Consider the following 68231-nt stretch of genomic DNA (forward strand, 5'->3'; position numbering starts at 1 on the left):
CTTAATGCGCTAAATAAGTCTCTGGAGAAGGGTCGTTTTAAAGTTTTAAACCTACAATCAAAAAATAAAAACAAACATTTTTAACATTAAGATTAAATAGTATATCTCCGAGAAAAATGATATGCGCTGCAAGCAACAGTGCAATAAATGATCATACCAGGGAGTCGAACCAAAGAGTTTTTATTCCATGAGTTGAAACTGTGACGTCATTTAGCATATATCCTCTTTTATTTTACTTCGGCCTAGAACGATTGATATATCAGGGTGAGAATGTATTTTTTTCTTGTCAGTTTTGTTGGAAATGACATTGTAAATTTAATTGTTCTTTAAAATATCAATTTTTTAACCTAATTTTGTATTGAAGTATTCATAAGCAATGAATTGCAAGCTTTGATCGCTTGTGAAATAAATATCTAGTTAATGAGTTAATCTGGCGCTGGTCTAGAATCCTACCACAATGCAAATTATTTGGGTTAGGGTGCGGCGTTAGCGTTTGAGTTAGGGTGGGTCAAGTATTATTATTAAATAATGAATGTATTAATACTTGACCCACCTTTACCCAAACACTAACCGGCACCCTAACTCAAATATTGTGTGTTGTTTTAATAATGTGGTAGGATTCTAGACCAGCGCCGTTAATCTATATCAGTGTTTCCCAACCTTTTTTACACTAGTGCCCCCTTGGGCTCAATATTATTTCATATCGCCCCCTAATCTTGCGTTACAGTAAAGTATTATATTAATCGTAGTCTAACATCATATGGTCTTCACTTTCGTATCGATAAGCTGTCAGTCATAGTTAAGGCTGTCTAACATACATTTACTATTGGAATTTATACATACATTATTTCACCAGGTTATGTTATTATTACCAGGAAAATTTCATATCTTTCTGCACCAAGACTTTAAATCCTTTTCTAGTCGCGGGCACCAACCAAACTCATAAAGGTCCCTGTGGGCTGCACAAAATGTTAACTTAGAAAAATGTTAGAACAACTGTGAATTAGGCGGGCCCCGGATTTTTTTCATCCAAACTACTAATGAAAAGTGTAATAGTGTTTGTTAATCTTTTGAAGTCCTGGCGCACCTGGCGAGCGAACGGCATTTCTTTTAAATTTCCTGCTATAGTTTTTATTACATTGGCAAAAAAATAAAAAATATTAAAAAATATATTTTTCTAATATTTTTGGAAACGTTTTCCGTTTTTCTGCGACACACTTGGCAGCCTTCCACGTCCCAACGGTAAAGAAGCGCTGATCTAGTCCAAAGACAGCATCAAAACGTAAACAAACTGAACATAGCCGCGCGAAAATTTTTCACCCGTACTAAGTTAAAATAATCAAAAAGTATTTAAAATGGACTTGTGTCTAGTTGTCAAAGAGGCGGCGGGTCGAGGGCCGTAGGTTGGCGACCCCTGCTTTAAATATACCAACATTTTGCCGCGTATAAAATGGTGAAACGCAACAGCAACCAACAGCTTTACATAAGAAAGCCAATTATTACGTAACAATGGTCGGGAAACTACTATAGTTTGCAGTACGGAAGTTGCCATTTAAGGTTAAAAGTTACCTACGTCCTACAGTGCTGTTTGTTACTGTTTTTATGTGAACTTTTTATAAAATTTGGATATAAGTACTTTTATGTAACGCCCCTTTATGTGCGTTCAGCGCCCCCCAAATTATGAAAAGACTCAAAACGCTCCCTTGTAACTCGCCAACGCCCACAAGGGGGCGGTACCGCCCACGTTGGGAACCTCTGATCTATATCTTATTTATAACCAACATTTATCAATGGGGTTGGTAACCTAATGCATGCCAATGTACATTTTTGCAGTCCACAGCCTCTTCTTTAAACTAGGTAGAAGCCATGCCCCATGTTTTTTCATTTTAACAACATGTTAAAGAAAAAAGTATATTGTTTTGAGTGAATATTGTCAGCCCAATAAAATATTGTCAGCCCAATCTATCCAATAAAAGTTTGTCAAAGTATTATCAATATCCTTTTTATAGATGTATTCCATCTTTCATGATAAACATAAACTCAAAAGCGATTTGTATAACATTTTCCTGTGCCCAACGAGTCATGCATTATTCTGAAATAAATGTTTTCCCAATAAAACGCTGCACAGTTTAACTTCAAATTGTTAGTCCCGCTGAGCATGTGCTGAGTTTGGTATCGGCCCTTGACTATCAAAAGGTTGCCAACCCCTTATTTACCATCTTTATCAGTAATTGAAATGATTTATTGTGATGCTGTTTCTGGCAAAGCAATCGTACGACATACTAATCAATAAAATCATTGTATATTTGTAAATCAACAATTTACTATAAATTAAACTGATTTTTTTAATTTTGAAAAGAATGGGAAGCAAATCAACAAACATTCAGGTATGATTATGTGTTTATGTTTTTAGTGATTGTGCACTTATCCCTGCTCAGTGCAATAAAATGTATATATATTTAGGTAAAGTGGCTTATTTAAAATAATAAAACGATTAATTTTATTTTATGATAAAACTTTTTTGTTTTTCAAAACAGGCATATTTTGTTAATGGAGTTACAGGATTGTTGACAAATCCATGCATTTACAAATGCAGCAACAAGCAATTTTGTTGCCCATGATTCCCCGAATAATGGTAATTGTCCAATAAAGAAATAATATCCGGTTTTGGTCCACAAAGCATTGCTCAAAAAAACCCCTTGGGTTTACTCAATATAGTAAATGGACTTATGTCATTGTAAAACAGCTGTATTGTAAATTTGATAGGTTTTAATTAATGTTTGCTTTTTAGGCGCTGAAAGATTCTTCAGGGTGGCATTGGTGGTGGACAAGATGAGACGATTTAAACATTGCCCCAACCAAGTTGTTATTAAAGAAGCTATGTGCACACAGTGCTTTTGAAATATATCTTGTCTCCTTTATGTGTTATTATTTCATTGTGCTTTACCATAACAGAAGGTGCACCAAGTGTTCAACATTTGAAAAATACCACAATCATGTTTTTAAAACTGTCTAATTGTATTTAAAGTACAGCGGTAACTTAAAAAAAGTTCATGTTTTTTCTGTACTTTTTAATGCTTTTTGTCACCTTATTTTTTTAACTTGTACATATAGAAATACTGTTGTGTAGATTCTTAAAATATGATGATTGATCCCTGTGATTAATTAACAAGTAGTACCCTCCCTTGGGCACCCCTAAGCAAATTTATCATCTTGTAATACGCTTTAGTCAGTTCTTATCATTCCTGCTTGCCTTTTGTTTGATTTAACTGTGCGAAGTAAGTGCAATAATTATGTGATGCTATGCTATAGACAGTTTAACGCAAGTAAAACTTAATCTTTACTATTGTGCACATTGTTGTCATCATATAAAACACATTACAAACTAGAATGATTTATTATTTATAGAGTCATATCAAGTGATATAAGCTGGCAAAACATCAGTTCAAACCAGGGATGCAAAATATTTTACATTTAGCAGCGGCATAAATATGAAATATGATATAGAGAGAAGTGACTGCATTAGGGATTATTTGTTCTAACGGATTTTCCAGACTGGTCCAGAAAAAAAAAATACGTGAAAAAGTTAACACTTCACTTACCCTCAAGAAAAGATGCCATAATCAAATCGGACATGCATTGCTGATACACCTTAAACCTGAGAATTGTGTTTTATACTCATAAAAAGCCCATTTTTGTTATATTTTTTCTATAAATTCAAAGGGATCAAAGTATATAAATATCAGAGACTCACTTTGGTTTAAGGTTAAAAACCTAAGGGTATAAGGTCGGCTGCCATAATTTGTCTGGTCAGAAATTAAAATTTCTCACTCAGGAAGTTCAAATAAAACAAAATTTTTAATTTGTGCTTGCGTTTCTTTAACAAGTGTTTTAGATTACTAACTAATTTCCCTGGAAATCGACAACTATGTAGCTAAATTACCAACTTTAGGCACAATGACTTTGAATAGTTTATTACGAACAATGCTAAAACAATTTAGTTTTTATACATAGCATAAGATAAAAGTCGAAAACTTAAATATGAAGAATCAAACAGTGGCCACAATGTAAAAAAAAGCGAATCAATAGCAGACAATACACAGTTTTATCAAGGGTAAAAATTACACTTCTGTAAACAACTGCACCAAAATTTTATATGAACAAAAGAAAGCAAGAAAAAAATAGAAGATATCCATCCATTGTTTTGGGTACCAAGCAACAGTGTTGTATCGACTTAAGTTACTGTTCTCAAATGACTTTACTTGACATGGACTTAAGTTGTAGAGTCGTATGACTTTCATGTGTTTTTGTTTAACATTTAATTATTAAATTGAGCCAAGATTTGCACACAAAGCCATAAAATTGCTACATGTTTTTCTTTTATCATTTTATAGTTAAATTGTTGCTCATAACCTGACTGGTTTATCAATTATAATGGTATATTGTTTTAATATTATACAAGTGGTTTGACTTAAAGATGCCTTACTCCAATGATGACTTCTGGTCTAGGTCGCTAGGACTTGAGTTAAGACTAAAGTCATTTCAAATTGACCTGTTTACAACAGTGCTAAACAATCAGTGAAGATGTTGTAGTAGCCAAGTCGGAGTCATTTGCAATCTTGTCAGCTTCTTTATGAGCAGATTTTTTACTAATGCAGTAAACTGTAATACCAATTGTAAAAATTAGTGCAGCACATACAATTGGTAAAATGATCGCTAAATATTTAGTAGTTGGGTTTCCGTCTTCATCAGCGTTCAAAGATGAGTCGTCGTCAGCTTTATTTGGTACAATTGGTTCAGTAACATTTTTACCTAACATTTTGTTATTGTTATCCATGTTTGAAGTTATGTTTTCTGAAAAAGGTGATGGAGCTTGAGTGATATTGATGATTGTGGTAATGTTATTTAAGTTTTTTTCTGAAGGTGGTTGGTTGTCAGTGTTGTTTGAAGAAGTACCGTTCACATCAACAGTGGTTTCATTTCTTTTCAAGGTTTCTTCTGTGGCATTGATATTAATAGGAAAGTTGCAGCGTTCACAGTAACAACCTTCCAAAGCGTGCCATAAACAGTTGGTCAAAGTATTTATACACTTCTCACAAGTTTTTGTATCTGCGTTGTAGAAATGATCTGGTTTGCAGAAGACATGCTGTTTTCCATTAAACTTTGATATGGAATTCACGTCGTAAAGTAAGCCATTCTCACCAACGTGTATCATTTCAGATGTTACATCACAAATTTGTCCATGGCCTAATCTTAAGATAGTCACAACAGACAAAATTCGAAAGAGCTGAAACATCATCGCAGAGGAGTTCATCGACGTTTTCAACCAATAACTTGAATAAATGTCCAATAAAGTACAACAACCAGCAACAGATATAAGTCACGAATTGATCTTTCTGCTCACATAAAACACAATCGTTCAGAACCTTGTAGTTTCAATCGAGTGACCTTACTTGCAACACAACGAGACGTACGTCGCGTGTCCGCTATATAATGAAACACAGCAACAAAGTTGTGCTCATAAAGCGTGTAAGGTCATTGGGATTGCATAATCGTCGTAATTTCGTTGCAGACCATAAAAGCGCCTTTCTTCTTTGATGACTCATAGTCACGCCTTCTGTAGGATGCCATCTTTATTATGGCTTCGCGTAGCGTCAGTGAAGCGTATTCAATGATGAGACATTTTTTTTTAATTATTTTACTTTAGGATTAAACAGCATAGACATCAAATTATAATTTTTTTTATCAATGTTATGAATCAGCAAGTTATTTAAAACTTTCTACAAAAATGAATTATTAGGAAAACCATCCTTATTTTTTAGGTTTGCTATTGGCAAATGATAGCTTTAGTCAAAGCAAAGAGACTTTATTTAAATCTCTTTGGTCAAAGTCTCTATTTCTATGAACTTTGGCTTTAGTCATTAGCCACACCAAACGTGTGCAATAAAATGTTGGTGACAAAAAGTTACATAATGTCGATCAAGATGTTTTACAGTATCGTTACTTATTGAAAGATTGTGTTGTTACCTTGTATTTGCCGTAAAAACGTCACCTTACTCATGCGTAACTGGCACGTCATTTATTCTACATATGGTCGTCATGATTGTTTTATTTTAAAAAGCTAACATTTTGTTTTAATAATTACTTTTCACATTTTTACACCTACTGGCTTTTATATGGCTATTTAGTATATCTCAACTAAATTGTGTGTTTCAACTTTTTTGTCACATGTTTGCAATTTAAAAAATGCCACCATAGTGTGAAAACAGGGATGCCGACAATAGAATTTAATTTTTAAATGTCTTGCAAAAACCGGTTTCGTTTTGTGAATGTGTTGGCGCTTGTCGAGAATCCAACCACAGTTATTAAATCAGCGCAGCATGTTTGAGTTAGGGTGCGGGATAGCGTTTAAGTTATGCTGGTGGATGGATTATGCAATAGTATTAAATAATGACTAAAAAAATACTTTAGCAACCCACATAGAATAAATTATCACTTCAGTTAAAAACTATCCAACTCTCGTTTTTGCTTTACTGTCTTTAAATCAACTGTTTTTTGCAGTTAATGTTAAAATTCCTGAAGTAGTTTTTTGGGCGCTGGTCTAGAATCCTACCACAACGAAACACCATTTGGGTTACGGTACAGGTTAGCGTTTGGGTTAAGGTGGGTCAAGTATTATTATTAAATTAGGAATATAATAATACTTGACCCACCCACACCCAAACGCTAACCCGCATCCTAACTCAAATTTTGTGCGTTGATTTTAGAACTGTGGTAGGATTCTAGACCAGCGCCGTTTTTTGTACTGTGTTTCCTTTTACAATAATCATGTCTGAAGAAGAAGACAAGCCGATAAAGGTCGACAAATGGGATCAAAATGCAGTAAGAATTGCAATGGACGATGCAGCAAAAAAGGTGGAATATAAAGTTTGTTGTTTCAAAAAATACAGCAAATAATAGATTCAACTTTGATAAAGTTTGAGTAACTGAAGCATGTATTTAAGGAATCTCCCGCAGACAAAATTTTGGTAATTAGCTAATTTGAACAACATTATTTGGTGAGAAGTTAAAAAATTCAGTGAAATAATGAGTTATAAGTTGTAACATGCCCACAAGTGATTCTTATTGCTCATTAAAGTCATATGTGTTCACAGCATCAGCATTTAAACCAGCTTAGTAAAATTATATTTGTTCAACAGATTTTCTAAACATATCCATCACAACAAACAACAATTAACGATTGTCTATGTATTTTGACTTAAGCTATCTTTTGTTAAAAGTCAGTTTTACAAAGTTGTGAGAAAGCCACTTTTTTCCTACAGCGATAAAATATCAATTTGTAAATTATGTACTTAAATTTATATAGATCTCACAGCGGTTAGATAAAATTGTGTTTTTAATTCTAAAATGTTGTGTTTTTTACACAGGCGTTGTTGAACCTTGGCTATGAGGAAAGTTTTCAGTTGATTGACACTCGACTTGCGATTTGCACGACCGCTGTACTCTTTGCTCTTCTTGCCTTATTGTGGGATTTCCTTCACCCCTTTCCAGAATCAAAACCCGTTTTAATTATTTGTGTGGTATGATTTGATGTTTCTTTAAAATGTGCTTAAGTGGAAATTGTTTTGCTATTGTTAAAATATTCATCACTAAAGTGGATTTATTTGTGAAATTAAAAATTTCCAAGTATACTCGCCTCTTGCGTGTCCAGCATCATTTTAAACCATATAGATTTTCTAATTACCAAAGTTGCCCCCTCATATTTGTTCCTAATTAATTTAACGAATATAGAGCACTGGTGTAAGTTGTAGATATTCTTAATTTGTTACGCCAGATCAATATTACCTTGATTTCTTTACAATACTGTTTGTTCAAACTTGTTAAAATAAAGTATTTCCATCATATCCTGATATGAACCTTTTTTGTTTCAGTGCTCATATTTTGTTCTAATGGGAATATTAACACTGCATGCAAATTTCCGGGAAAAGAGTATTTTCCTGGTTGCCCATCAGAAAGACCCGGTTGGAACAGAACCTGATATTATTTGGACCCTTTCTTCTAACATGATAAGGTACAAAAAATGTTTTAACCTAATAACATACTTGGTGTTTAAGTATGTTTTATGAAATGAGCAGGTTGTTGTTGATTGGACTGCCAGGGGCTGTTTTTTGGTTGCAATGTAATTAAAGTTTTAATATTATCAGTTTACAATATAAGCTCCTAGTTCGTAAAAGACAAAATGTGTTTGATTCCAATAAGTTGGCTCGGAGATTTGACAATGTTTAAAAGTTTTCTGGCATTTTTGGTTTTAGTATCCCCTTTAGAATAAAACCTGATAAATTGTATTACTTGTTTGTTGCGTAGATATGAAAAGAACTACACTCTAACTATCTCAGTCGACGAGAAATCTGTGAATCGCACTGCTTCGATGACAAAGTGTGTTGGAGAGGTGTTTGATGAAAGTGGCATGTTGCTTTTCAGCAAGTATGAAAAGATGGTCCTTTCCCTTCACGATAGCATTGCAGTTGGAAAGAAGAAGAAATAAATTACCTCCGACTAAATATGCCATCTTTTCCCAAAAAAGTCGGCCCTATAAACGGCTTTTCGACATTTTTTGTAGAAAATTTCAAAATGGGGCATTGGTCGTGTTATCATCATGTGTTCCATGTTGCAACATTACCTTGTTAAGACTTCATCAGAATTTGCTGTCGTTTGCCTGTTTTACCCTTTTGCATTTGTTTTAGAGGTAATGCCAAGTTCTATATGCTTTGCATTTAGTGGGATTTCTTGCTTGGGCTTCTATCCATTTAAAACACTTTTTCTTTACAATTCCAGTTTTTCGTGGCTTATTTGTGTGTGTACCAGATTTTTAAGGGTTGCTTAAAGCAGTGTAATAGTTGTTAGTAGAAACAGGGTTATCATTGCAATAATGTTTGAAATAAATGTGTGTACTGATATTTACCAAAAGTTTCATTAAAAAAATAAAGAATAACGGTGTGGTGAAGTAAAGCTTGTGGCAGAAATAAGTTGAGATTGATAAGTGTTTTGTTTGATCTTACAAGAACATCTGTCCGTATTGACAAATTTCGGGCGCAACAAAATCAATTGCGGGTAAAATTATTATTTGTTGATCATAGTATAAGTTATAAAAAATAACGTGGCATGTAAAGTAGTACAGGTTTTTAATGCATATCAGAAATTGATTATATTGGACAGCGGTTTAGAAGAAAAAAACGTCATAGAACGTAACAACGAAGGTTAAAAAACATGAGTTTAAATAGTTACTAATAAAATATTATCTGCTAGTGGCATTTTGAGCAATTTGTCTTATTTTATGACTAAGTAAGAACATTTGATATATTTTCCATGTTGCACTTAAAATTAAAGATTTGCTTGCTGGAACGAACATGTGTTTTTACAAGCTTTTTTGTTGGACGTCGGCCATTTGTGGTCTCAATCGGCTTTTGCCAAAAAAATTGTCGATAATTTTAAAATCGCTAGGTGGCGTAGTGTTACACAAATAAACACACATGTTTTGCTTCGCTGCAATAAGTTCGAAATTCGAATGCGGGCAAAATTTTATACGATTTAAATTGCCATAGTCCTGTGTATACCATCTACTATCAACTGCTTGTTGTCATTGTGTACGTAGTTTTGCATGGTTATGCAGTGCAATAATTCAACGCTTCCTAATTTGTGACCAAACAATTTGGCCGTACATGTTAGATTGTTATTTTGTAAAGCAGTTTTATTAGGACATTTTCAAGTTGTGATGGACAGCTGGGCACCTTATGCCAAAACCTACGACCCCTTAAAATGCGGGAGTATAGACGGAACAGACACCCAGGTGCACGATAAAGCCATAACCAGGTCTATTTCATCAACGTACAAACCGAATCCAAGCGTAAAAGGAAACGCGAAATGCACGATTTTCGTCGGAAGGTTAAACCCCAAGACGACCGAGCAGACTCTGCGGCAGATTTTCGAAACGTTCGGAAAGATTGAAAGCGCCAATGTGGTGAAAGATTTGGTCACGGGCGCTTCACGAAGATACGGTTTCGTTGAGTTTGTGAAACAAAGTTCGGCGAAAGACGCGTATCACGACGCTCATCAGCTTATCATCGACGGCAGTTCGATTTTGGTGGACTACGAGTTTGGACGGACGATGGAAGGGTGGAAACCACGGAGATTGGGAGGCGGATTCGGTGGAAAAAAAGAGTCTGGACAATTAAGGTTCGGCTGTCGTGATAGACCTTTCAAACGGCCAATTGTCCCATATAATAAAAATCATCAAAGAAGAAAGATGCGTTGACAATGTTTTTTAGAATAAAGTGCACTTGCAATGTGTATTGCATGTACACTGTGAACCAATTGTTTTTGCTTTCTTTTTTTTTTTTTTTGGTGTATATTGTACAATTTTGTAGTAGTGTGATCATTTCTAAGGAACGCATTTTTTTATTTCTATACATAAAAGGGGCTGGTCTAGAATCCTACCATAGGGTTTAAACAATTGTTAATTCAACGCTCAACATTTGGGTTAGGGTGCTGGTTTGGGTATGGGTGGGTCAAGTTGTATATATATTTTTTTATATTTATTATTTATAAATAATGCTTTATCCCCCCTAACCCAAATAATGTGTATTGTGGTCAGGGCTGCAAATTCCAGTTTAAATTCTGTTTTTTTAAGAATTCGTTAATTCTAATCTAATGCAAGACAACTAGAATGATCTTATTTGGAAAAAAACTAAATGATGCGCAAATTTAATTCTAAACTTATTTTAAAAAGCAAAAATAAATCCAGTTGACCAAGTCTGGTTGTAGATGACCATTGAGCTGCCAATTAACACTGTTTTTTTATATTTCTATCAGTGTATAACTACTTGTAGACTGTATCGGTGACTGTTTGCACACCAATCAACCACGATGGATTGGTTTAGCAAAAATTCTCGAAATAAAAAAGATCAGATGAAGTTGCTCATAGAAATGCATAAAGACGACCCGGCTGAGACTCTATCACTAGACCGTTTAATGTCTAGGAAGGTTGCGGAGCTACCAGAAGGGTAACAATCAATTCAGTGCTTTTTTGAAGAATACCGTTAAATAATAGCCAAACTAAAACTACAATCAATTATAAAGTTATGTTCTAAAAGTGTACATGAATAAAAATCAAGGGATTTCATGGTTGAGTGAGCACAGAATACCCCAAATTTTAAAATGAGATGGCTTTCTCAACACGTAACTAATTTGGACAAAATAAAGTTATTGTGATAAGGTTAAAAAACTTTACAAATGTGAATTTTGAGCAAATTTAATAACATGCGAGTAAAATGGGTTGGTTGCTTTGAGATTGAATTACCCCTTGGTATTATACCTATAATATTCCAAATCTCTGAAAGAATGTTTTATAAGTAAGCAGACCCTTGTTCAAAGTTTTTTTTAATCTCCAACAGGCAGATCCTAACTTACTGTTTTTTCAAGGCAAGTTGTGCACCTACTGTTTATTGTATGACACAAGTTGTCACAGATCAACAAATGAAGTCCAGCATGTCTGGTGCTATAAATCGTTTTTGATCAGGGCATTCTCTAGTCAGGCAAGTGGGTGTCAATCAGCACTCGCCATAGCGCATTGCACTTACATCTGGCCATTGCTTATTTCCAGCCTTTTATTAATGTCCGGAAAAGTTTTGCACCAAATTGTTTTAAACCTTTTTATTTTATTTTATCCATTTTGATTCTAATAATAATATGAAAGTCATAAAAAAATATACGATAGTCTTGATAAAACCAAAAGTATTTTCTCAGGAAATGGATCCGTTACTCTCAAACAGCAACTGCCTGTGTCGGTGGCCTGTCTGCCTGCTTTGTGTATGCTTTATTTAGAAGGAGTGTAAAGCTATACGAGGGTTTTGTTCTTGGAAATGTTGTTATTGGTCTTGCAAGCGGAGTGTTTTCAACGCAATTGCGATCGGTTTATTTCCAACCTAAAATTTTAACAGGTTTGTGTTTTTTATTTAACTGTATGAAAATATGTCCAGCATTAAAAAAAACATTGGCTATTGGAGAAGACCATTCATTGTTTATATTACCAATTGGTTTTAATGTAATTGTGAATAATAATTTCTAAAGGGAATCAAATTTGGATAGATTTACTTATATTTTTAATGATACAATAAAGGTGGCACAACTAAAAGAGTATTATATCGGTATTTCATTTTTTGCAGTTTTGCCTTGATTTCTCCAGTTTTCCGCTTTTGCATTCTTACAGCAACGTAAAAGGCGCACTATTGTGCAAAAGCTTAACCATACTGAAATATAATTTTCCATCAGTATAACTACAACATATGAATTTCAGTTTCATAAACACTTCCTTAAAAATATTAAATTAGGTTTAATATAAGAGATGACAGATACACTGGAAAGTTTTGTAAAAAGAAAAAAAAAGTTCAAAAATTAAAAAACATATAGTCAGCTTTTTGAAATTCTTCGTTCAGTTGTTTTGAAATTAATCGTTTAATTTTATCAAAAAAATTTAGTTTTGATTTGTGTTCAAAGTTATTTTAACTGTATTATATCTTTATTAGAGCAATATACGGTATAAAAAACGCGTGATTAATGTCGCCTAGCTCATTTAAATCAATGTATTTCTAACAGGTCAAATTTTGTCAAAATAAATTGTATTTAGGTTAAAATTTGTCAAAATTTTAATTTTTCAGGTCAAAATTTTCTATTTTTTAGGTCAAAAAATATTCGCCCTAGTAATAACCAATAGTACACCGAAAGCCATCGCAGACTCACCGAGTCTGTTGATCTATGATGCAAGCAGGGCAGACTAGAAAAACAACTAGCCTGCAGTGAGGTTCGAACTCACGGCTCAGAAGGGAACGAGTCGAGAAACAACCATACGCCAATGCTTGCTCAATTTGTTAGTACAAGCAATCTCATTGAAGGGGATCCACAGTACCATATCATTTATTCAATGAAACATTCACACATATGTGTGTTAATAGCTGAGATTTGAACACACATATGTGTGAATGTTTCATTGAATGGCAATAACCAATTAGGCATTAATTTTATTTTGGGATAAACTTGCGAAGCAAATTCTATTTTTAATTAATAACGAGTGTACGCCTAGCCCCAGTGATCTGTGCAAATTCCTAAGTGTCCGCTGTTGTTTCACAGGTCAGCTGAAATGTGAGGTGTGTGCGATTACCCAGGGTGGAATACTGCAGACTCTTACAGGATTTGTTCTTCCAAGTCTTTTATCATTCGCATTCGTTGGAGTGGTTGCCGACAAGTAAGTTGGACGTTAGCCAAGTTTCGAACTTAGGTGTTATTGCAACAGAATGCCCGGGTTTGTAGTAACTTCAATAAAAATACTAAAGTCATTTTCACTTGTTTCCGTGGTTTTGGTTGTTTCTCAAAAAAAAAGTTATCCTGATTTTTTAAAATTTTAATCTGAAACTGAAAACTGATATTTTAGACAAAAAGCATTGCAATCCAAAACCAATGACGTCATTATTACTGTGCTCAAACAGATTTACTTTTCGCTTTAGGAAGTTTAATTACTTGTTATACTACTATTTTTTGACAAATTTACCCTTGAAGGTAGAAATTATTGCATTGGATATGACATTAATTTGGTATCGGATAAGCATTGATACCAACCAAGTATCGGACAAGCACTGATCCTAAAACATTGCAGGCCGGCAGAATCTTATCAGCCTTCTGGTGACAAGCATTTTTGGCCCAAATTCTTCGTTGTTATTTATCTTATCCCTAAAGTTAAATGTTGTGTTTTCCTAACGAATATATAAACCTTGCCATGTTTAGGCGATAAACAAGCATTGACAAAAGTAATTATTTGGCTGACATAGTTGCGCCAGCAGTCTGCAAAACTGCTACATGGCGTAGGGTGTCGGCTAGCATCCGAAATTACCGAATATGCCTACATGTGACATAACATATTTTTCTGAAACGTGAACAGGGGCAAAAATGATAAAATTTATGGCGGGAAGATAAAGAACAATATAGCCGTACAAATTCTATTTGAATAAGAAACTGATTCATAAGGCGAGATATATATTTCTGTAATAATTTTAAGAAATTATTTTATTTAAAAAAGCGTTGCTTTCACTAGTAGAAACAAAACATTAAAAAACAATTTCAACTCCTATTAAACTAACCATCAATAATCTGCAATTTTTATCTGGTTGTATGATTTTCGTATTGACCTCATTTCCTTGCTAATACGCGTCGTTTTTTTTAGGTACAAGTATATGAACATTCCATCGTTCGGAATTACGCGGCGCCCTACCAAGGAATTCAGCGAATTCTGGATTCCAAAGTTCTGGCGCATGCGGAACCCGATGGTGGCCGCGGGCCTGATCCAGCTGGCCCTGGGCGCCTTTCTGGCCCGCCAGGAACTCCAGGCCGCCGACCACCTGCGCCAAAACGTCACCAAGGACGACATAAGAATTCTATGGCAAAACGCAAAGGCGTCGATCCAGCTTTAACCTTTTTTTTTTTTTTATTTGTTTGTTTAGTTTTTTGTCGTTTTCGAGTCAGTGTGCATAGGTTGGATAATAAATCCAATGACGTCATTACTATGGTCAAATAAGTAATGCAAGATTGATATAATTAAATGTTCCAAAGTATTTCTATCTCAGTTTATTGAAAAGTGCAGAAAGTTGACTAACCGTAAAAGCTCTTATTTTAATTGTTTAAGAAATTGGCCTTTTATGGTAAATCCGTTTGTGAAATTACATTATGAATTCGGTGTTCATTATTTTCACTACTGAGCATCGGGTATAGGCTCTCATCCCAAATTATCAAACATCTTGTGTGATATCTTAGTGTCCCTTTGTATTTATTAATTAGTTTTTTTCACTTACTGCGTCAAAAATGTTTTCTTTTTATCAATGATTTTTTATATTTAGGCATCTGTACCAAGGTTGCCAAAAAATTAATGTTAATATTATTTTCGAAACTTGTCTTATTCGCGTCCCTTTAAATTTGACTGTTAAACAAACCATTTCTCGTTGTTTGCTGTTACACACAGTTATTTAATTAAAGTGGAACTTACTTGAGATTGTGTTTTTAATTTTTACAGTTAGGCTGCCATTCGAAAGATTAAAAAAATACAATCTAAAGAGACCTTGTAAAAATTCGAGGTTTTTAGAAGGCTTATTGTAGGTAGAGAAAATATTACATTAATCATTTATTTTATCATGAAAAACAAAATAACTGCAAAATTGAAAGTGTTTTCTCTCGATTATTGATTAGCCGAAATGTAAGATAGGTAGGCCGGAATCGGGAAAAAGGCTGAGTGTTTATTCCGTGCTATATTTCGATAAACTGTCGATTTTGTTACATACATGGGCTGCAGTTTACACCAAAGTCACGAACCAGTAGCAATAATTTTCGGTGTGTAGTTTAATTAACAAACATACCCCCGCTCCAAAAAATAACTATGTGTTCGACGACTGTCGATAGGGCTTAATAATAACGTGCACCGTAAACGCATAATTTTAACTCGAACAAACTACACTTCTTGCAAAACTTTGTAGGTTCATGACTTTAATGTCACAGTCTATGCATTTACGTGGTCCTTATTGTTTGATAATACTGGATTTGGGCAATGATTGATGCGAGGTGTTTATGGCAAAATGTTTAATGCTGCCCCCTGTCCGTCAGTAACTTAGTACTCGCAAAACCGCAAGGTGGTGTATTAGTGAAACGTTTTTATCATAAACAGGACAATTTATACAATTATTAAATTTAATGTTGCAGTGCGGTTTAATAATCAAACATTTAGGGGAATTTTCAGGGGAAGATATTTTATTTTAACTTGTTTTTTTAGACAAGCGTTGAAGGCTGTCATAACAAAACGGAAAAGCCTGTATACCTCCCCTTGTGTCCCAGTGAATAAATTATTTTTTAATAAACATTTATAAAAGAATATTAAAATCTATATAAAAAAATAAGTTCAGAAAACAGCACGTATTAATGAAGTTTCAGCAAAGAAACAAGTCAAACACCCCGACATTTTTTAGCCCGATTCGTGGCTACACGTCACCAAGTTGCCTGAAGCGGTAACGTTGATTTTTATGAAGTACTTGTCAGTTCATCTTAAAAGTTCCGGTAACTTGTTGTTTTGAGAAGCTTATACTTTTTTATACCCGAAAGAAACTCCGTTCAACGTTAAAAATGGCACCGAAATCTGCGAATTTTAGCAAAGAGGAAGAAATGTTGCTTCAAGACTTCGGACGAAGCTTGTCGAAGAAATCGTCGGCGATATTTTATTTTCACGCGATTTTCGTTTCGGCAATTCCACTGTGTAAGTTGACCGTTTTACTAGAAATATGCCACAATTATTAAATCAACGCACAATATTTGGGTTAGTGTGCTAGTTAGCATTTGGGTGGATCAAGTATTATTATATTCATTATTTAATCATAATAATTGACCCACCCTAACCGAAACCAGGACCTAACCAAAATAATGTGCGTTGTGGTAATATTCTAGACCAGCGCCGAAATATCAAAGCTGATTAAAAGTAGGTAACATGTTTTTCCTTAACTCTTTGTTCATTTTATCTGATTTACCATATATATATTTCTTTATGGGCGCTGGTATTCAATCCTACCACTTTTTTACAGTTTAACAAAACGAGTAGGTAAAATTGAAATTGCAAATATGGAAAAATAAATACAATAATAATACTTTAACCAATAGCTAACCCTAACCCAAATAATATTAGCAATATAAACCCCTTAAACGTGGAAGGATTCTATACCAGCACCCGTAACTCTTTGTTTATTTCATCTTAAATCTATATGGTCTTGGTACAAATTTTACAACCATTTTTACAATTATTATTCTTTTTAGGGTTGTTCAACAAAATTCATCAGATGGAATTAGCGGACAATGCGATTCTTTTTGTTATTGGAACTTTGGCGAGCACATACCTTATTTCGATGGCTTACAAAAACAACAAGTTTGAGCTAAAACACAAGTGAGTTTTTAGTTTGCATTTATTTAAAGTTTTGGTTTAGAAATGCCATGGCGTATATTTCCTTTATAATTTAGTTGAGGTTTGGTTTACAATTGCTGGTAACATAACACTAAGTGAGATATTTGTATAATTTTCCCCATAATATTGTCTGTATGTTATTGTACAAAAGATGCTTATGATTTACTCAATGTTTTGTTTTAGAATTGCTCAGAAAAGGGGAGAGGGTGTAGCAGCCGAGATCTACAGCAAAACTGCAGAGTCTGAAACTACAAAGAAAATCTCCAAGAAAGAAAAGGATGAGAGGTTATTAACCTTTATTTGTGTGTTTATGATAATGTAGCCATTACCAACCTTGCTGACCCAATACATTCTGTAAACAGAAACTCACGAATTTAAAAATTTACTATATTTGCTTGTTTTGAAGTTCAAATTTGTGTTGAGGCAAAATTTATTCCATTAAGTAACTAACTGTAGGTTTATTTTAAAAGTAAAAAAAAAAAGTTTGAACCTGGTTGAAGATTTCTGGCACCTATAAGTGACATTATATAATTCCTCAAATAATTATTGGAACATTTGCCGACTGGTGTATTTACTTGATTACTTGAAATAGGAAAATGTCAAACAAATATTGAACCCATTTTGATATAAATGTTTGTAAAGGAAAATATTGAAAAGCAAACAGTTTTTTTAAAAGATTTTTAAATACGTTTTATGGTTTAGAAAGTGAAAGACTGTTTAAACGAATAATTTTTATTTGTTTTATTCAATCTACATGTTGTTTTTAGAATCCTATGGAGAAAAAATGAGATTGCAGAAGCGGAGTCAATGCAGCTTGCCGTTCTTTACAGCAACTCACTATTCCTCATCGTACTCATTCTGTCTTCCTTTTTCTTTTTCAAGAACTACACCCCAATGTTGTATCCTTTTGAAGTTTGTGATTTAAAAAAAGTGGAATAATCTGTATACCAGACTGATGAAATTATTTCAGTCATATGAAAGTTATTTTATAATACAACATCCAAAATAAGTAACCTTAAGGAAACCTAAGTTGTAGTTCAAACACATTCAAGAGTCCGGAGGATGGCTTGCTTAAAAAATACAGTTTTCGAACTTTTTTAGCTATACCTCCCAATATTGCTTTATGGGAATGAGGCTTGGGACATGTATAAATGAAATACTAGCATAATGGGAATTTATTCCTGCCCTAAGTTTTCAATATTGGTTACACAGATAGTTGATACAAGCTATATAATCCTTAACCACAGACAACCTTTAGCAACTACATGGTTTCTATGATTGGATCAAGTGCTGTCACTGCCCTACTGTCCACATCGTCCAAAAACTAAACGAAGCACAAAAACTTTTCTGGATGAAGCAATAAATCGTGTTGTTGGTCAACTTGGTATAGAAAAAAAGAAATAAAATGAAAAATACTGTTGTTAAGTGTTTTGTGTTCACGGATGTTTCATATACATTAAATGAGGATTGGCTTGCGTAGGATGTTTGCTGTGATGTGCAGGAGAACCACTAGAACCAGGAGAGTAAGAGACCTTTAAAAATGCGAGGATTTAATACACAGTTGTAGTATTAAATTTAAGCCACTTCACAACCTCTTCATCCAAATCAAAGTAATATTGTCTATCCGGAATAACAAATACCACATAGAAACTAGTCTACCTAAAACCACCAACTAATATGCTCCATCGTTGGTATTCTTATTAAATATTAGATGTCATTTTCTAATTGGTAGTATGTATCCTATAAAATTGTTCACCACTGGGCATGCTTGTCTAATTCTATATACTTGAACAGTTGCAGTATAATTTAAACTATTGAGGTTTCATAATCTACAGTAGTTTAGGTCACATAAATGAGAGTAACATAGACCTAATCATTCACGTTCAATGTTCATATAAGGTGCATAACTAGATTTAATCAATAAATCTTGACATTACGCCCTATACTTACCATATCTTTCTCAGATTTAATGTATCTCCCCGGTGAGTTAGGTCGCACATGGGGATTGCTACCGAAGGTTGACCCCGACTACAAACAAAAATATATTTAGAACTTTTTCCAACGTTTACAAAACCATAAATAGCAAACCTAACTTACCTGCTGGCCGAGACCGTGTGGCATCATTCTGATTCTACCCCTCTCATCTAAGTACTGCCCTGGTTCTTGTTTGTCTAAAAATTGTGAGTGCTTTTGTTAAAAAACACATACTTCCACTGTTGCAAAAAATATTTTCGGAATGGCTAAAGTCTCAGACAACTTTTTGAGTTCAAGTCAAGTTCCTAGTTTAAGTCATTGTCATGTCAGGATAGACAGATATATTTATAGCAAACATTGAAACAAAACAAACAGCAAGTATAGATTTATTACAGTTACCAGAGAATATATTTTTCATTACTATGCCTGGTAGCAACAGTTTATGTAGAGATTTTCACATTTATTCATTTCGCAAATACACAATTTTACTGCAAAATCTACTCAATTTAAAGCACTTAAATTTAAGTTTGCATAACTGACCCAAATCAAGACAAGTCATGGTAACACTGCATATCTATTTTCTAGATATAGGTGGAACACAAACATTGTACAAAATCACCGAATAGTTAGGCAATAAAAGAGTAAGGGCATTCTTAAATTTAACAATGTTATGCAGGCTACATATTGATGTCTCAGTGTGGAACAACTCGCTCTTTTTAACATGTTAAACAGGCTATGAGTTACTTTCTGTTCTACTTACTCAAACTGCTGTAGGTTGTATGATGACCACTTCCAGGTCTTTCAGGTGTTGAGGATTGGCTGTGTTGGTAGGCAGAGTATAGTGCTAAACAAATAGAAATGGAGTAATCACCAGAAATGTTTAACTTCAACGAACCAAAAACTAATGGTGGTACATATATATGACCAACACTTTTATTATTTTTTTTTGTACGCTAAAGAATCGCATTTCAATCAGCTATTAAGTTATGTCATTACGATATTTAAACAAGCAAAATTGATGAAATTGGTAGGTTAAAAGTTTTTTTGTAAGTTTTTTGACCCAAAATTACCTATGAATTTTGGATAAATTTACCTTTCAAGGGAAAAAATTTGCGTTGGTTCACAAATCATGGCCTAAAGTGCTAAATTAATTTGGTAGCAGTTCAACAGTGATACCAATTTAATATTACTATCATTGAAATGAAGTCTCAGCTCCGATTCAAAATTATATCGGACATCTCTAGTGGCAATTCAATACAATCTTAAAAATACTGTCTGTCTAATTTCAAAGTATTATTTATAACTTACTATAGCAGAACTACAACTACAGGAGTTTGTTAAAAGATAGTTTAATACAAGGACATATCAGTAAAAAAGCTTGCCAGTATCAATATTTACATGCTGGTGTTGAAGTGGAAACTGAATGGTGGGCACTTCCATGGGCTGGTGATAAATATGAACCATGGCCTGCAAATAAATCAGTCAGGGTTACTTAAAAAATAATAATATTTGTTATCATTCATCAGCCCGCCTGAAAAAGAAGGCAGATCATGACAAATCTCACCCTAAAAAATAAGTTTGGGCATCTTGAACAAAAAAAGATGATGATATCACATTTATAAGTAACTTTATACAATGCAATTTGGTGTAACTTTGTGATGCCCCTCTGAAAAATTTTCATGGCCCCCAAACAGAAATCGTAGACCTGCGCCTGCGCCCTAGAGGCCCCTACTATAATGTATGGCAAATGGGTGTGGGTTTAGTCTGTAGAAAACAAATCGAGGGTGCACTTGCCATGATTTTCCTAGTGGCTCATCAGTTATATTGACAATAATTCATGCATTTGTTTCAATTTAGTACAATGGAAAGAAGTCCTGTATAAACTGGAAATGACAGGAATCTGATGAGGCAGATAAATTGAAATTCGACAGTCACATTAGCCGCAACATGAGTTAGGACAAACAATTAAAAATATTGATCATGTTTATAACATCTCAAAAATTTAGTAAAGATAAAATCAGCATAAATACCCTTACTAGGCCTTATTCTGGCATAGATACAGTTTTAGTTATTATATATATCATAGGATTCCGACAATAAATTGCTTTCTTAAAGTTGTCGTCCTAGAGACTTTTAAAACATACCAGCAAAGGAGCTGTCTTGCTTATGCTGAGGCGAAGCGTGCATCGACAGATTCGGCCTGGCATACATTTGTATAACGCCACTAGGGGGCGGGTTTGGGCTATGAGGTCGCTTCACGCCTTGTTGCATGGATGGACTTCCTGGAAGTACAAAGAAAACTTTAATAGTAACATAAGACTTTAAAAACAATTCAAAGTTATGAAAAATCACTAAAATTATTTAAGACAAAAAAATATACCATCTATTTGAAAAAGAAGTCTAATAAGTACTAATTTTCATGATGAAATAATAAAATCTAAAAACATTTAAATTGACAACAGAATGTTGTACTTAAGAGTGTAGAAAAAACCTTTGATAAACTATTTAGGTCTGTACAAGAGACATCTTTTGTCTGTAAAATAATGTTTTTTAAGTAATAATAGACACAGTCAGAACCAAAACGTGGGATATTTTTTCACCTACCTTGAGTTAGGTAGCCGGTCTGGGGATGAATACCCAGTCTTGCTCCTGAAAATAACACAAAGAGTATGTAAGGGCTGTGTCACAGTAGGTATTTGTGAAGTCCAACCAGTTTCCTAACTCCTGGTCATAACACAGTTATGTATTTCTTTTTCTGCTACTCATCTAGGGTGTATAGTACGACAATCTTGTAATGTTGTTAAAACTAACAGTTTTAAGTTGGTGACATTGAAACAGTTGCTTTTTAATGATTTAAAAAAAAATTTATGACATCTCTCGCCAAAAAATTGTTTCTAAAGGTTCACCATTTTTTCACATTACATTGTACATATAAAAGATGTACAAACGTATACACACCTTGGCCCATCATGTGTGGATTAATATTCATCCCATGACTCGTAAAATGACTTGCAGGATTCCCAGCCTCACTAAAAAACAAGGAATAAAAATCAAAATTAAAAAGGGACAGAAAACAACAGTTGTGTGTCTACTTTATAACTGCTAAAACAACTTGATTGGTAATAATATTGATCATTTAAAAAGTTTTTGTAAGGAAAAATGATTAGGCCCCCCCAAAAAAGAAAGTGTCACAGTAGAAACTAGGCTAATCTGCCACAGTATGACAGAATGTTGACGATGATGTCGGCCGAAGCATGAGCCAATAAACCAAAAAAATTTGCGCAAAAAAAAAATTAACCAAAAAAAACGTTTCAAAAATTTTAATTTTCTCAAATTTTTTTGAAAGATCCATTTCTCCTTAAAAAAATTGTTGATTTTACAAATATTTAATCACCTATATTTTTGAAATGCAGAATATGTAGAAACATTACGCATTACAGCAGAAATTAATTTTGTGTCATTCCTAAAAAAAGTTATGAAAGTGCAAAGCATGTTTCAGTCGCCATGCTTGTTAAATAGACAGGTATATGACATTCACATGGGCCTTAAGAGGATGAAGCTAGGCCGTGCTGTTCCATCTCAGGCTTAAACTATTTTTTGACTATTTTAATTACGTAAACGCCAAAAAAAATTTGCATTTCGCGCAAACTTTCCCTTGTTTTGCTATGATTCTATCTCTGTTTAAAGCAAATCTATACAGCCCATAGCCACTAAACATACTACGGCATGTTGCACTTGGCTGTGTGACTCTAAACTCGGTAAACTATTCCTATTAAATTTGATTATAAATATCATTATTTCAAGTCCGCCTGAAAATAGCTTATCTATGTAACATTGTTGGAGTAAAAAAGAAGAAATGTGCTACCCCAGGCCTAAGTTTGTACTTTAGCACGCCCTTTATGTATATATTTTGCGCCTTCGGCGCAACGTCTTGTAAACTGATTTACTTTTAGGAGCCTTTTTATAACATGGCAAAGTTTATACATTCCTTGGGCAAACACATCACTTAACTTTAGGGGCGCAATCCAAAAAACGAAGAATTTAGGCCAAAAATGCTTGTCACCAGAAGGCTGACAAGATTCTGCCAGCCTAATCTACAATATCATGCCAATTATTTTAGGTCAGTTACCTCTGTTCCCTTAGCCTCTGCTTCCTTTTGCTCTCTTCATTTAAAACCCTCTTAAATTGCCAGAAAAGTTGGTGTTTCTCCTCACGTAATCCAACAAGCTTTTCGCCAAGTTTGGTCAACTGGAAGCACAAAATTAAATTATAGTTAAAAGAAATAAAGAACTCAAGCTAGTAATATTAAAGTTTTTAACTGACGATAAAACATTCAAAATAATTTCTATCCACAATGACAAGTTTATATAAGCACATATCATTATACTATGAAGGCAACCCTACCATAAAGTAGGGATAAATCTTCTTGTTAAATACTTATTATTTTTCTCAAAATCATTCGTTTGGGAATAATATATATTACTTAGCATATAAATTTATATTTTCAGTGGGCATCAACTGGTGTTATATTCAGCAAAAAAAATGAAGTCTTTGTCTATGTATACTATCAAATACAATTTAGTAATCAAACCACAGTAAAATAATAAAAACATAACACAACCTGTTCCTTAATATCCTCCAAAGTCGAGTTTTCCTCTTCAATCTTTTTTCGCTTCTCTTCTTCTTCTTTCGCTTTACGTTCTGAATCCTTTTCTGCTTTTGCCACCTCTGAGTAGAAAAAAAATACAAGAAGTTATTGATATGCCACACAGACTAATAGTCAAGTTTTTAATTAGGAATGTCTTATATTATCAGTTCAGAGAATTACTCCTTTTTAATATACTTAAGCCATGGTTTGTCATCCATTTGGTGTTTTCTACCTTGCAAAGATATTTTGTGACTATGCTAAAGGAAATTTTGGTTTGATACTGTGGAGAACATTAATTTTGCACATTTGATTTGATCAGCTTTGCTTATTTGGCAATTAGATTAGAACAGTTTTGATATCTGCAGGCCTGTATGCATTTCATCATTTTTGGCAGCCATAAATGTAAGCAAAGATTTAGAAGACTGTATAGTCTTATGTGAAAAAAATTCTGCAAAATATACACCATGTTTCATGATAATACTTATATTGAGGTTTCATTCCAAAGCAATGACATCACAAGAAACTAAGACCACATATTTAGTAGGCCAGCAAATAACAAACATATGTAGCATGTGTTGAGCACTGTTCTTACTTCTTACCTTGTTTTCTTTTCTCTCTTTCCCGAATTATGTGAGCCTGAAGAGCTTTTTGCATTCCTGGAGAAACATTTTTTCGCTCGATTATAGCAGGCATTTTTAAGGTGGTTTACGAACGGTTTAACAAAACTGTAGAAAATAAGAAGTTTGGATTGCAGATGTTAAGAAGTTTGGCATTTGCACAATATTACTCAAATATTTAATTTAATTTTTTTTTTCAATGCTACGGCTCTCCAAGCAGTTTAAATTAAAGTTTACATTCATAGGATCAGCTACAATCTACAAAGGAGGCTATAATACATTAGCGATTATGGTATTTTTTAGGACTACAAACGATTTCTTCAAACATTATACCTATTAGTGTTATTCATTCAGGTAAATTGTATAGTAAGTTTAGTAAATAACCAAGGTTTTTATCAAAAAACCCAAACCCGTTCAACCTTTTAGCTCATATACAATTACGTCAATAATAAAATTTTCTCACCCGTGCAAGTGCAGTCATTCGTGACGGCGGATATAAAATGTAAATTATTTTTTTTATATATGTAAAAATTGTCCTGGTTTAAATTACCTTAACAAGCTTGATTCTTCAAAAAAAATATATCAGACATTTTACTTTATGATGGATTTCTTTTTTGAAAACATCTTGGATTTGTACCAGTAATTACAACTAAACCGCCGTGGATCTGTAAAACTTTGGTTTATTTACAAATCATGTTTTATCCGAAGTCTATAGAAATCACTAACAGAGACTTTGGTGGTTGAGTGTTAAGTCATTGTGTAGTTAACGTTATACTTGATATTTATTTAACGAGCAAGGTGGTAAAGATTCATTACAAAAATAGTTTTCTATTTGTTTGTATTACTTGTATAATTTAATATAGAATCCTACATTTTCATCAGGGGCTTTATATTGCTAACATTATTTGGGTTAGAGTGTGGGTTAGCGTTTGGGTGGGTCAAGTATTATTATTTTATTTATTTTTACATATTCATGCATTCCTTGCAATTTCAACTTTGACAACTCGTTTTGATACTGTAAAAAAGTGGTAGGATTCTAGACCAGCACCAAAATTTGTTTTACTTAATAATATAAATATTGTCACGCCACAAACTGTATATTTTAGGTTTTGTCTACTTTAGAAAAATTGTCTTGGTGTTGGTTTTTGTCTAAGAGCGGAAATGAAGACAAAACGTCGCGACGTTGGTGTCGACCCACGTCACACAAAGTTGGTTTACCAATACAGAAAAATGCTGAAGAGTCAGCAACCAAAAAGTGTTGATAAGACGTCTCAGCCCAAAAAAGATTTTCAACCTAAACATAATAAAAATACTGTGAAAAGGACAAATAACATTTTAAATGCCCACAAAAAGGGATTAAAGTTGATTGAAGACAAGAAAGAAAAAGCAAACGAGAGAGAAAAACAAGAAGCAATTCGTGACGAGAAACGCAAACAACATCACAAAGTTCACAGAAAGCTTGAAGCCAGGACGCCGAAAGGACAACCAATAATGAAAAATAAAATCGACTTTCTTTTGCAAAAGATTGAAAGTAAAAAAGATGTGTATTGTCCATAAGAATTGCGCGTGCTCGTAATACATACTTTCTTTTTTATTTTTTTCTGATGTTCTGTTCTTAAACTATAAATGAAATGTGTTTTTTAAAAATGGAAGTTTAGGAAAACATTTTTTTAGTTACACAGAGTTTTAGACTGTGGGTATCCCTTAATTTATTTTCTGATGTTCTGTGCTCAAACTATAAATGAAATGTGTTTTTTTTAAATGGAAGTTTAGGAAAACATTTTTTTAGTTACAGAGTTTTGGACTGTATCCCTTAATTTAGTATCAATTGAGACAGGAATTCTAATGTTGAGGATTTTAATGAAACTGCTCCCAAGACTAATGTATTCTCTTACAAAACTGGTATAATTTTCACTATATTAGCAATTTTGTAATTTAGGCTTTTAAAGACTCACAATCTTTTCTTAAACTTTAATAAACTGGTTTTCAACCTGCGGTGCACATATCAATAGTGGTTCGATAAAGGTTTGTAGGTGGTATGCAGACAACTGTTGGGTTGTACAGCAAGATTACCGCCATTGTAATTTTATTGCGCCGTAAGTATATTTTCTTTAGATGGCACATAAAATTGAACTGCAACTTAAAATCTGCTGATAGTTGTTTTTCATTCATTTGTCAGCTTGAAAAATTCTATACACGCTGGTTTCTTTTGAAACCAGTGAATCGCAAGTAGGTTGAATGTGGCCAGAATAGGCAGAAATAGGCGGGCGCTCCAATATAATTAATGCATCACAAGAGGATCCAAACCTAAATTTTTCAGATAGCTCTAAAATAAGCTGGAAAAACAGACTCACAACATTTTGAAGAACTGATTACAGATTTATAAACGAAACATATACTTTGCAGTTTTCATACATCAAATAAAAAATATACCTAAAAGAAAGTAATACGATTTAGCACCAGCAGTTGGGAAAATAGATAAATGACAAACATCCGCTTCATGTGAATGGTATTGCGAAGTGCTACGAAAAAACTGTAGCAACGATGATTATAAGTTTGTTTTAAAAAATAAATAAAAACTTTGCTCGTGAATAAGAGCATACTCCGGCTAAACTATACAAAGTCGAAGATGATGCAAGTAATACCATGCCACTGCAAAATTAGACATTTATTGCACAGCCAGTATGCTACAGACATTTGGAACACTGGAGACTGACCTATTAAAATCATTTGGGGGTTTTGACACATAGTCTGTAAAAATTGTCAATTGGTTGTTGAATTTAAACTAGCATGTTTTTTACAAAACAGTTTTCATGACATAAAGTTTAAACAAACTACCGAATGATGTGACTGTCACTGAGAAATTGTCTAACAAAATTTGACACAAGAGTTTTCAGAGAAAACTTACAAGCGATTTTAAAATGTCCCCAAAAAGCTTTTGACAGGGAAATTTGACGCTGGGTTTTCAAAAAAACTTCCCATCAATTCTAAAATGTGGCTGTGAATTGTCGTCAGGGTTAAGAAACACGGAAATGCTTTTGCCGGGGTTGCTGTCAACAAGACGCTTCACTTTTTCGGCAAGATCAAGTTCCTGTCGCGAATCCACTCCAACTGCAGCAGGATTTGCAGCATTTCCGTTGGCCCTGGAAATTTATCGACAATTCTTAAGCACAAAATTTAACATGTGAGTCCTGTGTTTCTTGACCATGGTTCGCTAAAATATAAGCATTACACAAAAGATCTGTAACATTATTCAAAAACAAGTTCGGTTTAAATAAAGATAATATAATGAATTTTATGTACTGTAGGTTACTGATATCCTAGATGTGCAAAAACTCTGTTAATTCAAATAACCCAGTAAACTTCGATAAAAATCAATTACAAAGATATTAACACTAAAAATACGAAAAAAAATTCCCCAAAAAATATTATTGTTTGCAACCCTTTTCTCTGCCACTATGACCAACTTTTTAACAATGTTGGTTTTAAAGTCACATAAACAGTAAGTTTTGCTATTTAGGCAGAACTCATTGGAAAAAAATCCTGTCATAAAGTACACATTTGTCTTTGAGACAAACTTATAAATTGAGTCATAGACATTTGGTTTCAACCATTTTAGCCACAATACTTTTAAAGGTATTATTTGGTGCCAAGTAAACTACAAAATTATTAAGACACTTGAAATTTAATTCCATTATAGATACCTCATAAGATCTTTCCTCAAAGTTAGGTTTTTAATTTCTTCGTCGTGATAATCTTTTGTTAGAGACCTTGCTGCTTTGACTTGGTCAACAGCATTACGCACATGTTCAGCAGGATCGCTTCGTACCTGGTTTGAAAACAATGTATTTTGCTTGGTTGGTGAGAACAAACATGCCCTTATAGACTTTAAATTTTATTTTCACAAGGGTGGTACATTCTTTAGATATATTTAACTTTTGGTATTTGATACTTTCATCGCCTTAACAATGCAAAAAATTATTGTTGCATTTTAGAAAATGCAAAAGTTGGAATATTTTTTTTATGAAAACAGTAAATATTATGAAAACAGTAAATATTAAATTACTGTATCGTCTGTCATTAATAACCCAAACTACCTGAAATACTATGTTATTTGCTACTAGTCATGTTAAATAATGCTTAACAGTTGTTGACTAACTTTCAGAATTTATGTGGAAATAGGATCTCAAATAACATGCAAAAAACAAAATACACAGTAATTTGCAGGAATATAATTAATTTCTTATAGCGTTTGAAGACCTAAAATTGGATCACTTACCTTTTTTTTTATTATTCTTTGAAAACAAAACAACATAAATGGCATGGTCAATATTATAACAAATAGTTGGAAAATTGGTTTTAGAACAGCACTTTCTAAACACATTTACTTGAGCTAGACATAAAAAATAAATTCAAAGACTTTTTTTTAAAGACCTGTTAATATGCAAATCATTTCAAAGACATTCCAAGACTTAAAGATTTAAATCCCAGTAAATTAACCTACCATGAGGACAACTTGGCAGAGTTTAAGCATAGTTTGGTCATCGAGGTGTCCCAGCATGTTGTAGTTCGGAATAAAGTAGTTTGGGCAAGACCGGCTGAGCAGGCACTGGAGTGTGTCATCTATAAGTCCGAGAAGACACTCAGCGATTGTTTCGTCGTTCGCCAAATAATGCAACTTAACTCTGTCGCAAGCCCACAGAAGAAGGCCTCGTAGAATGTAGGGTTTGAAGATCTGTTCAAAGTAAGAAAGCAAATTGGCAACTGAGTTGTTTTTAAATAATTGAGTGTGTATTTTCATGTATTTCTTTCCTGAAATAGGTCAAGTTTTAATCCAATGTCAGGTAAGTGATATAAAAAAATCAATGTCAAATAATTAATTTAAAGATTTTTTTATTCTAAGTTGTATTTTGCTTAAACCTAACATAAAGCACCAAGCCATTACTGCACTTATTAGCCTTTATGATATGAGTTTTTTAATTGCATGAAAACCCAAACCTAAAGCACAGAATTATTTCTGTTTTCAAACAATTATCTTTAGAAATATTCAAACCACAATAGTCAAAATCAGAGCATATAGGTTCTTCCGAAATGGAATACTAATTTTAAATGGTTCATGTGAGTTATGTAGTTCGGTACACATTTGTCTTGTCCTGACTGATGTTCTTATGAGTGTAAATGCTAGTGGCGCTAGTTACAACTATATGCATTTGTATGTAAAGCTTAAGTTAAGGCACAGTATACACAGGTCTGTAAAATAAAAAGGTTTCTAATAAAATCTAATAAAATAAAGACTTAGAGCTAATTTTTATTTTCTTGACATATTTGGCTTTGTTATTTATAAAAAAAAGTTCTTGAAGATATCTTTACAAATGTCAACCAGGGGATTTGATAGTAAGGTTCGTTATAATCTTTGACAATTGAGAATATTCAATAGCTTAGGCATTTACAAACAGAATACCATATTGAAATAGGTATACATTTTTGTTGGTTTGGATTTGTAAAACAACGTTTCAAAAGGACTTTCCCAGTTAAATCATTTGTAAAATGACTTTATACCAAGTAGGCAAGTATTAGAGTCTTTGCAAAAATACTGTGTCAACAGTCAAGTCATCAGTTGCAAAAGTCAAGTCATTTTTAGAGCAAGTCAACTTAAAAAATTGGTAAACTCGCAAAATTATAAAAACTAACTCAACTAAAAAATAACAAAAAAATAATATATAGCAAGCTAATAGTTTCTGTGTAAAAAATAGGATAAATAACCCAATTAAAAAACATAATACATCTAAGTTATTTGTCCAAATATTCAATCAAATCTTTACAACACTGTAAAAATAACATTACAAATCCACTTCTGCATATACTGGTAATAATTATGCAAGTTATTTTTTAAGAGAATTAAATTTTATAGAACAAAATCCCCTAAGAGGACTTTCTTTAAAAAAATAAGTCTATGGAAGGTAAATACTATGCTCAACAAAGATCATCTGATAATCTTTGACATCACAAATAACCAATAGAAATAATTAACATAACCACTTTGAGGATAACCAAGCTAAATTGAAAGCCCCTTTATTGCCAATCATTACTTCAGTGCGTCAGATCCCCTTTGGGAATAATGCAAATCCACAAATGATCAATTGTTGTACAGAGACAAGCACTCATCAAAGTAAAATGTCACAAACCTTGCAATAGCGGCCGAGAGCGCGATTCATAATCGCTTTGAACGCATAGAAAGTTTTCATGAATGAAGAAGGAATGAATCGCTTTAGTTGAACTTCACTTCTTGCAAAGGAAAGTCTCCATTCGACCTCTTTGTTTCCGACAAGACTGCACGACGGCACCAGATGAAATCCAGTTATAACTGAAAAACAGTTGCAGTTGGATAACTTTGAGATTGGGTTAAATAGTTTGGGATTATAGTCATTTGCTAGAAAAATATATATATTTCAAAAATGGCAACGCATTTTGCGTCTGGTGTTAAGCGCTAGCGTCGCCCAATTCACATGAGTTTTTTCGCTTCAGTTACTGACATTTTTTTAAATACGTAAATCAATACAAACATATTCAAAGAATTTAAAAGATTCAAACACTTTATGGCAACTCTGTTACTAGGCATCTTTATTGCCTATTGGTAAGAAACACAATCTTAGATATCAAAGATACTTTTAAAACACAGCTCTTAGTATAACTGGAAAATAAATTTAAAAAAATGAGATTTGGTATAACATATGTGAATTCCACATCAAAGTCCTCCCCAGGTTAAAATATCAGAAACATCTAAATTGGATGCATTCTATTTACGCAAGCAGCATTAACAATGTTCAGATGAAAATCTACTTGATGGTACCAGATAAAAAAAAGTTATTACTGAAAACTAGTTGCAATTGTAAAAACAGGAAATGTGTGGAATTATAGTTTACTAAATAAAACATAGCTTTCAAATAATGGAAGAAAGTGTACAATTTTTCAGTTGTTTGTGAATTAATAAACTCTGACATAATTACAGACAGTCACACCATCACATGCAAACTTCCATTAACTAAATAGACGCTTTACATTTCTAAGGTTTGTATAAATGTGTACATGACACTTTTTCTTACAAAGCAGCTTTAAGCAATATTGATGTCTTGGAACATAGATTGATAATTTTAAAACTATTTGGGCATGATGGCGACTCAAGCTTAGATCAAATTCATAAAATAATAAAAAATACTAAATCAAAGAATTACTACATTTTCCTAATACCAATAAAAAAACATGCTAAGTAAAGCCAATACAAATAAAATGACAATGCACGATTTATCTGTCAGAAGAACTAATACACATGGGTATTGAAAATTATATTACAGCAGCCCATAAAAATCAATGGCAATAAGGACACCACTTAAATTTTAATCAAATGGCAATATGGGTACAACTAAAATTGCAATATGGGTGCCACTTAAATTCACTTACAATTTTTCTGGTAAATTGTTGAGTGTGACTGAAGGTTGCCACACATTTCTTTACAAAGAATCAAAGAAAGTTGAAAATTTTCAAACAAAATTTATAGGTTTTAAATACCTAACATGGATAACTAGGCATGCTGTTTATATAATTCAAAAACAAAACAATTAAAATTCAATGGTAAAGCATCAAAAATAGTTTGAACTTTGTCTTACTGTACAGTACTTTAAAATTGCATAACTTAAGCTGCACATAAAATAAATGAACAGACTGTTCAATGTACAAATCAATTTATAGACATTCAACGAAACATACAGATTGAAAGACCGGACTCTTACAGATTAGCAGTCGCCACACTTTTCATAAGGGGTCAGATCACTGTGGGGCTTATTAACCATTGACGACCGTATACAATAAGAATTCGTTCCGCCCTCCCGATCTAAACTCCTTGTCGAACTTTATTAAATTATAATTGTGAAACAAAGGAAATATAAATAACTATATATGTAATAACAACTGTATTATTGCTTTATAAATTGCCGTACAGTTTAAAATTTCATAAAAATTAGGCTTTGAATTGCATTCAACATCATTTCAATACTTCATCTGTATTAAGGAAATATGCTGCAGGCCGGATTAATTAATATTAGAGTAACCCACTGGTAGTACTTTGGTGACACCTGTCCTAGATGCCACAATTTGTTTAACATTGTTAGTAGAAAGATACAAAACTCACCTTCATCCTCTGGTATTATTCCGTCCCAAAAATGCGACTCCGACAACCAGCCCATGGCGACCGCCGGCCAACCACGAAATGACACGACGGGAACGAGGTCGTACATTATCCGACTTCCCCCACTGCTCAGGATTATTGTGGTTGCGACCCCGTTCCGTTGCACCTTGAGGATGTTCGGGTGACCACGCTTCTTGTGATCTTTGACTGCGTCGGTTACCTTTTGATTTTAATTAAATATATATATAAATAGGGTTTCATGTTTACAAAATTTAAATATAAGGCTTGACAATATGAAACTGCTTGTTTTTTGTCCAAGTTTTTCCCCCAGTGAATGGTAAATGCATTTTTACAAGAGATTTGGTTTTGAGTTTTGATAGTGTATCAGCTTAACATCAAATCAAACGTAAAAATTTACAATAATTAGCTACATGTTTTCGGTTTTATTGAGCAACTTAATTTATTAAAACACGAGATTCTCAACGCTACGGAAATGGAAGGCTGCCAGGTGCGCCGCAGAAAAATGGAAAAAAGTATTCTTAAACATAAACATATATTTTTTGGGAAATGCTTTTACTTTGTTTATCGCCTGAGCTTTTGAGCCCCAGAGTAAAATATGCAACTCTGAGACCTTTGTTACAAAACTTGTGAGCCAATAAAATTGTCCAGTGTGACACCACACTTTTAGAAGTTTACATGTGCGCTGTTAGGTAAAAAAAGATTAGGAAACGCTAGAATAAAAAGAAAAAGTTAAAAAAAGCATTTCAATATGTTTTTGAGAAGTTTAGAATAAACGATTCTGGCCACTGGCAAAAAAAACAAAATTAATAATCACCTTGACTAGAGCATCGTGAAACCATTCACAAACTTTAATCGGACTAAGATAGAAATTCTTTTCCTCCTGTTGTTCAACCATACAGCAGCACGACTCCCAGCGGGACACAGTTTCATCATCAAACAACCTTAAAGAATGTATTATTTTGTGGAATTATTTTTTGACCTGAAATATGATAAATTTTGACCTATAAAATAAAAAATTTTGACGGAATTTTGACATAATAATGTTTTTTTTTGACAAAGTTTTGACCCATCAGGAAAACATTGATTTAAACAATGCATTGTTGTTTGAAGTACTGCATTGGCGTTCTGGCTTAGCCAGTCATTTATTTTTGATGTTTTACTGACAGCCAGTGGAACACAATTTAGTTATTTGTTAAGGTGTGTGTAAAAGTCTTGAAAATCCATATATTTGGGATATCAAAAAAAAAAAAAAACTATAAAAATGCCTAAATAAACACGATGCTGGGCATTTTAGAGAATTGTTGAATAAAGAGTTCGGTTGAAATACAAGAGAAAACTAATTGCAAAAATTTAAAGACAACAAAATAAAAAAATAGTAAGAATTAACTTTTTCGATTTTATAGATGATTAGACTGTTATGCAAATATGCAATATATAATTATGCTGGATGTCTCAAAGGAGAAGTGATTGCCCAAGATCAGTGCTCATGAATCATTAAAAATCCTGTTTCGTTACTAAAGCTAAATGTCAGCCTAAGTAATGCTGTATTTATTCTGATAAATTTATGGATTGATGCTTAGCCTTTTATGTCAATACTATCATTTCCAGCATTCCACTTAAATAACAATTCTTACTGCTAAATGTGGTGTTTTCAACTACAAAATACTTGAACCGCTATTATAAAACAACATAATATATAATCTAGTAGGTTGCAATTAAAATAATCTGAAATTTACCCAGCACCAATTGCATAATTTTTAATAAAAAAATATTTCATGCCAGTTACATTTTATAAAAAAACGTACTTGAGACTGAGCCATGAATGGCAAGGAATGGAATGGCGCATGTCCAAAGCAACGGGCTGATTGCGATCGTGTAATTTCAAGATTGGTACAAAAAGTGTGTAATCCAGGTCAAAGTCATTTCCCCTGAAGAAACAAAGTAGAAATATTTTTGTGAGCAATGTAATAATATATTTAGGAAAAAAATGATTGTCATGAATTTTACTGGAGAGTGTTAGGTTCAGATCTTTCATAAATATTAAATAAATTAATTTTATGTGTATTTTATACATTAACAAGCATAGCTTCTAAAAAAAATGTTCTTTAATTTATAACCATAATGCAATATTATATGCCAATAAAGAACAAAAGTAGTGTAAAAAATTATTTAATACAGTGTAATTTAAGAGGATTTTTTTCTTATTTTCTCGATAAACTCATTTACAAAACAGATTAGAGCAATTAAGGTTTCTTAATTAACATAATATTTGATTAAGCTATATCACTATTTTGTATACACAATAGAAACATTTCTTGTCAATATTAAAAACCAATAGATAAATCTCTTAAAATTAGTAAAGCCTTTGGCAAATTTAACAACAAAAGATAAAGGAAATAAATTTTTTGAGCCAAAAGTACCTTGCCAAGTCACCAATGCCATCGACATCAATGTCTAGCGTGCCATCTCTGGCGCCACCCGACAGTAGCAAGTATTCATTGGCAATCGGTAGTTTACCGTCAAGCTTCTGAACATCGCCTGAACCAATAAAAAAAATTAAACTTGTGTAGGTTGTGATGCAAACATATTTTTTAAATAACATTGTTTTTTGGAGGGGTACACTATGCATGGATCTGTAATGTAGCTTGATAATAAATTGCAAAGCCAAAAAAGTCGAGTAAATCGACATCATCTTGATTAGGACGTTTCGATACGAGCTTGTATCGCACATTAACTGAAAATGATACAAGCTCGTATCGAAACATCTTAATCAAGATGATGTCATTCTACTCGACCTTTTTGGCATTGTTTTTTCCTGTTACGAAATTAGGACTAAACACATTTTATGAGAACTGTGTCTTTTTTACAAAGACTTACAGATCCTTGACCAGTCACTAAGCCTCATTAGCTCCGTTGAAGAGTAATATCCCCTGTTTAGCCAGAGGTCATAAGTTTTACTCTCACCACAAGCTTTGTTATTTTAGTCAGTTTTTGCCTGCATGATAAACCTGACTAAGCCGACTGATATTGGTAAGCCTTTTTCACAATATTCAGTACAATATTTTGATCATATAGTTTTCTAACAAGCTTTTTTAAAAGTTTCACATTGGGTTCAAAATTTTGTAGTGTTATTTATTAGGTTGAACAAGAAGCTCCGAACGAAATTATTTAACTTGTCCGCAAATATTGTCACTTGCCTAGAATGTTGAAGATATGTTCTTTCATGGTGTGCACTTCCATTGCCATCATATCGTCAAATTCATGACGGTCAAATTCATCAAAGACATTGATCAGACGTTCTAGTCCGTTCAGGCTGCATCCTGACCTGATCACAAACAATTATTTTTATATAAATTATTTTGAATGCAAATTTTGAATATTGGTAATGGGCAGAAAAAGGAAAAAAACAAGGAATTTAAAATCGGTTTATGGTTGAAAAATTAAAAAAACAAGGGGTCAATGTGCTACATTGTTGATTAAATAATGTTTTTAAAAATACTTTTCACTAAAATATATTTAAAATTTAAAACAATAGAAATTGCATGATATAATTTATTAGATCATGGGATATGAAATACAATGTAAATATGAAACTAGCCATATTTGTCTAATCCTGTTCCGATTCTCTATTCCAAATATAAAACTGGGTTCTTAACTGCAGATCAGAAATTTATCAGTTTTAAATGGTCATAATGTAGATCGTCATTTATAGGTCGGAAAGTTTAATCCAATCAAATGGACTAAACTTCAGACATGCTGACAATTTGTGGTAGTAATTTGTTTAAGGCTACTTAAAGTTTTATCTTTAGAAGTAAATTATGTAAGATAGCTTTGCAATTTTAGTCATTACAACTTTTGTACAGTAGTGCACATTCAACATTCGGCGCTCTTTCACTATTGTATGTGAAAAGTTATGCAAAAAAAAACATAATAATAATACTGCATACCACAACGCATATTGTTTGGGTTAGGGTTAGCGTTTGGGTGAGGGTGGGTCAAGTAATATTATGTTTATTATTAATAATAACTTGACCCAACCTCAACCAAACGCTAACCCGCACCCTAACCCAAACAATATGTGTTGTGGTATGCGGCATTTTAAGAAAAAAAATTTTTTATTAATTTTTACGTACAATAGTGAAAGAGCGCCTCTGCATAAATCAAAGTTTCTAATCAGGATTTATTTAACATTATCTTGATAAAAATAGCGGAAAAGCGTATTTGCAAGGTAGGTCAATAATTTAGTGTTTTGTAAACACTGTTCTCTAAAAACGTCATGCTGTTTTGCATTCCTATATAACAAATGTTGGCGCTTTTTCACTATTGTACGTAAAAACTAATAAAATTTTTTTTTTCTTTAAATGCCACATACCACAACACATATTGTTTGGGTTAGGGTGCAGGTTAGCGTTTGGTTGAGGTTGGGTCAAGTTATTATTAATAATAAACATAATATTACTTGACCCACCCTCACCCAAACGCAAACCCGCACCCTAACCTAAACAATATGCGTTGTGATATGCGGTATTATTATTATTTTTTTTGCATAACTTTTCACGTACAATAGTGAAAGAGCGCCAAATGTTGTTCTTAACACAGAGAGTGATCTAATTTCAACATACAATTGCTAAATTACTTAATTTAGAGCTTCAACAATATGTCACCAAGGTTTAAATTGTACAAGAATGAAAGGTCAAAAACTCAGCATTATAAACATTTTAATAAAAAGTGTTGCAGTTTTTCGATCTTACCTAAAGTCAATCCGTTGCAAAACCTGTTCCTCCATGTTTCTCAGGCTGTATAACGATCCAACGAGGTTAATTCGTCCGAAACCTTATCGATTTTCTGTTTTTACTTTAAGGAAAAATATTTCGGCGACGATTTAACCCATTTGCAAGAAAATTTAGGTTCCGCGAAACAAATCTATTCTAGGAAAATCTTTGCCGGTGACATGAAAAACGTCAGGTAGCCAAGGCCTGTTCGATATCGGCGCTCATGCGCGACGATCGTTTAATAGACTATTTAAATATTTGTGTAAACACTGATTTCTGGTGAATTTTCAACTTACAAGTTTTTAGCACAAATTTTCGCTTTCTCTAATAATATGACACCAATCAAAGCAATTTATTGTGCAGAGTCTTCTAATAAGTTTTTGTCATGAATAAATCCCTAAATTTTTTAGTTAATTGTGATTTTTTTTTGAAAATAATCTTAGCCTGTTTACGCTGGCACTTGGTGAATCGACCACTAATTTAAAATACATTGCAATAATTAAAAATAAGGACAGAATATGACAGTTTCAGCAATATCGCCTCACAACAGTTGACACTGTAACTTTTTTAGTCAATAAATTTACTTTCGTAAGCCAACAAAACACAACTAAATACAACTTCAGTGCGTGTGTGTCCAGTACGTAGAAAACAGGGGTAAATTATTTTACAACAAGAAATACGCGAGTTGAAAATCAGCCGGATCAAAGCAAAATAGATAAGGCACTCAACAGAATAAAACAACAACAGTGAGTAAAAATGACATTTTAAAACAGCAGAATAGTACGCAAAAACGTCCATTGAGTGCCGTGGTGTTTCGAGTCTTAGAAGACAAGTCCCTGAGGAGCGTTAATTCGCCTCTCAACTTCGGCGCAATATTTATCCGGGACTCCAGCCTTTTTCAGGTCATCTAACTTCTTCTGTTTAACCTGGAAGATAAATCATACACGACACACGTGTTTTAAGTTTGAACCAAACAGGTACATTAAAATACTAGAAGATACTATGAAGCTTCAGCGACAATTTTATACAAAACTCTTTGTTTATTTCGCACTGGCAATAAGTTTTGTAATAATAAGGATTTAAATCTTTCAATGGTTGTTTAGTTGACTTATTTCCATTTGGCTTTAGAGCTTAAAAGTATATTTCAAAAATTAAGTCGTTTGCCAGATTCGTAATAAATCACTTCATTAAATTCATTGAAAATAACTTGAATGTCATCGTACAATTGTTTTTGTTAAAAAAAGAAAACAGCATTGTAATTAAAAAACTGTTTTGGTTTATACAGCAACCGGTAGTTGAATGTAAAATTGATATAAATACAACACACAATAAACATATCATTTTCCTAGGGGGCCATGGTCCCCAGGTTGGGAACCCCTGCCTTAGATTATACCCCACATGACGTCACACGCGTTCACTCACGTCATCAAGCCTCGCCCTGCGTTGTCTGGCTTCTTCCTCCATCTTGATTCCCTCGTCGAAGAAAGCTCTTCGATCCTGGATCTTGATCTGCTCCTTCTCACGGATTTGCTTCCGGACGTCGTCTGCGTTCAATCTGCTCTCTTTCATCGCATCTTGCTCCTTGCGTTTGTCGATCTCCACAAGACGCTGCTGCTCCCTGGAAAAGGAAAAGAGGATGTAATTGCTATGAGGAGAGAGTTACAGTTCGAAGCTTAGAATAGAAGAAAAATATACACGAAAGAAATATAAGGATAAAGATACGCGAGTATTGTAACTCGGGACGAAGATTTATCTAGTCCAGTAAAGCGGTGCTTCCCGGAAGACGAAATGAGGATGTTGTTGCTATGAGGAGGAATTTACTGTTCGATGATTAAAATGTAAGGATAAAGATACACGATGATTGGAACTCGGAACAAAGATCTTCCTAGCCGAGTAATGTGCTGCATAAAGGGACGAAATATACGGGCATTGTAAGATTTGTAACTCAGAACGGAGATCTATCTATTCAAGTAAACCAGAGGCGTGCAACATACGGCCCGCGGGCCACAGCACGGCCCGCGCTACCTTTTTAGGTGGCCCGCACAGACTCCGTCAAGTAGCCCATTCAAACTGTAAATGTTGTTCGATTTTCTGGCCCGCAGCACCATCATAACTATACATTATAGCCCGTTGCGATAAACAGTTGCACGCCCCTGAATGAAAGCGCTGCCTACGTGGAGAAAAAGTGAGGATGTTGTTGCTATAAGGAGGAATTTGTCGCTCTAAACGTTGAACTAAGGATAAAGATACACGAGTATTGTAACTCGGAACGGAGATTTATCTAGTCGAGTAATGCGTTGCTCCCTGGAAGACAAAAGAAGGATGTTGTTGCTATGAGGAGAAATTTACAGTTTGAAGCTTAGAATGTAAGGATAAAGAAATACAAATGAAATGTAGGGATAAAGATACCAAGCATTGTAACCCGGAACCTAGTCGAGTAATGCGCTGCTTCCTAAAACAAAAAAAAATCTTGTTGATATGAAGAGGAATTAACTGTTCGAAGCTTAGAATTTAAGTTTAAAGATACCCGAAAGAAATGTAAGCCAAAAGAGTCACGAGTATTGTAACTCGGAACGGAGATTTGTCTAGTAGAGTAAAGCGCTGCTTCCTGGACGAGGAAAGGAAAAGAGGATATTGTTGCTATGTCTATCCCAGTGCTCTTCAACCGGTGTGCACGGTGCACTCTAGGGTGCACCAAAATATGCACGGGGTGCACCAGTACGAAAAGGTATACAAGGGCGCATCACAAACTTTTAATGAACCATTAACATTTCACATTTTTAATGACAAAACAGTCGTTAAATAGTCTATTTGCCGTTGGAATGCTGTTGTATGGCATGCAATAGTACTTGCAAGCAGCCTGCAGCCATAATCGAACTCTCGCCGACAGTGTGTAAACCTTTGGCAGCTCCGCTCGGTTTATTTGAAATAATGATATTGATATGCATAATGATTTTTCATATGGCTTTTCAAGTCAGTTTACCTTAAAACAGGGTGCATGAGTTCGTCACAACCATTGGGTTCACCAAATCAAAAAGTTTAAAGAGCACTGGTCTTTTTTTCCTACATTGCCGGACATGTCTAGTTCAAAGTACACTGTAGTCATCTTACTTGAGCACACGTTCGAACTCAACCCTCTCCCTCTGAGCCTGGACAGCCATGAAGTGCTCCTTGGACTGGATCTGCTCGGTCCTTGCTCGCTTCATCACAGCGTCGATCTGCGCCTTCTTCTGGATCTCAATCTGCTCTTTGCGCCTCCACTCGCGCTCCGCTTGCTCCTGGAGGAAAAAACAAGAGGTTGAGAAAAAACGAAAGGGTAAAGAGACAACGAGAACAAACCAATATGCCGGATGTTTGATGCTTGGTATAGTCACTCTATACCTATACCCGAATCTAGGGATGTCCGATACTTGGCATTTTATATCGATATCACGGATTTTGACACGGATAAAGTAGCGATCATATCCGATATCAAGTGACGTCATTCCTTGGCTCAAACAAGAAAAAATAGATGAAATTAAAACCTTAAATTTGTTTTTTTCAAAATTTGCTCTAGCGTTGATAAGTTTAATTAGCCTACCTCCGTGAACCTATCCTATTTTTATCATAAATTTGTAGAATCGCTGCCAAGGATTGCAATTAGGGCGGAAATTCCGATATGAAATCGGTATCGGTTGTTGCCGATATCAGCCTAGTATCAAGAAAGTACTATTCCGATATTCCGATATTACGATATTATTGGACATTTCTGCCGGAAATGTTGGGAAAGAATTGTAAGGCAGCTTGGTCCGTTACCAAATGACGTCATTGCCATGATCGAACAAGCAAAATTGAACAAAGTAAAAAGTTGAATGGTAATGTTTGTGAGGCTATTGTGTAAAGACATTTACCTTTAATGGAAGAAGGATCACAGAAAAAGTCAAGTACAAGTAAAGTATTTTGCAAGAAATAAAGTTGTCGAAATTGCTAAACTATAATCCATTAAGTGACATAAAGCATTTAAATAAAAAATATTTATTTAACACTCAATTAGTTTTCTTAAATTACTATATTCCAAGACAAGTAATTTGCCGAATTAACTAGAATCAGAACAGGTCTTTTTTCCCCTAATACCAAAGTTAAGCTGTGTCAAGTAATTCAAAAAGAAGCTGTTAACGATGGTATTTAATTTAAACAAATTACAATGAGCCTAAACATTGATTAGTGGCAAAATTTAAGGGTCCAATATCCGGTAACTATCCAGGTTTTATAAAGTAGTGGATTGAGCCAAAGATGTGTACTTTACATAAAAAAAAACGTCGTAGCGGCCTATATCTTGTTCAGTAGAAAGGATAAAGTGAATTGGGTATATAAGCGCTTTGTTGTATTGTCCTCGTTACAAAAGGATTTTCAGATAGTACTAGGTGATTCGACTGATCAACTAAATTATTAATTTTAATCCAATTGATTGCACATTTGGAATATGGATGATTGAACGGCAGTTCAACGTTTAATTTATGACCGATCCAAAGGGATTTCAAAGGTAATTGCCACATCCAAAAGCAATGCTGTAACGGATAGAGTGAATTACACAATTTAAATGAAATTCAATCAATATTTTAACATGATTTTTTAATGATTAATGACCTGACGTAGATTGGGTAATTTAGACAGATGAAAACAAACTGTAAAGCAAAATACACAATTTGCGTGTAACTAGGGCTAAGGAGTCGGGTTTTTTTTTTGGGGGGGGGGGCGTTTCAACAGCTTAAGGTTGTTTTTAATGGTAATGACAGCTATTTTGGAAGAAACTATTACAATGGACTGAAATTTCAATAAAATAATTGTGGGTAAAATGAAAAAAAAATATTACAAGCAAAATAATAACTCCATACCTGGTTTCTCTTAGCTCTAAGAGCGTCCTGTTCCGCTTGATGATCCCTGGCTCTCTCCTGGAGCGCTCGGAGTCTCGCAACCTCCTTCTCTTTGTCTCGTCGGATCCTCTCTTGTTCCTCTTCGTACTCCGCCTCCCGTTGCTAAGGAAAGACAAGTTTGCATAGCAACAGGGAAAACTTGCAGACAGCATTAAATGCAAATGCTAGGTCAGTGTTTCTCAACCTTTTATGAATTGCGGCACCCGTCGGAAATAACAAATAGATTACGTCACTCCTAAAATATTTTTCGGCAGGTAATTCACTAGAATGTCACAATAAACTGGAACAACCCACATCAAATTTTAAATCGAATTCATTCCACTCTAAGCTTACAGAAAAAGTTTTAAGATTCGAGGAAAAATCAGATTCTTAAAGATTTTTAAATATCTCCAGGCTTTAAAACAAATTTTGTTTAGTCGAAAAGTTTTTAAAATTTTACAATTATTCTACAAGGTATTCTTTGCTTATTATATCATTCATACTAAAATCCTATTTGCTGTGTTCTCCACAACAGAAATTGGAAATTTTAACTGAATTACTTAGATTTTGGGTGGTAGAAGTTTCTACCTAACAAAAGCAGCATACTAGATGCCTAATTTTTTGCACCAAAACATATTGGTTTTAAAGTTTTTATTGATTGCTTTCAAGTTACTAAAGTATTTAAACTAGTATTTATAGGCAAATGTGATAGTGTTCATGTCCAACAAAAATGTTTGCCGGTACCTAAAATTTTAGAATTTATAAAAATATTGTATTTTTCTGTGGCTGTGCCAAATTTTAATGTTTTGTATGCAAGCATTATTCAACAGATTAAGAATTTACAATTTTAGTTTTAATTGTGAGGCTTACACCGAACACTTTTATTTTCCTTAGTAGCTACTTAACAGCAAAAGTTCACTCACAGCTTTTTGCTTCATGTACTCGATCACTTTCTGTTCGGCAAGTTTTTCCTGTTCACCTCTCAGCTCCTTCTGGCGTTGATGTTCCTGGTTGATAAGATCGATCTCTTGCTGCATCTTCAATTGTTCCACGTGCTTACGCTCGAGATCCCTGAAAAATGACCCTTTATTATGCAAAAACAAACCTTAAGTCCATGGTAATTAAAGCAATGTACCAATGTTCGAAAATTATATAAAACAGTTCAACATTGAGCACATGATAAAAATAATTCTTTACCAAGTTTACTGAGAATAAAATGGCCATAACTATGTAAAAAAATTAGTTTTCTAAACTTTACCTGAATTTAATCAGTACATATTTTAATGTAACATCATTTCCCTTTATTGATAAATAGGTTACAAATAAAACATAAGGGGTAAGATTTTAACATTGCACCCAGACAAATATATACCTAAAAATATTTGAGTACTGGTACATCATAAAGAAATATTTTACAAGTTTCAGTGAGAATTTAATAGGTATACAACTGTGGAGTATTTTAGTTGTCTTCGTTTTAACTATACAAAAGCAGTAAAGGTTTTAATGTAGTTAAAATAATTATTTGTTTGCTAACTGTAATTAATAAATTTGACAGTGTTTATTGTAATCAATGTATCAATAAACAAAGTTGCTTTTAATGCAATTTTCAACTCATAGCTGTGTTCAAGAAGGTATTTAAATTCAATTTTGTGCCCTGAAATTCTTAAGGCTTTTAGAAATTATTTGTCTTATAACAAAAATTTCCGAAAATTTAACACATTATAAAAAAAATATTTGGCTTTCAGCTGTGTCAGTTTTTTTAACAACACTATTCTTACTTGAGATCTTCCATTTGTAGTTTCTCGAGATATTTCAGCATCTGGTGCGATTCCTGGTCTTTTCTCTCTTGATCAAGCATCCTTTCCTGAGCATTTTTCTCGATTTGGTTCATGACTTGGACAGCGCCACTAAAAAAAAACCAACATTCAACTATAGCAAACTTTTTTGTTTGTTAGTTATGAATTTTATATGCCACTAGTTCGTTGTCAAATGATAATTTATAGCCAGATGATTTTTTATGGCAGTTTAGTAAAAAAAAGTTCAGTATGGTTCGACTTATATGAATATAGTCAAAGCAACTAACAATAAACATTGACTTATGTAACACAGTCAAATATTAAATTTCGGTAATATGCCTTGAAACCCTAAAATGTTTTTATTTCTGTCTTAGCAATCGAAAACAAAAAAAAGTAAACTTTAGCTATTAATTTAGGTATTGCTAATTACAGTGATTATGAAAAATCTAAGTCATAGTTAATGTTTTTTGTTTTACTGAGAAAACTTACGCGTATCTCTGTTCCTTTCTAAGCTCTTCGATTTCTTCTTGTGCCTTAATGGCATTGATGCGATCAATTTCCATCATTGTGTCAAGACGCTTGTCCTCAGTTTCCATTTCTGTTTTCACCGACTTCTTTTCAAGAATTTGCGCATCTCGGATGGCGTGGCATTTTGCATTTAAAATAAGCTGAAATAAAAAAGAAGCAACTGTATAGGAAAGTCTGATACGTGACAGACTTTTCCAGTACCTTTACCAGAAATTTCGGACAAAAAGTGATAGGATAGGATATTATGACAGCATTACTGTGCTTAAACAAGCAAAACACATAAAATTGAAATGTTTAAAGGTAATTTTTTTGTTAGGCTAAAATTTGCTTAAGTGTGGATAAATTTAGTGATTTAGTTAAATTTTATTGTGATGGACCTCATGCAATGTTTTAATAATTCCCAATCCCTGTACAATACAACTATATATGTTGAAAAGGAAAATTTCCAATAAAAGCTATGTAAAATACTAAAACTTAAAAAGAATAGCTCATAATAGTAAGGTTTATTACGATGTGTTCACCTGTTTCGCTACATTTAAGATACCTATTTTGGGGGGAAATTCGGTTGTGGATCACACTTTTGGAACTACTGGAATAAATTCTTAAATTTAAACAACTTTAATTAAAAAATTATTGAAAAAATTAAATTCTGTATTTGGTGATAACCTAGTTTTTATTTTTATTTTAGCACACTCTAACTTCAAACCATAATGCTAGAAAAAGGTTTTTACTGACCTCGTTTAGATGTTTAACTTCATCTTCCTGTTCAAGGCGCTGGGCGTTTGCTTTTTCCAGCAGGTATTCCGCTTTCTCCTTGGCTTCCGCCTCAAGGTCGTTCAGCTTTTCGTTTTGCCGACGAAGAAGCTCCTGTTGTTTCATTTCCTCCTTACGCTTCTGGGCTTCCTCCTAAAGATGCAATTTCAAAGATTCATGTTGGGTGGTACAGGGTTGCCGCACACCTTTATAACACTAATTCAATTATGTTAAAATAATTTGCTACTATGTTAAACTTGTTACATGCAAAAGCAGTTATTGGGCTGTTAAATAACTGGCTTGGTTAATACCTACAAACATTCTTTTAAAATGCTAAATTTTTTAACCAGATTAAATACCTACATTTCTCTAAATTACATTATAAAGGCGAAATTAATGTTTAATAGTTATGCTGCATTACCACATGTTGCATACACAACACTTACGATGGCTTTCTCCTTTTCCATTTTGTTCATTTCATATTCTGCCTGAATTTCAGCTTTTGTTCGCACTCGAGAAGCTTTTTTAATGTTCTGAAACTTGTTTGGATTTAGTACGATGCTTAGACCTGATGGATCATGGCCGGGGACCCTGGAAAATGGTAAAGAATACAATAAAAATATATCTATATCATTTCTACCACCACAACATTTATAAAAAAAAACACTAAACACTGCATGCATTACACTTACACAACATTACGAATTAGATCTTTGGTGATGACTTGAATTGTTTCTGGCTTTCTTGTCTTGGACCTTAAACCGTTGCGACGTGGAGCTGGCTTTATTGGAGCCATTTCTTCATGGGCAGGTGCATCACCCTTACCCTACAACAATAAATTTGTCTTTAACAACTAAAATCGAAGCCATTTACTATAGGGTTAAAATTTGTTTTTTTTAATTTATAAAAAAAAATTTAAAATTTATAATAAAGTTATTTTTATATCAACAAATGTTTGACTTCAATTTAAAATACAATACACTTTTAAATCACAAAGATTGAAAAAAAAAGATTGAAAAAAAACGAAATTGCCAAACCAGTTACTTACAAACTGACTTCATGGACCCCTTGGGTTTTTATTGGGTCCATGAAGACCTATTAGCATATTAGTGTATTATTTCATCAGGGACCTATTTTTTTCAAAGAGTTTAATTTAAAAATATGTTTTAACACTGAAAGGACTAAGACCCCATTTCAGTTTGACATTTTTTGGATCAAAATCAGCAGGTTTCCAGCCTTACATGTTTTGTAACATCCATGTAAGACAGCATTTCTAAAAATTTCATGTTGACTGTTCCATGCAAACCAAAGTAGACTTTTAAGTGGCTAAATTAAAAAAGATTTAAACCCCCCGTGATAAACAAATACCATATGTTTTTTACCTTTGATGGACTTGCAAATAGCGATTCATCAACATTTGATTGTTTGGACTTTGTCCTGTAGCGCTTGGAATATCTCGACCCAATGCTTCCAGCCGATGACACTGATGCCACACGGCTTCCAGGCTAAAATTAGAAGCAACACATTTAATTAAGGATATTAAAAATGTGCGCCAAACTAAAGGCCCTGTCAGGGGTGTACCAAAGGTGCACCCCGCTAGTGTAACATATCGGAAATCAGGTGCACATTTGAATATTTAGGGTGCAGGTTCGATCTGTTGCAAAAAACTTGTGGGGTACAACACATGTCATGCTTTCCACATGGGAAAGTATGGCAGATCTCGACAAGATCAAGCAGGTGCACGGCCGAAAAAATCCGGGTGACCGGGTGCAAGAAACGTCAAAAATGTACACCTCGGATGCACTTTATGATTTTCCAAAGCACTCTGTATTGCATACATTGCACTGTAAACGTATTCCGCACAACAGTTTTACATGTTTAGGGTGCAGTTCGGTTTTTTTCGGGGTGCGCTTTTAAAAGGTTAAAAAAATCTCGCGGGTGCACTTGCCATACTTTCCACAGTGGGAAATTAGGTGTTTTCATTAAAATTTTTTCAGTAACTTTGGGTTATTTATCTCAATTGTTGCACGTAAAACAATTATGCTTGCTATATATTTGGTTAATTTTTATGTGAGATATATATCACTTATATATAGATGAGTCTACAAAATTTAACAGCTTAACGTTTAATTTTATGCCAATGGCTTGACTTGAAGTTAAGTTACTTTCATAATGACTTGAATGGGACTTGAATTGCCAATTTTGAGAAATACTTGAGTTGGACTAATGACTTGTTATAATACTGGTAACACGTAACAACCCACAAGATATTGTTAAACTTAGGGGTTTCAGGTCTAAAACTTTTTAAACTGAAAAAAAAAACTTTTCAACTGAATTTTATTAAAAGACAATAAGAAGGAAAAAATGCGATGGTAACATTTAGTCTATACTTGAACTAAACTGAGTTACTTTAAATACTCACCATTTTGTACACTTAATATGTACAAAATACAAAAAGTCGAACGTTTTTAGGAACAAAAGCAACAGTTTCCGAATAAAATCGAATTGATCGTCAACAGTTGCTATGCAACAAAAATAAAGAGCAGCGCGTCTAGCGGATAAATAATTTATTTGTAACGGGGGCGCTGGAAAAAATAAATTTAAATTTTGCTGCGCAGTATTTACCGAAGAGAAGTAGTTTGCTTGTTGTTGAATTTTTTATATTTTTTTTATTATATTTATTAAATATAAATGATTCGTGATAACTGTTTGACTTTCAAAACTGGCTTTGGAAATTCCGTAATGTAAAATGTAAATGACGTGACTGTACTACAAAATATTTTCCCAAATCACTCACCTACCTACTCCACGTCATAGGTGTGACCGAGACTTGCATTATATTAATTCGACAGCAAATAAATCACATATAACTCCAGTTTAACTTTTCGCTTTCTTAAAAAAAACTGAAGCTGGTCGATTTCTTAATACACAAAATTTAACATTCACTTGTAAAATGTATTACACAGACTCGTAATAGCATAAAATTAAACCGTGGTAAATTCACAAACGAGGAAGATTAAGCGAAGTTTCTTATCATAGTTTTAAGTTGCCTTAATGTTAAACCTTTATTTTTTAAACTGTTTGTTTAATGATTTTCTATCTTATCATAATGTCTTCTCCAAAGTAGGAGTTACAGGAAAAAACTTATACAAGATAATAACCAAAGCAAAGTTACGAGTTACACATGGTTATCGTGGAATGTGATAAATTCACCAAGGTTACTGTTTGCTTAGAAATAGTTAGTTGAAAAAATATTTAATATTCATCATCTTCTTCTTGATTTTCCTTTTCCACTGAATCCATTCCAACCTCCTCGTAATCCTTCTCCAAAGCTGCAAGATCCTCGCGAGCTTCTGAGAATTCACCTTCTTCCATTCCCTCGCCAACATACCTAAACAAAAATCGGCCATTAAAGGGATATAGTTTATATTAAGACGCAGCTGTAAATTCAGCAAATGTAACGTACCAGTGGACGAAGGCACGCTTGGCGTACATCAAGTCGAACTTGTGATCCAAACGAGCCCAGGCTTCAGCGATGGCTGTTGTGTTGCTCAACATGCAAACTGCACGCTGCACCTTTGCCAAATCGCCACCAGGAACAACAGTTGGAGGTTGATAGTTGATTCCGACCTTGAAGCCAGTTGGGCACCAATCCACGAACTAAAAATAAAGATAGTTTAAAGAAAAAGCTAGAACTAAAATAAAGTGTATTTTAATAATTACCTGGATGGTACGCTTGGTCTTGATGGTTGCAATAGCGGCGTTGACGTCCTTAGGGACGACGTCACCACGGTACAACATGCAACAAGCCATGTACTTGCCGTGACGTGGATCGCATTTTACCATCTGGTTGGCTGGCTCGAAGCAAGCGTTGGTGATCTCGGCAACTGAGATTTGCTCGTGGTAAGCTTTTTCAGTCGAGATCACTGGGGCGTAGCTAACCATAGGGAAGTGGATACGTGGGTATGGCACCAAGTTGGTTTGGAACTCGGTCAAATCGACGTTAAGAGATCCATCAAATCTCAAAGAAGCGGTGATTGAAGAAACAACTTGGCTAATAAGACGGTTGAGGTTGGTGAAAGTTGGTCGTTCGATGTCGAGGCTTCGGCGGCAAATGTCGTAGATGGCCTCGTTGTCGACCATGAAAACACAGTCGGAATGCTCCAGAGTGGTGTGGGTGGTCAGCACAGCATTATAAGGCTCAACCACGGCGGAAGAAAGCTTGATTACAATTTTTCGGATGTGTCAACGTTTTATTAAAAAAATATGTACTTGTACGTGTATATGTAACATAACCAACGAATACCCAAATCTAAAGAAGTAGATATAGCTACAGCCTCAAAACGGACAGTTACTAATTTAGGATTAACACAGATTTAGTGTTAGCCTAAAACGAACAACTTTAATAGCTCAGTGTTGTAATGAATTAGGTCAATGACTTGATTTAAGTCTAGTTAAATTACTATTTTTAAATGAATTTTAAGGAAAAAATAACTTTGCCTTTTTAATAAAGTCATTTGGATAAATGACTTGACTCGGAATTAAGTCAATTAGGCAGATGAATTACATTAATCTTAAGTGTTCTAATTGAAAACATTTTTCGTAAATTATTGGATGATGTGTACCTTATTTTTTAAAGTGAAAAAAAGTGTCTTGCTATTTGTTTCGTTTTTGGTGTTAAGGCTACTATCCGAAATATTGCTGGCAATGAAGTAGTTTACTACTAATTTTATTGGTTTCACAAATATTGTTAATGCCCATGACTTGACTTGTAATTGACTTGCTATGGAAATAACTTGACTCGGTAAAATAAATTAAATTGGACGTCAATGGCTTGTTTGCAACATTTTTCTAGCCTAGTCTGATTGCATGAAATTTGTTGGCCAACATATTTGCTGTATATTATTAACTTTGCTATGATATTTATTGAGATAAGTTTTACCCTCGGTGAAGGATATATTGAGAACCCAAGCTTGGCTTTCTTTCCGTAAGCGACAGATAACCGATCCATGAGAAGAGATGCGAATCCGGATCCAGTTCCTCCTCCGAAGGAGTGGAAGATGAGGAATCCCTGGAGACCGCTGCACTGGTCGGCCAACTTGCGGATGCGATCCATGGTTTGTTCAATCTTTTCTTTTCCTGAAGCAAGCAAAGACTCGTTAGATTTAGTTAAACCAACTGTTTTCGTTAATCATGTACATTTGATTTTTAAAAGAGCAACTTTCCAAAATGGAATTAAAGCGTTTTTGAATTAACGCTTGTGGGTGCGATCAAGGACAGAGTCAGCATGTTCCTTCCCTTGAAATTAAATAAAACCGTTCAAAAATCCAAATCTGTGTAGAAGAAAACAGGCTAGAATAAAGCAAGACTATATTGGTTCTTACCAACGGTGTAATGACCACGAGCGTAGTTGTTGGCGGCATCTTCCTTGCCGGTGATCAACTGCTCGGGGTGGAACAGCTGGCGGTAGGTTCCGGTGCGAACCTCATCTAAACAAATCAATTAAACAAGTTCTGGAGGAGATGTTAAGGGAAGAATCATTTACAATTTAAAATAGGAACTGTTGCCTACGTTAATTTTAACACAACAGAATCATTTGTAAATAGTAACTACGTTAATTTTAACACAACAGAATCATTTGTAAATAGTAATATGTATTAACTTGAGCTTGATTAACGACCATTTTTAAATGCCAGGTAAAAATACTGGTGTACCGTTCATAGTTATGTTTGGGCGTTGTTCTTATTTTTAACAACTTTTTTTTAAGGGAGCGGTTCCCATACTGGGTGCTGCAATTACGATGGCAGGGGTGCCACGAAAGCATGTGAAAGTTGTTGCTCACAGTTCCCCCTCTCGTGCATAAAGTGTTTTTTCTTATATTGCAACGTTTCAAATCTTTTTAAAACTAAAATTAAAACAAAATTCATTTCGCCGCCGCGAATGGTAGTGAGTTTTCAAAAGGCGCCGTCCACAAAAAAACTTTGGAAACCGCCATCTTAAAGTACACTATAGTGATCACCGGGGTAGCATATAGGCTATGTATCAGTCAAATGTGAGTTTACCCGCCGCTCTTACTAAACCTAACCAGGTAAGACATTCTTATAGTTGTTATACTTTGTATTATAAACTTACCTATCACAGTCGGCTCCAAATCGACGAACACAGTTCTCGGCACATGTTTTCCTGATGCGGTTTCACAGAAAAAAGTGTTGAAGGAATCGTCGCCACCACCCAAAGTCGAATCGCTGGGCATCTGACCGTCGGGCTGAATCCCATGTTCGAGACAGTAAAGCTCCCAACAGGCGTTACCCATCTGGACTCCGGCTTGGCCGACGTGAAGAGAGATGCATTCGCGCTGCAAACACGTTTACAGTGATTTAGTTTAGAACGCACACTAACGATTCGAGAGAGATTTCTTCTTATATATTTTAACATCAACTATTGTCGGGGGATTATTATTGAACCAGAACCTGATATGATAGAGCAGGGGTTCTTAAACTTTTTTTACCGCGGACCCCTAAAATTATTTTTTGATTTGCATGGACCCCGTTAGACAAGAAATGCTTGAAAATGACGTCACAAATTGACGTCACAATACAAATAGACTTCATGACTCTGTTATTTCGGTCAGAGAAATGTGAAAGTTAAATGGAGTCTAACTATACATTCAGTACAAAACCATTTAATTTTTATTTAAAGCGTTTTCTTTTAAAAATTAATAACTTTATGTATAAGTATACACTAGTTCTTTAATTAGGCCTTCATGGACCCCCTAAAACTAGTTCACGGACCCCAAGGGGTCCATGGACCCCAGTTTAAGAACCCCTGTGATAGAGAAATATTTTTGTCTCCAAATTGTACTTGGGGAACCCCGAAAATTAATTAAATAAGTTGGTGTTAAGAAGTTAAATGGAATATGACATGCCGTCTAAAACAGACCTGGGAAAAATATGGTCCGCCGAGAAATTTAATCCTTCCTGCGGCCTATTATTTTTATAATTTTTTTTTTGGTATATTTGCGTTCGACAACGTTTTAGAAAATGTTCTGCATGGGGTTTGCTATTTATTCTGCGTTTATGTAAAACTAATTCTAAAGGGTCGATGGCTGTTCGAATTAGTTGGATAAACGAACTGCAATTAAGGTAGTCAAATCACCTTACAAACAAATCTAGCTTTTAATGTTAACTCTAAATTCCAATCATAAGCGTCATTTAAACCTAGTGCGTAATCTAATTTATTACCAAGTGCCCCAAATGTTGCGCTTGACCCGAAACTCAGTGCGAAAAATGACCGAAAATATCAAACATAAACGTGCCCAAAGGGAACCACTTGGAGGGCTTTGAATGACGCTTGTAATTGGCTTTTAGGTTCTGGCGAACATTAGAAAACGAAGAATGTTGTTCTTTTAGTGTATTGCGGAACTTTGATTAGTCTGTTTTTGTTTGGTCGTGCTATCGTAGTTTAAGAACTTCGTACTAGAACAATAAATCATTTGCTCGTTTCCTGTGTCTCGGTAAAAACAATGAAATGACAACATTTCGATTATATAGTTGCCGTATCCAGAAAGACTTTGGGCAATTTTTCTCAGAGACGGAAAGTTCGACAAACTATTTGCTTTAAACTGTAGTCCATTAACGTTTAAACCAGGGATGGGCAATTATTTTTGACAGCGGGCCGCATAAGAAACAGAAACTGTCTTGGCGGGCCGTGTCAAAAACGAGATTTCTAATACGCATACTACAACGTGTGATTCCCTTTTAAAAGAATCTTTAAATATAGCCTTGTTTTGACAATTTGGTAAGAGTAGAAATAGGTGAGGATGTCTTACAGAAGTAATGTAATCGTTAAAATATTATGAAATCAATAAAAAAATGTTAAGGCTTATTTTTGCTTTAAACAATTTTATTAAAAATGAGCCGCGGGCCGGATTATATTGCTTAGCGGCCCGCGGGCCGTATAGTTTGCCCAGGTCCGTTCTAAACCTGACACATATACACATATACTTTATAATGTTTTTTAGGGGTAATTTGGTTGTCGAACAATGTCTTATAAATAGGCACACAACTTACACTTAAATACCCATTAAAAAAGTATTTTAAGTAATATAAATAGGCTAATGCTTCCGCCACTCGCCATCAAATGTAGACGTTAAAAAATCCGTGAACCACTAAACCTACAATAAAACTATAGCATTACAGAATTCGCTCACCATTTTGCAGTCTTGCTTCTGATAGTTAATAAAATACAGTTATAAATGAACAGCGCGATAGAGCTACGGATGTGCATGGCTCGGACCGTGTGAATGATTCAGCCGAAGCGGAGATGACCAAATTACAATACTGGATAAATTGTGACTTCGGCGCATACAAATTTTGAAGTATGCGAATCAGGCACGAAAACAGTAGCAACATCGGCTCTTTCAGAAAAGTCGCACTATGTCGTTTTTTTGCATGACGCTACCAAACTGCTTTATAAGATGAAGTCAAGTAACAAGTAACTCTAAAAAAGTCCGTCGTAGTCAGCAGAAATCGTTTTCTAACCCACATCGTTGTGACCAATAAGCGGGTAATGAATTCACGCTATAAGTTACAAACCTTCTAAATTCGTTTAACGGACAAATTTAACCAGGTTGACGAAACCTACCAGCATTTTACCATACCGGTATTGTATTAACACAAAGAAACACAAGATTTTTCCAAAGCTTGATTACGTTACATACGATTTATTTTTATGAAATCTTAATTGGGGTACGGGGCCGGAACGTTCTTGATGGCATGACTTTGTTGTAAAAACACGTATGATTTACGCAGTTCGTTGCACATAAATTAACATGACTAGGTCTGTTTTTTAATACTCAAAGATATAAAGTCTGAAAGCTGCTTTGTGGACGTAAAACAGATAATTGATTAAAACGAAAGTTAGCTTTAACTTATCTGGTTTAATATGAATGTAAGGTGAATTACAAATATATACGACATTTTAGGTATACTATATATGTTAGCAAACACAACACAAAATCAGGATTAACCACGTTGGAATATACGACATTAAAATAAAATAGATAAACAAGAAAAAATTCAAACTTAAAAAAGAGACCTGTAAGTTAAATAAGAAGAACTGTGATCGCTATAAAGTCGTTGCGCTTCTGGAATGTTGATAAAAGCATTTCTCTCCTAACAGAAATACTGGCTTCATAGTCAATCTTGATTTTTTTGTATGAATAATAAAATGAAATATTTTATATTATAAGTGAAGTTAGCGCTAAAAGTCATTAAAGTCACAGTCGTAGAAGCTGATCTTTGATTAAACTTAAAAAAATAAGTTAGTATTAATATTCAGCATCTTCTGCTTGATTGTCACCCTCCAATGAATCCATTCCAACCTCCTCGTAATCCTTCTCCAGAGCTGCAAGATCCTCACGAGCTTCTGAGAATTCACCTTCTTCCATTCCCTCGCCAACATACCTTTGAAAAAAATCAGTCATCAGCATGAACTTGAACAGGATAATATAAAGCAACACAACTTACCAGTGGACGAAGGCACGCTTGGCGTACATCAAGTCGAACTTGTGATCCAAACGAGCCAAGGCTTCAGCGATGGCTGTTGTGTTGCTCAACATGCAAACTGCACGCTGCACCTTTGCCAAATCACCACCAGGAACAACAGTTGGAGGTTGGTAGTTGATTCCAACCTTGAAGCCAGTTGGGCACCAATCCACGAACTAGCAATACGTTAAGTTTGAAGCAAATAGACAATAATTTTGAAAAGAGAGATAATTTTGAAATATGTAAGTTAACAATAATTACCTGGATGGTACGTTTGGTTTTGATGGTTGCAATAGCGGCGTTGACGTCCTTAGGGACGACGTCACCACGGTACATCATGCTACAAGCCATGTACTTTCCGTGACGTGGATCGCATTTCACCATCTGATTGGCTGGCTCGAAGCAAGCGCTGCTGATCTCACCAACCGAAAGTTGCTCGTGGTAAGCTTTTTCAGTCGAAATTACTGGGGAGTAACTGGGCAATAGGAAGTGGATACGTGGGTATGGCACCAAGTTGGTTTGGAACTCGGTCAAATCAACATTGAGAGCGCCATCAAACCGCAGAGAAGCGGTGATTGAAGACACAATCTGGCCGATGATACGGTTAAGGTTGGTGTAAGTTGGTCGTTCGATGTCGAGGTTTCGGCGGCAAATGTCGTAGATGGCCTCGTTGTCGAACATGAAAGAGCACTCGGAATAATCCAGAGCGGTGTGGTTGGTCAGGACAGAGTTGTATGGCTCAACAACGGCGGTTGAAAGCTTTCGTAAAATAATCAGGACAAAATGGAATAATTAATTTCACAAAAAATATCTAACTTCAGTTAGTCCTAAGTAGGCTGTCACATTATTAAAGTTGTTTACCCGTGGAGAAGGATAAATTGAAAACGCCAGTTTGGTTTTCTTTCCGTATTGGACTGACAACTTCTCCATGAGAAGAGACGCGAATCCGGATCCAGTTCCTCCTCCGTAAGAATGAAAGATGAGAAATCCCTGGAGACCGCTGCACTGATCGGCCAACTTGCGGATGCGGTCCATGGTTTGATTGTGAAACTCCTTTCCTAAAACATACAAAAAATCATTTTTTAAATACAAATTATCAAATAAAACGCAAGTATTTTATGTAACGATGCTTTAAGAACATACTCTTAGTTATGGTCAAATTGAAGTGGACAAAATGCAGATTGGACGTTCAGTGATAATTTGTTATTGTTACAAAAAATAAAAAAAAATTGTCACTTTAAATAAGCAGGTCAAACATTTTAACTTAAAAATTAACTATGTGTGAAATTATACAATAATGTTAATATTGTACATTTCAGTGTGTTATTTCATTATCAATTTATTTGTGTAAGCATTCCATTGCTTATGGTAAAATGTCGTTGAGTATAGTGGTTTGCAGTTTGAACATAACTGGTGAATCACTTAACTTAAGTAAACAAAACTTAATGTTATTAAATAACTCACTTAAACTTTCTTATAATTATTTAGGTTGGACATCATTTTGGTAGATGACTAAACATTGACTCAAGCATTTTCATTAATTATTTAAAAATCGACATTTACCTTACGCTTCACACGTTAAACAATTTGCTTGGCATTTATTGTCTTTGTTATTTTCTAATAAAAAAAAGGCTGTTTAGGATAAGAAGAGTTTGGTAATTCTAATATTAAATAAAAGCGTTTGTTTTTTGTCAATGACCTGAACTGGGACTTCAGTAATTTAATTTTCCTTTGAGTGGGTGTCAAGCAGGGCTGGAGTCGGTTAAACGGTTAAAAATAACCCATGTCCGACTCCCGAGCCTGACTCCGGCCCCAAAAGTTTTTTTCCCTCGACTGGATTTTTGAATGAATTGTCAATAGCGCTGTTTATGTATTACAAGTAAAAAACATGTTCCTACCAACCCGAAAAAATGAATAACCTACCAACTGTGTAACGGCCACGGGCGTAGTTGTTGGCGGCATCTTCCTTGCCGGTGATCATTTGCTCAGGGTGGAACAGCTGGCGGTAGGTTCCGGTTCGGACCTCATCTGAACAGTAATGTAATATCAATCGCTAGCCTTCCACTTAGAGTTCGAACCTCACTGCAGGCTAGTTGTTTTTCTGGCCTGCGCTATTTGCATCATTAATCGACCGATTCGACGAGTCTGCGATTGCTTTTCGGTGTACTAAATGATACGGAAGCGATATTCGTTGGTCAAAAAGCAGCTTCCGAGGGGATAGATCACAGCTGTTATTAAATACATATGTGGGTGTGTCTTTTATCCTCTCACTTAGAAGTTTGTATATAGTTAAAAAGCAAAAACAAAAAACGATTGACAAATTGTGAAGCGGGATAAACTCCTGGAAAATGGATTTAGGCAATGTTGTTAGAGATTTGGTATCAACGGAGGCTTTTGGGAAGTTTCAACGAAATCAAGCCGACCTTTAATAAATTGAATACGAGCACAGGACGAACAGAATGAACAAGCATCAAAATTCGTTCGAACGCGATTTCCTGTTCCGGTGTCAAAGTCACACCCGTTAACTTAAATCAGCATCATTTCTGCGCTAAATCCTGTGAATATTGCTTGTGTTTCAATATAGCCTACTTGGTTGTTAGTTTCAATGAAAGACACAGACACACATTTGTGTTTAATAACAACTGTGGTCTAGCCCTTCGGAAGTTGCTTTTTGGCCAACAAATACGGCTTCCGTATCATTATAGTACACTGAACAGCCATCTCAGACCCGTCAAATCTGTCGATTGTTAGTTCTACTATGGAACTACGTCTAGCCCAGTTCAAATATTGGCGTTTATGCGATAAACCGAGACCTGAATAAGGAAGTTCTTTAACATGTAACATCCAGATTTAGCGCTGATAATATCAGTAAAACAATAAACATACACTATCCTAAAAATATCGGCGTTAGACGAGTTTGGATATCATAGTTTTAAAGTATTCTAGAATCAAACTGAAAAATGTTTTTGTATAGATTTGACATCCTCTGTTTTCCAATGATATCAAACACATATGCTTGGTTTACATCAATATCAAACGATGACCTAAAGTTTATGGATTGGCAAAATAACCTATGAACAGAAGATGATAATAATTGGGCTCAGACCTAAGTTTATCAATTGGGCATCAAATCCTACGATCAAGTCACAGTTTACGGATTCACTAGTTTATTATTTGGCGATCAACTTACCGACAACAGTGGGCTCCAAATCGACGAACACGGCTCTCGGCACGTGCTTTCCCGCTCCGGTTTCACTGAAGAAAGTGTTGAAGGAATCGTCGCCGCCGCCGATAGTTTTATCGCTGGGCATCTGACCGTCGGGCTGAATGCCATGTTCGAGGCAGTAAAGCTCCCAACAGGCGTTGCCCATTTGGACTCCAGCTTGGCCGACGTGGATTGAGATACATTCACGCTAGAAACACGTTTTAATTATTGTTTTTAAACTTCAATATAACACGTGATTTGTATAACGCTGGAGAACATTTTTTAAACCAAAAATGACCATTGATAATTGTCACGAAGAAACCCTTCTGAAAGGTTGAAAATTTATATTTGGCCAGAGAGTTAGGCAATTGTGTAAGTAACACGAGGACCGTTCCAGGAATAAACTGTTGGAAGCAGTGGCATTGAAATTTACGACCAGTAATACTATGGTAATTCATGTAGATTTGACGCTAGCAAGATAACATAAAAATGACTGATCCCGATGTAATGTGAATATAGTTCAAGCCAATTATTGGTTCAGAAATACTTTTGGCAAAAATCAAACAAATCCCACCAGTGAAATCAGCAATATTTAACGTTGACACAACATACTACAATAGGTTTATCATAACAAAGTGTTTGTTTAACCTTATGCAAAACGTATAGTCGTCTAACTTGCTGCAAAACGTATAATATTCTGAGTTTAGTTCACGAAGCTCACCCGTCGCATTAAACAGCTAATTCGTACAAATTAGACATGTTTAACGTGTGCTATTTTAATTTTTCGGCCGAATACAAAGTAAAATCTAACTGGAGGCATTACAAATTCTCTTACCATGTTGCTGCTTTTTAAATTGCTGATTGTAGTCAAGATATGAAAACTGTACAGTGCGACAGAACTACCGGCGTGGAGTTTGTAATTTAGGCCGTATAAATAGGCCAACCAAGGCGGACATGACATAAACACATTGCGGTTCATATGTGACTTTAGCTCAAATGGCCCGAAACATTTCCTGTTGGACTAGAAATTCAGCAATATAGTATTTTACAGAATATTTGCACGTTGGAGAAACAGGTGACTAACGAACTATATTTTTTACTAAAATACATGTCAGTGTCAAAGTTGTTTCCCGACACGGTTAATTTGTATTGTACTGTAAATATAACTAAGTAATTTTCTACTTGGACCTTATGAAGCATGTGCGAAAACCTATAGCCTCCATTGTGGGAAGTCTAGCCAACAGTGAAATACAATTTGCCAACATTACCCCTGTTTCCAATTTTTTATTACGACAAATACGGCTATTAACCAGGATAAGTAATTTGTGTAGATGATTTCACTTGAGCCTATAAGTAAAGTCATATGTCCAAAATATTTAGTCAAATCATTTTGATCAACAAACTTTTAGTCAATACAAAACTGCTAAACACAAGACCGAGACAAAGTTTACGATTTTATTGTCAGTAGAAGGATGATTTTGTGATAGATTTTAAGTAAGCCAAGAAGAGCAACGCGAATTTCTTTGTCATAACAAGAACCAATTAACAAGGTTATACGCGACACAAAATTTTGTTTGGTTTAACATTTAATATTCGTCATCTTCTTCGTCTTCAGCATCACCTTCCACTGAATCGACTCCAACCTCCTCGTAATCCTTCTCCAGAGCTGCCAGATCCTCACGAGCTTCTGAGAATTCACCTTCTTCCATTCCCTCGCCAACATACCTGGAAAAACAATCCAGTCATCAGTATGAACTTGAATGGGTTAATTTAAAGCAACGCCACTTACCAGTGGACAAAGGCACGCTTGGCGTACATCAAGTCGAACTTGTGATCCAAACGAGCCCAGGCTTCAGCGATGGCTGTTGTGTTGCTCAACATGCAAACTGCACGCTGCACCTTTGCCAAATCGCCACCAGGAACAACAGTTGGAGGTTGGTAGTTGATTCCAACCTTGAAGCCAGTTGGGCACCAATCAACGAACTAAAAATAGGGAAATAACTATGGTTTATAGAAAGTCAAAACATTTTGAGACATCTAAAAATAATATAAGACTTACCTGAATTGTTCGCTTGGTCTTGATGGTTGCAATGGCGGCGTTAACGTCCTTAGGGACGACGTCACCACGGTACAACATGCAACAAGCCATGTACTTGCCGTGACGTGGATCGCATTTCACCATCTGATTGGCTGGCTCGAAGCAAGCGTTAGTGATCTCGGCAACAGAGATTTGCTCGTGGTAAGCTTTTTCGGCCGAGATCACTGGGGCGTAAGTGACCAATGGGAAGTGAATACGTGGGTATGGCACCAAGTTGGTTTGGAACTCAGTCAAATCAACATTGAGAGCGCCATCAAACCGCAGAGAAGCGGTGATCGACGACACAATCTGGCCGATGAGACGGTTAAGATTGGTATAAGATGGTCGTTCGATGTCGAGGTTTTGGCGGCAAATGTCGTAGATAGCCTCGTTGTCGACCATGAAAGCACAGTCGGAATGCTCCAGGGTGGTGTGGGTGGTCAGGATAGAGTTGTAAGGCTCAACTACGGCAGTTGAAATCTTTATTTTGTCAACAAACCAGTTAGTATTCCATCTAGTATGAATTCCTTAACGATAACAGAACATGTTTTACCTGTGGGGCCGGGTAGATTGCAAACTCGAGCTTAGACTTCTTTCCGTAGTCGACCGACAACCTCTCCATCAGAAGAGAAGTGAATCCGGATCCAGTTCCTCCTCCAAAGGAATGGAAGATGAGGAATCCCTGGAGACCGGTGCACTGATCGGCCAACTTGCGGATGCGGTCGAGGACGACATCCACATGTTCTTTACCTGGAAATCAAGAGAGGAATGTTCACTTCTTTATCTTGTATAGGTTGATGGGTTTCGCCGAGACAGGCAAAATCGACTTGCTTCTCAAATATATTTCAACTTACAGATTACATCAGTGCCAATAGACACCAGAACAACAAGGTTGTCAGTAGTGTGTTATTCCTAAAATGTGGCTCTTAACACAAAGTTGCAAAGCATTAGATTACTTTTAAACCTTACCAACTGTGTAATGACCACGGGCGTAGTTGTTGGCGGCATCTTCCTTGCCGGTGATCATTTGCTCAGGGTGGAACAGCTGGCGGTAGGTTCCGGTGCGAATCTCGTCTGGCAATAGGTATACAAGTTGTAAATTTCTGACAAAAATGTAGTTAAACCGGGGACGGGCTGCATATGTATTTAAATCGGTCGATCACAGTTCCTAACTTACACATTGTAAAGTTAAAATGTGTACGTTTCAATTGTTTACAACCTTCAGTTGAGGTGCGCACTTTCAACCTTTCTTTAACCGAAAACTAGCAGAGTTTTTCATTGTAAATTCAACTTTGCCAAAAAGAATAAATATTACACTATTTAGGTGAGAAAAACGTTATGTAGAAACGAACTGACGGTTGGAACCAACGTCCTCGGCCATCCGGTACCGTCTCTCTACCAACTGAGCTACACAGGCTCAGTGAGCGGTGTCGAAACACGACCATATAGCGCCGATGAACATCAAATCTTGTTTTGTGCTTGCACTACAATCCTGCTTAGGCCAACTGATTTTGGTATTAGCCTTTATAAAGACAACTGGTAAATCATTATGAGTATCAATTGTACAATTGTTCTTCTGACAAAATTTTCATTAAAGTACCAACGTGTCGACCACCTATTCAGGCAATCTTCTTCAGGGCAATATAATTGCAAATAGAGGGGAAGACATATATATATATATACCAGGCAAACAATAAAAAAAAGGTGGGTACAACTTCAGCGGGGCTAGGTAACAGTATATATTAATGTGTATTCCATACTTAGCAACAACGTCGTTTTTCCTAAACTTATTAGTTTAACAGTAACTCATGGTTTTAAGTACAAACCTATAACGGTCGGCTCCAAGTCGACGAACACGGCTCTCGGCACGTGCTTTCCCGCTCCGGTTTCACTGAAGAAAGTGTTGAAGGAATCGTCACATTTTCCAAGCGATTTATCGCTGGGCATCTGACCGTCGGGCTGAATGCCATGTTCGAGGCAGTAAAGCTCCCAGCAGGCGTTGCCCATCTGGACTCCGGCTTGGCCGACGTGGATAGAGATACATTCGCGCTAAAAGAAGTTTAAATGTGTAGTAGTAGCCTAAAGCTGTAGAACCTTTGGTAGCAAGAAATTAACTGATTTTCCAACCATGTAAAATTCCGTCGAATAGAAACAAAACAACGACAAATATAGGCCTACGTCTAAAGTTTTTCTTAAAAATTTTTAATATTTAAAATATAAATTGTGCAAGTCTGCGTTTGTATTTGGAAGCTACTACAGCGGTGGTTCACAATTTTAAACGTTTTTGCTGAAAACTTTTTTACAAAATAATAAAAAGATCACCTGTTAATTTATACGTATTTTTGTGAATAATAAATCTATGGCAAAATTATATTAATCTTTGCCACGTTTACAGAAAAACAGTTACAATTTCCTTCGTCAAATAGACACATAACAAAAATTCTAATTGTGAGTAAAGTGTTGTATCGTTTAAAATGAGGTAAAAGACATTTTTTTGAAGGAAATAACACATGTGCAAAGCGTAACAGTTAACACATATACAAAAAATATACAAAAAAACGATAAAAATACAAAAATGTACATACCATGCTGATTTGAGTTTGTCGAAATCGATAGAAAATGTAGATTCCCAAGTAAACGCAGACACGTCACGGATTCACTGGGTTGCAGAGCACTTTACGTTGCTAGAAATCCACCGAATGTATCGCATCGCCCAACAGAACAAGCTCTTATAGGGCTGCATTACGTAATCCCAGGCGCGCCGCCATTGGCCGTCGGGCGTCGACGCCGCTCGCTCATTGGCCAGATGCACCAGACGTCATCAGTTTTCTGCCGCCCTGCTTTTGCATTATTGATGGGATGAAGGTCGATATGCTTCTGCTGCTGTTTTCTTTTGTATATATTTCTAATGCTTGGCGGCTTGCAGGTAAACGCTCTCATAACAGTGGTTTCCAAACTGGGCTCGCCGTGTACCATTTGTTCAACGAAAAATTGAAAACAAAAAGCAAACAATATAAAATAAAAAAATTAGAAGTGTCACTGCAAATTTAACAATTGTGTAGATCAGGGGTCGGCAACCTTTTTCTAGTCGCGGGCCAAAAACAACCTCAGAAAGATCTCTGTGGGCCGCACAAAATCTTAACGAAGAATTGTGTTATTAAAGTGTTAGAACAACTGTGAATCTAGCGAGCCTCGGATTGTTTTGCGCTTAAAAATGTGTTTAATTATATTTAAGGAGGCAGTAAAGTGTTGACGCAAAGCGCGAAAAAAGCGTTTGTTTGGTTTAAAATTCAAGTTCACACGTCGTCATCCATACTACTAATGAAAAGTGTAATAAAACTACTTTGAGAAAACGCGATAACTTTAATGGGTAAACTTGTTTAGTGTTTGTTAAGTTCGGTCGCACCTGACGAGCGAAGCGAGCGAGTTTTTTTTGGTATACTGGCATTTCTTTTAAATTTCTTACATGTTTTTATTACATTGCTGATAAGAGTAAAATGTTAAAAATATATGTGCAATATTTTTGAATACGTTTTCCGTTTGTCCGCGCCGCCCTTGTCTTTCAGGCTTTCACGCCGCAACGGTAAAGCGTGAACGTATAGTTTAAAAGACAGCATCAAAACTAAACAAACGGGATGTATAAAGATCATTCGCGCAAAGCTCGAAAATTTTTCTCACAAGTTAGTTAAAATTGTCAAAAAGTATGTGAAATGGACTCGCATCTAGTTTTTCAAAGAGGCGGCGGGCCGGATGAATTACAGTGGCAGATCCGGCCCGCGGGCCGTAGGTTGCCGACCCCTGGTGTAGATGGAGTTTATTAGTGAACCAGCCTGTTTATGACGTCACCATTAGTATTGCTTTCAATTAATGATCGAAGCATATAGTTTTAATCTAATAGCTTCTCTAATATAAATAGGAACGTTGACCATTCGACCATAAAGTCACTTTTTGCCACACCCGATTAAACTTTATGAAACAACATTTTTCCCACTAGAACAAATTATATTAGGACCACTTTTCTTATATCAACAACATTAGTTTTAAAAACTCCAATTCTTATTCATTAGTTTTAATAAGCCAATTATTATTCTTTGGTTCAAGCTACTCTTACAAGTTCACTTCGACTTTTTTTATTATTATTTGTCATAATTGCACAATAAATTGTTATTTGTTGGGATGTCTTATGACGCAACTAGCTCTTGGATCACAAGTTTAGTTACTTGTTTATGCTTTTGACGAAAACCAGAACATTTTGCCAAATTTTGAAACAATTGGTCTAGATCTAGACTCGCATAATTGCATAGGACTGTAAACTGGGTTATATGTATTACACTAAAATTGGGGGGACGCGTAATTTGAAAAGCTAGAGCCACTGCTCTATAAAGAAGGAAATTACGTCATTTGTCGCTAAATTGAAGAAGAACCCATGGTTTTCAATTATTAGGCTACGTTTATTTGGAAAACGTCTCAGGCAAGGCATGAAGTTCGACGTAACAACAGTAAAGAAATTAATTAAAAAAATGAAAAAAAATGGTAAAATTTATAAATGTATCAAATTAACCTTTGGCCACCAGTACTAGAGAGGATTCGTTAAGAAATAAAATATCTGTTATCGTAAAAATAAAAACAGAGACAAACCCGTTAAAATGCTATTCAGATAATACCAAGTGGAATATTTATCACAGTTACCAGTGAAAAACAAGTTAGTTTCTTCAATTAAAAATCAGATTGCGTCACACTTTGTAGATTAACTTTGTCCAGAAGTCAGAAAACGTATTTCATAATTGGAATGACGGAAATGGAGTTAAAATGCTCTAAATTTCTTCAGGCTCTTACCTGTCTTGAGATCGAAGCTGCAGGACCTGAATTATTCATTACAGCTCGGATGACGCGCCTTATATGGACTTGCGCCATTAATGTTGGCTTCAGGGCGTTGGCGAATGCAACGATGATACGCATTTAGAAAAGGGGGATATTTTTTCTGCATTACTTATTGCTACTGTTATACTTTCCATCTGCGCAATACTGTTCATAAGTTAATAATTCATTCTTACTAAAATTTGGGCTTTTAATCAGGGAGTCGAACCGTTTGACTTTTCCGGTTCAGGTTCGGTTCGGGTTCAAGGACTTTTTTGGAATCCGGTTCAGTTCCGGTTTTGGTTTTGAGCAATTTAAAAGTTCCGGACCGGTTCAGCTCCGGTTCGACTAAATTTATTTTCAAAACCGGTTTATAAAGTTCCGGTTTGGATGCCATACTAGTTGAGTTAATTCTAAAATGTGGGTCGATAAATGTAAATAATAATATTGAATTGAAACTCGTATTAAATTTAAGTTACGTGACCTATTAAAAAACAAGCAGTTGATTATTGAAATATCTGAAAAATAAAAAGTTAACGTTTTATTTAATCAATATTATTTTTTTGTATAACATTTCGAACATGGCATAGCTTTACTCTGCAAAATACAAGTTGTGACGTAATGCGGGAGTTAACCGCTTTTCTTGACAGGTTCGGGTTCGGTTAAGGTTCATGTTCTTTGAAAATATTCGGTTCAGTTCCGATTCGGCTTCTTAAAATCTTACAGAAAGCGGTTCAGGTTCGGTTACGGTTAGGAAAAAAATAGCCCAAAACCGGTTCATAAAGTTCCGGTTCGGTTCCGGTTCGACTCCCTGCTTTGAATAGTCATTCGATTCAGTTTATTATTGCAATGATAACTGCTGAGTGTGCACGTTGAAAGCCCCCTTTTTCGCCTGGTTGGAACTTAGGGATCTGACATTTATTCCAATACCGATATTTCCAAACACAAAAAATGTCGCGATACGAATTGATAGCAAATGCCTCATACTATATAGTCAACCCAGCAAAATAAACAAAATAGTAACGTTTAAAATAAGTTTTTCGAGGTTATTAGGCGAAAATTTGCTCATAGCGTTAGGAAGTTTAGTTATTCCAACACTACTAAACACGAAACGCTGCTTTTGAGACGATCCCACTAATTTTAAATTGACCAAATTAAACGAGAAAACATCCCGCTTCGCTTAACCACGAAACGCGAGAGACTTTAATGACGTTACAGTAGCAATGGAAACGTAATTTTAAGCATTGTTTGAGTCCAGTTGTTCTAAACCAGTGCTTTTCAACGTATGCCTATGATGGGTCGTGACCCAAAATTTGGGTTGCTTTTTGATTTGGTTGGGCCGCTGACTGCAGTAGTTCACATGTTTATAGCAAGATTTCTCAATTAGGAAAATTAAGGAAGCAATACAAAAAATGTCTTATAATAATAAATTCTTTATGATAATGCCCAGTTTTTGTTCGCTTTTAAGAAGCTAGTTTTTAGTTTGCTTACAAGAAAAAAAACATTCGGGTCGCCAAAGCTTAGTCGTCATACTTACGCTTAATATTTGAGTCGCCGCGAAAAAAAAAAACTGTCTTAAACATTTATGGTTCGTTGCCTTCAAAGAAACCTCAAAACGCGCATCCCTTGCTAACTAATAAAAACAACATAGGTTGGGGTATAATCCAAACTTAACCACATAGGCCATAAAAAGATCTAAAACGATTAGATTTCTATTTGAATAAGATTTTAAGCAGATCTGACGATGCTTTTTGCGAAACTATAGTATTCTGCTTTTTTTGAATAAAGTTGTTTTAGATCTTTTTATAACCTTTGTGGTTTTGTTTGGATCTTACGATATGTATAAAACAAGGTTGGCCGATACATTACGAAAGCTCACCTGCTATTTCCAAGGATTTATTCCAGTCAAACTTGGGGCAAATTAATACAAAACTACAATGGTCCTTCATTTTTACATTTAAACCCCCATGAAAAGTACTATAACAACATGCAAAGAATTAAGATTGAAGAATAAAGTGAAACTTATCAAATCACAATGAGCCTTGTTCTAAGCATTCTATTGTACCCTAAAACTGTAAGTACATTCCGTTGAGTGTTTTCATCTTTGTTGATAGCCCTATATGTCTAATTTTATATCAGAAAATCAAGTGATACTGTTGAACGACACTGTTGTTACTTTAACAACGTTCAAAATCTTATCAACCTTACAATACCATTTGTCTTTCAACAGTGCCATCTGATTCAAATTCTTAGTTTGTTGTTACTTTACTTCACCAGACAATTAAGCATAAGTCAAACATCATCAACACACAGCGTTAAAATCAGTTAACAGGGTCTCAAAGTGCTTAGCATGTTGAACACGAGGTGACTTTGCGCGTGGTGCAATCTGCGGGCAAATTGTTTTGATTGCAAAGGCGCCGGCGTTTTCAATTATCGCAGGAATAAACCAACTATCCGCTTCATTTATTCGCACCAATTACTCTCTTGGCAGGATTTGTACGTTTCAACTAAAGAAACATACATCACCGTTCTTTCGACTAAAATATGCCTCAGAATTTCGACGTGCATATTGGCAGATTACGGAATGTAACCTTTATAAATTCGATATACCACGCTTTTAGCGAATATAGCTCGCAACTATATTGGTGCAAAGAAACATCTCTCGGAAGTTTTATGATCAAATATTTGTTTAAATCACAAAAGAAAAAAAAAAGAAAAAAATTATAAGAAATGTAACTGTGTATAGGAATTAACTGGTCACGTTGGCGATTGACTGTTTAGCAGAGAAAATTTTAAACATTTTCGTATCAAGCGTAACCAACACGTTATAGCCACACGTACACATGCAACAGACTCGTTGTTCGTAATGACTTATTTTCGTTCAGTTTCGAGATCGTTAGGTTGGCTGATATTGATACACATAAGCATCGCAAATTTGCTGAAATTGGCAGCAAGGCCGAGTATATATACTTCTCCGATGAGCTTAGCCTATAACAGCGTGGCTAAACTATGTTTTGTCGGGGCACTTAAAAATATTTCGTTTCATATAGCAGGAAAATGTTGCAAGTGCGGATCCAGGTTTTTAGCTTGGGGTGCGGGAAAATGGCATACAAAAATCTTGCATATGACCACACAAGTTACGTCATGACCTGACGTCATAACTCAAGCTAACTTACGAAACGTGCTAACAGAACTGGCCACATTTGGACCGCAGGCCTGTAGTTGAACCAAGCTGGCCTATAAAACAAATCGTTAATTTTGACAAAGAATCAAATGAAATAGAAAAGCGAACCTCCCCAACTAGATAAGCCTCCCTCATTTCCGAGACA

The 68231-nt window shown here is 34.9% G+C and overlaps 10 protein-coding genes across 10 annotated transcripts; 4 read left to right on the forward strand and 6 right to left on the reverse strand.

Annotated features, from left to right (window-relative positions):
- Window positions 1–6565: 6565 nt before the first annotated feature.
- Window positions 6566–8974, forward strand: LOC146146672 (signal peptidase complex subunit 2-like). Its single transcript, XM_083387462.1, has 5 exons — window positions 6566–6584; window positions 6796–6915; window positions 7428–7580; window positions 7932–8071; window positions 8365–8974. The coding sequence occupies exons 2-5, from the start codon at window positions 6829–6831 to the stop codon at window positions 8543–8545; spliced, it is 561 nt and encodes a 186-aa protein (XP_083243588.1). The 5' UTR covers window positions 6566–6584; window positions 6796–6828; the 3' UTR covers window positions 8546–8974.
- Window positions 8975–9551: 577 nt separating this feature from the next.
- On the forward strand, window positions 9552–10350 carry LOC146146673 (U11/U12 small nuclear ribonucleoprotein 35 kDa protein-like). Its single transcript, XM_083387528.1, has one exon. The coding sequence runs from the start codon at window positions 9773–9775 to the stop codon at window positions 10310–10312; it is 540 nt and encodes a 179-aa protein (XP_083243654.1). The 5' UTR covers window positions 9552–9772; the 3' UTR covers window positions 10313–10350.
- Window positions 10351–10855: 505 nt separating this feature from the next.
- On the forward strand, window positions 10856–15091 carry LOC146146674 (transmembrane protein 126A-like). Its single transcript, XM_083387527.1, has 4 exons — window positions 10856–11060; window positions 11803–11996; window positions 13183–13297; window positions 14270–15091. The coding sequence occupies exons 1-4, from the start codon at window positions 10924–10926 to the stop codon at window positions 14514–14516; spliced, it is 693 nt and encodes a 230-aa protein (XP_083243653.1). The 5' UTR covers window positions 10856–10923; the 3' UTR covers window positions 14517–15091.
- A 992-nt stretch (window positions 15092–16083) lies between these two features.
- LOC146146675 (translocon-associated protein subunit gamma-like) lies at window positions 16084–18455 on the forward strand. Its single transcript, XM_083387337.1, has 5 exons — window positions 16084–16339; window positions 16891–17017; window positions 17219–17320; window positions 17803–17934; window positions 18294–18455. The coding sequence occupies exons 1-5, from the start codon at window positions 16210–16212 to the stop codon at window positions 18361–18363; spliced, it is 561 nt and encodes a 186-aa protein (XP_083243463.1). The 5' UTR covers window positions 16084–16209; the 3' UTR covers window positions 18364–18455.
- Window positions 18249–24395, reverse strand: LOC146146676 (uncharacterized). Its single transcript, XM_083386967.1, has 11 exons — window positions 24257–24395; window positions 23631–23737; window positions 23139–23257; window positions 21968–22038; window positions 21614–21658; window positions 21154–21309; window positions 20408–20476; window positions 19770–19853; window positions 19133–19206; window positions 18986–19063; window positions 18249–18567 (listed from the first exon to the last, which is right to left on the reverse strand). The coding sequence occupies exons 1-11, from the start codon at window positions 24348–24350 to the stop codon at window positions 18472–18474; spliced, it is 993 nt and encodes a 330-aa protein (XP_083243093.1). The 5' UTR covers window positions 24351–24395; the 3' UTR covers window positions 18249–18471.
- Window positions 24396–26641: 2246 nt separating this feature from the next.
- LOC146146677 (nucleotidyltransferase MB21D2-like) lies at window positions 26642–37394 on the reverse strand. The gene is made up of 10 exons (XM_083387263.1): window positions 37229–37394; window positions 35675–35802; window positions 34898–35015; window positions 34283–34405; window positions 33292–33418; window positions 32460–32676; window positions 30460–30638; window positions 28779–29009; window positions 27979–28103; window positions 26642–27417 (listed from the first exon to the last, which is right to left on the reverse strand). Exons 1-10 carry the CDS (start codon window positions 37261–37263, stop codon window positions 27240–27242), a joined length of 1461 nt encoding a protein of 486 aa, XP_083243389.1. The 5' UTR covers window positions 37264–37394; the 3' UTR covers window positions 26642–27239.
- Window positions 37395–37785: 391 nt separating this feature from the next.
- LOC146146678 (cilia- and flagella-associated protein 45-like) lies at window positions 37786–47736 on the reverse strand. The gene is made up of 12 exons (XM_083387436.1): window positions 47641–47736; window positions 46601–46723; window positions 45911–46044; window positions 45665–45809; window positions 45201–45371; window positions 44427–44605; window positions 43920–44048; window positions 43065–43212; window positions 42124–42264; window positions 40361–40527; window positions 38672–38867; window positions 37786–38175 (listed from the first exon to the last, which is right to left on the reverse strand). Exons 1-12 carry the CDS (start codon window positions 47641–47643, stop codon window positions 38071–38073), a joined length of 1641 nt encoding a protein of 546 aa, XP_083243562.1. The 5' UTR covers window positions 47644–47736; the 3' UTR covers window positions 37786–38070.
- A 737-nt stretch (window positions 47737–48473) lies between these two features.
- Window positions 48474–51546, reverse strand: LOC146146679 (tubulin alpha-1D chain-like). The gene is made up of 6 exons (XM_083388442.1): window positions 51351–51546; window positions 50603–50707; window positions 50161–50357; window positions 48942–49439; window positions 48685–48878; window positions 48474–48609 (listed from the first exon to the last, which is right to left on the reverse strand). Exons 1-6 carry the CDS (start codon window positions 51529–51531, stop codon window positions 48474–48476), a joined length of 1311 nt encoding a protein of 436 aa, XP_083244568.1. The 5' UTR covers window positions 51532–51546.
- A 3000-nt stretch (window positions 51547–54546) lies between these two features.
- LOC146146680 (tubulin alpha-1A chain-like) lies at window positions 54547–58170 on the reverse strand. The gene is made up of 6 exons (XM_083388443.1): window positions 57954–58170; window positions 56687–56791; window positions 55625–55821; window positions 55025–55522; window positions 54746–54939; window positions 54547–54682 (listed from the first exon to the last, which is right to left on the reverse strand). Exons 1-6 carry the CDS (start codon window positions 58132–58134, stop codon window positions 54547–54549), a joined length of 1311 nt encoding a protein of 436 aa, XP_083244569.1. The 5' UTR covers window positions 58135–58170.
- Window positions 58171–59409: 1239 nt separating this feature from the next.
- Window positions 59410–62748, reverse strand: LOC146146681 (tubulin alpha-1D chain-like). Its single transcript, XM_083388651.1, has 7 exons — window positions 62631–62748; window positions 61872–62094; window positions 61015–61119; window positions 60599–60795; window positions 60028–60525; window positions 59758–59951; window positions 59410–59693 (listed from the first exon to the last, which is right to left on the reverse strand). Exons 1-7 carry the CDS (start codon window positions 62631–62633, stop codon window positions 59555–59557), a joined length of 1359 nt encoding a protein of 452 aa, XP_083244777.1. The 5' UTR covers window positions 62634–62748; the 3' UTR covers window positions 59410–59554.
- Between the last annotated feature and the right edge of the window lie 5483 nt (window positions 62749–68231).

This window comes from Ascidiella aspersa, chromosome 4 (genome assembly GCF_963924565.1).
Source record: "Ascidiella aspersa chromosome 4, kaAscAspe10.2, whole genome shotgun sequence".
NCBI classification, from domain to species: Eukaryota; Metazoa; Chordata; class Ascidiacea; order Phlebobranchia; family Ascidiidae; genus Ascidiella; species Ascidiella aspersa.

What these genes read in the sequence shown, in the direction of transcription:
- LOC146146679 (XM_083388442.1), bottom strand. Translation starts at nt 51,531, where the DNA reads ATGGGTAACGCCTGTTGGGAGCTTTACTGTCTCGAACATGGGATTCAG. An exon ending in TCGTGGTCATTACACCGTTG is followed by an intron (nt 50,358 to 50,602) that starts GTAAGAACCAAT and finishes TGCTTGCTTCAG; the next exon opens with GAAAAGAAAAGATTGAACAA. An exon ending in CAATATATCCTTCACCGAGG is followed by an intron (nt 49,440 to 50,160) that starts GTAAAACTTATC and finishes ATTGTAATCAAG; the next exon opens with CTTTCTTCCGCCGTGGTTGA.
- LOC146146680 (XM_083388443.1), bottom strand. Translation starts at nt 58,134, where the DNA reads ATGGGCAACGCCTGTTGGGAGCTTTACTGCCTCGAACATGGCATTCAG. An exon ending in CAATTTATCCTTCTCCACGG is followed by an intron (nt 55,523 to 55,624) that starts GTAAACAACTTT and finishes ATTTTACGAAAG; the next exon opens with CTTTCAACCGCCGTTGTTGA. An exon ending in AAGCGTGCCTTCGTCCACTG is followed by an intron (nt 54,683 to 54,745) that starts GTAAGTTGTGTT and finishes TTTTTTTCAAAG; the next exon opens with GTATGTTGGCGAGGGAATGG.
- LOC146146678 (XM_083387436.1), bottom strand. An exon ending in CTACAAATGGAAGATCTCAA is followed by an intron (nt 43,213 to 43,919) that starts GTAAGAATAGTG and finishes GTCATTTTTCAG; the next exon opens with GGATCTCGAGCGTAAGCACG. An exon ending in GCAGGGCGAGGCTTGATGAC is followed by an intron (nt 38,176 to 38,671) that starts GTGAGTGAACGC and finishes TTTATCTTCCAG; the next exon opens with GTTAAACAGAAGAAGTTAGA.
- LOC146146674 (XM_083387527.1), top strand. Translation starts at nt 10,924, where the DNA reads ATGGATTGGTTTAGCAAAAATTCTCGAAATAAAAAAGATCAGATGAAG. An exon ending in CCAACCTAAAATTTTAACAG is followed by an intron (nt 11,997 to 13,182) that starts GTTTGTGTTTTT and finishes GTTGTTTCACAG; the next exon opens with GTCAGCTGAAATGTGAGGTG. An exon ending in GTTGGAGTGGTTGCCGACAA is followed by an intron (nt 13,298 to 14,269) that starts GTAAGTTGGACG and finishes CGTTTTTTTTAG; the next exon opens with GTACAAGTATATGAACATTC.
- LOC146146673 (XM_083387528.1), top strand. Translation starts at nt 9,773, where the DNA reads ATGGACAGCTGGGCACCTTATGCCAAAACCTACGACCCCTTAAAATGC.
- LOC146146676 (XM_083386967.1), bottom strand. Translation starts at nt 24,350, where the DNA reads ATGCCTGCTATAATCGAGCGAAAAAATGTTTCTCCAGGAATGCAAAAA. An exon ending in TGGAGGATATTAAGGAACAG is followed by an intron (nt 23,258 to 23,630) that starts GTTGTGTTATGT and finishes TTGTGCTTCCAG; the next exon opens with TTGACCAAACTTGGCGAAAA. An exon ending in GCAAGACAGCTCCTTTGCTG is followed by an intron (nt 20,477 to 21,153) that starts GTATGTTTTAAA and finishes ATTTATTTGCAG; the next exon opens with GCCATGGTTCATATTTATCA.
- LOC146146672 (XM_083387462.1), top strand. Translation starts at nt 6,829, where the DNA reads ATGTCTGAAGAAGAAGACAAGCCGATAAAGGTCGACAAATGGGATCAA. An exon ending in TGGACGATGCAGCAAAAAAG is followed by an intron (nt 6,916 to 7,427) that starts GTGGAATATAAA and finishes TTTTTTACACAG; the next exon opens with GCGTTGTTGAACCTTGGCTA. An exon ending in CCGTTTTAATTATTTGTGTG is followed by an intron (nt 7,581 to 7,931) that starts GTATGATTTGAT and finishes TTTTTGTTTCAG; the next exon opens with TGCTCATATTTTGTTCTAAT.
- LOC146146681 (XM_083388651.1), bottom strand. An exon ending in CCGTGGTCATTACACAGTTG is followed by an intron (nt 60,796 to 61,014) that starts GTAAGGTTTAAA and finishes CTTGATTTCCAG; the next exon opens with GTAAAGAACATGTGGATGTC. An exon ending in AAGCGTGCCTTTGTCCACTG is followed by an intron (nt 59,694 to 59,757) that starts GTAAGTGGCGTT and finishes TTGTTTTTCCAG; the next exon opens with GTATGTTGGCGAGGGAATGG.
- LOC146146675 (XM_083387337.1), top strand. Translation starts at nt 16,210, where the DNA reads ATGGCACCGAAATCTGCGAATTTTAGCAAAGAGGAAGAAATGTTGCTT. An exon ending in CGTTTCGGCAATTCCACTGT is followed by an intron (nt 16,340 to 16,890) that starts GTAAGTTGACCG and finishes TATTCTTTTTAG; the next exon opens with GGTTGTTCAACAAAATTCAT. An exon ending in AAGTTTGAGCTAAAACACAA is followed by an intron (nt 17,018 to 17,218) that starts GTGAGTTTTTAG and finishes GTTTTGTTTTAG; the next exon opens with AATTGCTCAGAAAAGGGGAG.
- LOC146146677 (XM_083387263.1), bottom strand. Translation starts at nt 37,263, where the DNA reads ATGGAGGAACAGGTTTTGCAACGGATTGACTTTAG. An exon ending in GGCATTGGTGACTTGGCAAG is followed by an intron (nt 34,406 to 34,897) that starts GTACTTTTGGCT and finishes TTGTTTCTTCAG; the next exon opens with GGGAAATGACTTTGACCTGG. An exon ending in AATAATACCAGAGGATGAAG is followed by an intron (nt 30,639 to 32,459) that starts GTGAGTTTTGTA and finishes ACTGTTTTTCAG; the next exon opens with TTATAACTGGATTTCATCTG.